The 72,089-nt window shown below is 36.4% G+C and overlaps 1 protein-coding gene across 1 annotated transcript; it reads left to right on the top strand.

Moving 5' to 3' along the window:
• The first annotated feature begins 15,484 nt into the window (after window positions 1-15,484).
• LOC148654804 (monocarboxylate transporter 2) lies at window positions 15,485-63,778 on the top strand. Its single transcript, XM_088644770.1, has 5 exons — window positions 15,485-15,783; window positions 39,626-39,868; window positions 55,435-55,578; window positions 57,754-58,575; window positions 59,234-63,778. The coding sequence occupies exons 2-5, from the start codon at window positions 39,652-39,654 to the stop codon at window positions 59,503-59,505; spliced, it is 1,455 nt and encodes a 484-aa protein (XP_088500896.1). The 5' UTR covers window positions 15,485-15,783; window positions 39,626-39,651; the 3' UTR covers window positions 59,506-63,778.
• Window positions 63,779-72,089: the final 8,311 nt, after the last annotated feature.

Raw genomic sequence — 72,089 nt, 5'->3', positions numbered from 1 at the left:
AGGAAAAATATGGGAAAAGCTGAGTTTGTCAGAGGGAGTTTGAGGTGAAGAAGCCTGTAAAGACTTGGCAAAAGCACAAGGATGTAGCTGCCACCCTGGTGCGCGGCTGGCACCAGTGGTGGCAGATACATGAGAAAAAAAAAAGAGAAATTGGGATGTCATTACGTAAAAGTGTGTTTACGGAAAAAAAAACCCGAAATAAATGAAAGGAAAAATACTTTTACTCGCTACGAAAGAGTATGAACAAAAGTGAAAGAGTATGAACAAAAGTGAAAAGAGGCAGTGCAGGAAAATCAGAAACTAAAGGAAGAATTAGTTCCTGGTCGCACTGCACTAGTTAATGTGTTAAAACCGTCAACTAAATTATATCCTGCTCTCCCATAGGGGAACAGACAGGCAGGAAATGAAAATAATTGTGATCAATTCCCACAGTGACCATATGGAGACGGGTGGTCTGAGTGGGAGGACAGTACGAGTGTGATAGAGACGGAACAGGGACACCCCGCTTAAAGGGGGCCGGTGGCGCTGTGGGTTAGGTTCCTGACTCCCAAGTCACACGGTCTGTGATTGAATCCCACTGGAACCATGACTTTTTTTTTAACAAACATTTCTTTGAAAAAATGAAACGTTTCCCTTGGTCAGAGATTAAATAAAACCTCACTCGCACCAAACAAATTTATATTTCTAAATATCACAACATGATCGAATTTAAGTCATTTTAATAACAATGAATAGTCACCTATGTGTTACAATATAAACATTTATATTGATTTAAATCGTAAACGCGTGTTTAAATATGTGTTTTTTGATTCACAATCAGACAAATGCAACATAAATTGATATCGTTGTCTTCTAAGTATCTTAATAAACTTTCAGCATAACTTTCTCCCAATTTAGATTTATTTTTCTTGGAATCCTGGGATCAAACGTGGAAAGATTAGATTGTAATTGTTTTTATTTTTTAAATACATTTTATAAAAGTGTAATTTATGCTAAAACGTTTATTTATTTTAGTTAAAATTTTATATATCACCTTTAAAAGTGGAATCTCAAAGCAAAGTAAATACCCAACACTGATTGTACCCATCTGTCATGCTAATAAAGCACCTTGAATTGAATTGAATTGAGGGAGAGAGGGGGAAGGGCGAGCGAGAGAGCCAGGACAGACAGGCAAATAAGATACACTCCACAGACATTCACAACAGCGACATATCATAAAACGTTTCCACATATTGTTAAATTATTACTTGGTTTTCAAAGTGCAATGAAATACAATATTGTTGTTGTTGCTGTTATTGTTTTTATCCTGTAAAGCGTTTTGAGAAGCCACCTTTAAAGGCGATATATAAAAGCGCTGATTCTTATGGAATGTGTTCCGCCAGGGATTCAATTTTTTTTTTTTAATCGCGTATCTAAGGAAATCTCAGTATAACTTTGTTCATGCACAAACAGTGGCATGTTACATTATTAATTTGGATGTCTGTCTCTTGCCAGAAAGCTCTAAATTGCATTTTGAGTGCGGTTTTTGACTTTTTCTAAATTGCAACCCATAAATAAACTGCGACACTTATCATTCAACCAGAGCTCAAAATATCACAAGGACCCACAAGAGCACAGCAAAGACTGTATTAAAAGAATCGTGTATCTAAAGAAATTAATATATTCGTGTACTGCGACAGGGCTGTGTAGGGCTGTTTCACCTCTCTCTTCATGTGACTCTATTCAAAAGCCATTTAGCACAGAGGGGATGAGAAGAGTGACAAACAAGTATACTTTAGATCTTTTTTTCTGAACCGGGGAAAATCTGATCATGTTTCTCTATAACAATAATAAAAGACATTATTTTACATATCACCTTTAAAAGTGGCATCTCAAAGCAATAAAGAAGATGGAAAAACAGTTAAAAGGGACCAAAGTAAATACCAGACAAACACAAACACGTTTTTAATAAAATGCTTTTATTCATTCAGCAGAGAGTGAGAGGGACATCCAGCAGAGAGAGACACACACACCGGTTTCCATTGACAAAAGTAATTGTTTTTTTACATTCCTCTTGTCTAACAGGAATGTTTTGTTTGTGGACAGACTGTTAGACTAGAGGAAAAGAGCGCCTCCTTCTACGAAGCATTTTGTTGATCCGATCACGAATTCTTTTCCAGTCGCACGAAGTAAGGGTTGAGAATCTCCGATTCACCATGCTACTAATGGTTTCCCGGAGATTCCAAGGCAAGAAACTTTTGCCTCTTGACCCATCGAAATTTACAGACGTGGTCCACCCCAGTAAATTTCAAAAGTCACAAGATTTAGAAACACGAGGGGGGCATAGCGGTCGGCTCTTGCTTTCCCGTCTATGCCGATGCACTGCAAGTACAACCCCCCCTCCATCTCTAGAGTGATGGGTAACAGTTGGATATCTGGGAGAATTATTCGTCCCACTGGCGTCTGTGAATTCCGCCCTGTAAACGGTGCTTCCTGGGGGGAGATAGACGGCGGGGACAGCATCAACCAATTCCTACGCGGTGGTGAGCGGAGAGGCCGGGATGGAGTGTCCTGAGGCGGTGTGTGCTCTGCGGGGGGCAGAGCTTCCGCCAGGCATTGCAACCTGCGCGGTGGGGAGAGGCACTTATCGGGCGACAGCTGCTCAACTGTTTGACTGCTGGAACATACTGTCTCCTTCCTCTGCATTTTCAGGAGTGTCTCTAGCCTCCCAATCCTCCCCAGTACTGCGTCGTACTGCTCCCGCTGCCGAAAAGTCTCCACACAGGTGGTGCTTCTACAGGTTGGCACCCCGGCCAGTGGCCGAGAGCAGAGACCCACGGCCTGTGGCAAAATAACATAATTCATGTAAGAAATAAAGTCACACAGTAGTATTCATCATTCGAGGAACTGACGTCAAAATAAACTTTTCTTTTTTTCCATCTTACCGCTTTCTTTTTTACTGTCCTGGTGGTAGATTTCGAAGATCGTTTCGCCCGTGCGGTGTTTTCTTGAAGAACAGGCTATGAAGAAATAATTATAATTGAATTTAAAATTCAAAACGGCAATAATACCTTGTAATATGCGGTGTAATCGCGTATTTCAGATGAAGTCTGCTGTATTTGCTTACCCTTCGCTCTTTGGAAGCTGGGGCGGCAGAAGCACCCCGTCTCTTCCCGTAAAAGGTCTTGGTCTCCATACTGTACTGTGGTCACTGTAGTGCAGGTTCGCAGTTTTTTTGTGATGGGAGCTCACCCAATCCCTTGGTGTATTTAGGCTATATTCACATGTACGGCTAGAGTGTGTTCATTGTCTTCCAATGAAAGGCGGGTGCCTTTTGCCGAAGTCGGAAGACATTAGAGGCTTGCCACACCCGGACTGTTAAACCAACGCATTAGCACGTCAAAGCCCATTGAGGAGCCGGGCGCAATAATTGTTTTGTCCCTTGATTTACTGATCTGCATTAATTATGGAAATCGAGTTCCTGCTCTTTGCAGACGACCTGGTCCTGCTGTCGCCCACAGAACAGAGGCTGCGCCAGAACCTGGCACTGCTGGAGCAGCACTGTCAGACCTGGGCACTGTCAATCTGGACAAGACCAGAGTTATGGTTTTCCAGAAAAAAAGCCAGACCTCAGGGAAACAGGTACAAATTCACACTTAACAACACATCAAGTATCTGAGCAGGGACGAATTAGGCCAGTACCCACTATTGTTAAACTTACAGAAAATAATATTAAAGTATTGAAGTATTGGCTTTAGTATTAGCCATACAGAACATTAAAGTGCCCCTTTTCCATTGAGCGGGTGCCTGAGCCGCTGTGTCCTATCTTCTGACAGTCTCCGTTGTGAATGTCTGTAGAGTGTATCTTATTTTTAGCACTATATTTTTGTATTATATTCCCTATTAATCAAACTCTAAGAGTATGTATCGGCTTGTCCCCTCCTCCCGCCCCTCTCTGTGTACAGAAGAGCCTCCTGTCCAGCCAGCACATGTCCACAGACATTCACAACAGCGACATATCATAAAACGTTTGCACATATAGTTAAATTATTAGTTGTTTTTCAGGAAGTTAAAAAAAACACTTGAATTACTTATCCAGTCTCTCGAAATAAAGTTATTTTTCAAGCAATGCAACAAACGTCGGGCAATGTGTTTTTTTTTAATCCAACATTGACAGCCACATCTTAAATCTTGTCAGTCAGCTCATTTTTCTCTATTTGAATTGTGGCGATTCAAACAACCCGGGATAACAAGTGGTCTCAATGTCACCGAGCTCACAGAGCTTCAACAACAGATGACAATTCCCTTAGTCCTTCCTTAGTCTTCCTGAAATTGTCGGATCATGAGTGAATAAAAGCATCTTATTAAAAACACGTTTGCGTTTGTTCGGGAGCTATATTATGTATTTTTCATATGTAAGATATAATGATGTGTTCACGCTTACACATCGCACGACTTTAAAAGCTAGAAAAACAGGTTTCGATTCACATTAGCTGGCGAGCCTTGTTTTGTCAAAGGACAGCACAAAAAAACAGACAATACACAGGGAGGGGGAGGGCGAGCGAGAGAGAGAGTTTTTTACCCTCTGTCAAAAAACCCAAATAACCCGGGGCAGAGACTCTGGGGGGATCATTGTGTGGTACAGAGTGGAGCTCAGTCAATTCTTATGGAATGTGTTTTCTTTCTTCTTTTTTTCAGCATGGAATAAACCTGTTACTTGATTCATATGGATGCCCGGTTCCGCTGGGGATTCAAAAAATGTTTTATATTTTTTTTAATCGGGTATCTAAGGGAATAGCAGTATAACCCTGTTCATGCACAAACAGTGGCATGTTACATTATTAATTTGGGTTTCTCCTCTTGCTAGAAAGCTCTAAATTGCATTTTGAGCGCGGTTTTTGACTTTTTTTAAATTGCAACCCATAAATAAGGCTGATTGCAAAAATGCACTTGGAATCTGTCCAAGCCCTACTCTGTCAGGCATTTTCTTTTCCTGTAACGGACACAAAAACTCCCTTGCTTTTAACAGAGCGTTTCATAATTTCCAACACTGAAAATGATTTAAACTGCGACACTTATCATCTAACCAGAGCTCAAAATATCACAAGGATCCCCAAGAGCACAGCAAAGACTGTATTAAAAGTATACTAGTAACAGACTAGTATACTTTAGATCTTTTTTTCTGAACCGGGGAAAATCTGATCATGTTTCTCTATAACAATAATAAAAAACATTATTTTACATATCACCTTTATGTGATATCACCTTAAGGACAGCACATACAAGGGTTAATTGCACAATGAACCGCGCCAAGAAATTTAAAATAGTCTTCTTTAGGTGTCAGGGTAGGAGTGGATCGCAGCAGGCATAATCAGCAAACCAGGAAAACAAAGAACAGGACAGGTGAGACGTGTATCCAGAAAGCGAGTGATCAGAAAAAGGAAATGCTGTTACGCCCAGGTTTTCGACGCAATTGTTTTAACTTGCTAATGCATCAGACACATTTCCTGGCGTATTGTGTTTTAAATAAAATAGGAGTGTCTTTCCCTGGTATTAGCTCATCGGTATGGTGTAAGTTTTATCTGTACCATACCATACAGTATATAGGTACAGAATTCAAGCTGCACCACTGTATCGCTTTGGTAAGGAGACGGACAATGGCCAAAATCACGAAGACTCTCTCACACCAAATAATGAAGAAACGGGAAGTCAACACGGGACATTGTACAGCATTTGGCTTCGATGGACATCTTCGTTTCTGAAAGCACAGTGAGACGACAATATAAAGGGGAGAGGAGGAAAAGAGAATCTAAACCGAGGACGATTCAAAGGTAAATAAATTTCTAAAAATACCTTTCTTGCAGGTTAATACAACTACGCACATTATTTTTAAAACTAACCGTTGATCTCTTTTTTTTTCAAGTCCTATTGTGCGAGCTATCGACAAACTGACTGATGAAAATGATGAGCTACCGGCGATGCAAGTCCAAAGACGGCTATGGGCTGACCTCGCTGCGACCGTTAGCCCGACATCGATAAGAAGAGTACGCAGGAGGCTTGGATGGAGATACAGAAAAACCAACACATGCCCCATGATAAGGCTAAAAAACAAAGAGGAAAGACTCAAACAAGCGCTCCAATGGATTGAACAGGGGGAGGCATTTCAGGATGTACTTTTCACAGACGAAACAACAGTGGCTCTGGAACATTTTTCAACAATGGCATTTTGCAAAAAGGGGAGATATGTGGACAAGCCAAAGCCCAAACATCCACTGAAGGTTCACGTCTGGGGGGGTATATCTAGAAGTGGCCTGGGACCACTTCTTATTTTCGAAGGAATTATGGACCGTGAATTCTTCGAGGAAGTCGTGGTCACACAGCATGCCGCCCCATATATCAGGGAGCAGTTTGGATCAAGGCACCGTCTCTTTCAAGACAACGATCCGAAACACACAGCAGCAAGGGCGAGGCTTGTAGCAGATGGAGTGAACTGCGTGAAAACTCCAGCCGAATCCCCAGATCTAAATCCGATAGAGATGGTTTGGCATTCGTTGAAAGACTACGTTCGGAAAACTGCTAAGCCCATCACAAAGCAGGAACTGATCGATGTGATCTATAAATTCTGGGAGGAAGAACTGACCGAACAAAATTGTAACAATTTTATTAACAGGCTGTTTCGTGTTCTTCCTAGGATTGTTGACCGGGGCGGGGGACATTTGGGAATGTGAGTCTGAGAAAGACAGTCTCACGTTTGTGGACAGTCTGTCCACAAACAAAACATTCGTGTAAGACAAGAGGAATGTAAAAAAAAAATTACTTTTTGTCAATGAAAACCTGTGTGTGTTTCTCTCTCTCTCTGCTGAATGAATAAAAGCATTTTATTAAAAACGCGTTTGCGTTTGTCTGGTATTTACTTTGGTCCCTTTTACCTGTTTTTCCATCTACTGTATTGCTTTGAGATGCCACTTTTAAAGGTGATATGTAAAATAAAGTTTTTTTATTATTGTTATAGAGAAACATGATCAGATTTTCCCTGGTTCAGAAAAAAAGATCTAAAGTGCTACACCTAACTTTCTTAATTCGATGTATTTAAAGCAGTGAACTACTGTAGGTGTTACATAACATTCAGAAATACAATTGAGAATAGTTTTGTGGTGTTTGTATAGATGAAACGTTCCTAAAACATATAACGTAACAAAATTAAAGACGATTAAAATCTGTAATCTTTCCACTTGTACTGTATGTCATCGGAAAATACAAGAAGTTTCTGCTTTGTGTAAGGATGGTATCAAAAAGTAATCTAAGTGGTGAGAAAGCTGTGCTCAATGTATTTAAGGGACTTAAAAGTAAAAGGAGATGCTTCATATTGCTTGACTAATTTTAAAAACTAAGTTATAAATGCAGACGCTCCCTCGGTGCCGCGCTGGGTGTAAATATCTAAATATACATTCGTCCCGGGCAGAGGCCGAAGAGCGCCCGGCTGGGGTGCGCGGGGAAGAGCAGGACAGGAGTGAAAGTGGTCAGGGCGGGGTTTAGGAAGGCGTACAGTCTGGGCAGGTATAGATTACACTTTTCTAAAACGTATTTGAAAAATAAAAATGATTACAATCTAATCCTTCCACGTTTGATCCCAAAATCCCAAGAAAAATAAATCTAAACGGGGAGAAAGCTATGCTGAAAGTTTATTAAGATACTTAGAAGACAAAGATACTGTATCAATTTATGTTGCATTTGTCTGATTATGATTAAAAAAACACATATAATTAAACACGCGTTTGCAATTTAAATCAATATAAATGTTTATATTGTAACGCATACTGTCCAGTCTCCATTTCTCTATAAAAATTTACTCTATTACAAATTTACAAATTGTTGATAATAGAAATGTTAGGTTCTCTAAAGCTTTGTGATAGTTGACCCACCCAGGCAGCAAAAGATCAGCTGCACTGGTAAGATGCGACACCGAAGATATGATTAATAACCTTTTAAATCTGAAGGGAGATCTGAAGGGATCCCCCCCCCCCCACACACACACACACACACACAATAGAAGCAGGGACCGTTGTCAGAAGGGAAGAAGGTGACTATTCATTGTTATCAAAAATGGCTTAGATTCGATCATGTTGTGATATTTTGAAATATAAAAGTCAATTGATTGTCCATAATATTGCTATTCTATTTTTTCGAAGAAATGTTTGTTAAAAGAAAAGTCACAGCGCCAGCTGGACTTGAACACACAACCCATGAGTTGGTAATCAGGCACATAGACCATTGGGCTACAAGGGAAGTCGCATGAAGAGAGAGGCGAAACAGCCCTACACAGCCCTGTCGCAGTACACGAATATAATCATATCGTTATTAATTTCTTTAGATACGTGATTCCATATTATATTAGCAGAAAAGCTTAAAACTACCACTTTTTCACACGCTATTTCACATGTTAGTTAAATACTTCGATGCTTAAAATGTTTAGGGAGAAATGGAATACTGGTGTGTACTTTTTCTTTAAAGTACCGATTCCTGGAATCTGACTGGCTGACACCCTTCTGAAGTGGTTCCATAATATCTGGTATACGGAAAGGAAGCGTTGATAAAAAAGCCTGGATTCTCATGTATCTAATACAAGTATCTTTTAATACAGTCTTTGCTGTGCTCTTGAGGATCCTTGTGATATTTTGAGCTCTTGTTGAATGATAAGTGTCGCATTTTAAATAATTTTCGTAGTTAGAAATTATGAAACGCCTTGGTAAAAGCAAGGGAGTTTTTATGTCCGTTGAAGTAAAAGAAAATGCCTGACAAAGTAGGGCTTGGACAGATTCCAAGTGCTTGTACAAATGTGCTAAAGAAATTATACTTTGAGTATACAGCTTGTCCAAAGTCATTCATTATTAATACTATTAGTAATATCTTCGGTAAAGGCTTTGATGCATAAATATTTCTGATAAAGGTAGGTTGTGTACTTTTGTCCAACTAAACAATCTTGCTTTCATAAAATATACCAACATTTTAATGACTGATGATTAACATGCTGTAATACACAGTTCAAATTTAAAAGCTCAAATGCTGTACATGAGAGGTTAAGCTTTATTGGCTCCCCCTGGCAGTTTTACAAGGTGATGCCGGATACTTTCCGGCATGACGTCAAATGACACGATTAACCCCGTGATACTGCGTGATACCGCGAACGCCCACCGGGGTATACCACGAAATACCCCACCCATTTTGAATGGCTGCATCTGTATAAGTACAGTACAGGTGGGCTTAAAAGGAGTTAGCTAAACAGTTTTTGTATTTATATACAATTAGTTGTAATAGTGGAAACAAAAGTTGGATTAATTTGAATGTCTTGAACCCAGAAATGCTGAAATGCTGTAGGTTTAGAATCATGACTGGGGATAACACCACTGTGAGATTTGCAGAACTGAATAATCTCCAACGACAGGTTAAGACTGTCTAATATTAAGCAGTTATGATAAGGCCCTTTTGTGTCTAGCATTGTGTAATTTTAACAGGGCCTGGGTGCAATGTTTTTAAGGGGTGAGCACAACTCTTAACAGATCTGCTTAAGGGGGGAGCAGTCCAAGGACAAGATTGCCTTGGGTCCAGCAGCAAAAGCCGCCTGTAATAATTTGAAACAAGCTCTATTACAGGTGCTGAGACTGGGGTTTCCTCAGATGGATCAACCATTCCTTTGTATGTAAGTGTGGAAAATGGGTTCTGGGCAGCTGTGCTAATGCAGGAGCATGGAGGTAGGCACTAATATACCATTAGATGCCGTAGCCAAAAGCTGGGGGGCCGTGAAAATTTAAGAAAATGTAATACTGTTTACTGATGGGTCCTCTCTGATGCATGAGGGAGAACGGAGAACAGGCTGAGCTTTTACAACAGAATTCGAGGTGCAAACGACCGGAAAATGCCCCTCCACTGCCTCAGCGCAGCAAGCCAGTTTAGAGCCCTGATGGAAAATTGTAAAAAGAAAGATGTTAAAGGGTTACTATATATGTATATAATGTATGTATTTGTTGCATGTAGGCCACAATTCTGGATGGCTATGGAGAAATAGGATTCTCTCACAACGGCAGGGACTCCAGTTAAGAGTACTGGGCTTGTCTCTGAACTGATTTTGTAGTTTTGCAGCTGCCGACTGAAGTAGCTGAAGTAAGGTGTAAATAACACAATAAATAAAGAATTCCGGTAACTCAAGGTAACAACTGAGCAGATGCAGATGCCAGGCGAGCGGCACTGGGAGAGCAGGAGTCGGAGACCTCTGTGAAACCTCTATTGGGGAAAAGGGAGAATTCAGGTTGAGATGTGGGTAGAACAAATGTGAAAAGAATGTGGGGTTGTATGATGATGGGATGTTGGGCCGTGAGCACACCAGATGCCCTGCATGCCCTAACAGCCTAATGTCATTTTGTAGCCAAAAATTCACAGTGGCAGATACCCAGATGTATGGCAAAGATGATCCCGTGGTGCAGACTGCCCTGCCCCTTGGATACTGATCTAGGAGCATACTACACTGGGAAGGTGTGACAGGCTGTAATCGCCTCACTAGGGGTGAGGTGGAAGTTACATTGCCCCCATCACCTACAATCTGAAAGACCAACTAAGGAAATATCAACCGAAGGAACACCGTGGGTAGATGCTCTACCTGCGGTCCTGTGCAGTTTGTGGGCTGGAGCAAACGGAACTGTGAGACTGAGCCCATTTGAGATCATCACGGGCAGAAAAAGAAACTCCCAGGAGGCCAAGTTTGGCTAACGGACTGTTGAATTTCCAAACTCTCTATTACAATATTGTAGGTTTGTTAACTGAACAGGTGCTGGACGCTTGGGGACCTCCAGTAGAGGGGAGACACGACCGGATACCTGGCGAGTGGTTGTAGGTGAAGAAGAGATACCCTGCCAGACGTTGCAATCCTGCTGGGAGGGACCATATCAAGTGCCACTAACTACTGACTGTGCCATCTGAGTGACAGGATGAGATCGCTGGATCCACGCATCGCACTTTCACTGAGCCACGGCACCAGAGACTGAGTGAACAGAAAGAAGAATGTTGTTACCATTTCTGTGTCTGATGCTTCCTAAGGTGGGCCAACAGTGTGCTTGTTAGGCCTGAGGAGCATTGCTGGGGATATGATATCAATACATTCTGGGTGTTGGCATATCTATCAGCCAAAAAATGATAATCAGAGTTGGGTCAATATTGCTATTCCAAGATCCTGACGATAGATCTCCACATGGCTGAGGTCTGCGTTTGGGTCCTGGGGTAGGACTTTATTTATTTGTAGGATAAAGATTGTTTTATGTGTATAAATGTAACTATAACTTGTACGAAAACATCAATCACATCTTGTTGTAACCGTGGAATGCACAATGTCATGGCAATGCATGCCTGTTCACCTAGAAAGGAAAAATCTGCCCTGACATTGTATGTGTAAAAATTAGGCAGTACTGACGTATGCCATATTTAATAAGGGGAGAATGAAGTAAGATGTGAAGATAGGGTTAATTTTAAGTCCATTCTGCATGAAGAGTAGACTTCTAAGGCTGGAGTTTATGGCAGTTAGGGGGTTAACTGATAAGGATTCCAGATGCGAGCTAGGAGAGCTAGGGAACCCCCTGGGGACTAATCCCTGACCATTTGGCCAAAAAGCTGTAAACTGGTCAAACACGTGACCTCCCCCCTTTACCATAATAATGAATGACGAATCAGAGCAGCAAGGAAGGACTATATAAACCTAAAGTTTGTACCGGCACTTTGAACAATACTTCGGTTTTGTTGTTTCTTGCGGGAAACAAGACTTCAGCTTTATTGTTCCTTGCATGCAATAAACTCATCTTTTTAACTTCATCTCGGGATCCAGAACCTTATTCTTTCTGTTACAACATTATCGCTGTTAAAAGTATTGTCTACAATAGGGTCTTGAGATTTATAAGAGTTTGGAGCAAAGAAACGTTGCAAATATCCAAATTCACTTTTATAACAAAGTCCACCGCTATACAGTTGCATGATGTACAACCATATACTGTATAATATGTATGGTTAAATGACATAAGTAACCCTTCCTTATATGATAATTAAAGTAGTAATGCATTGGATTTAAATTAAAATTGTTTAACTAAACCATCAGTAATCACAAATTTATAGTAATTATAATTACTGTATGTTGGCGATTACTGTAATTACTATATAAAGAAATAGTAAAAATTCTCTATGATTAGCATGCCCAACTGCAACAAAAAGGGTAATAAAACTGTCAGAGAGCCTGTAAAGTCCTCTCAAGCCTATCATTCGCCCCGCTGCTGACAGAACTGGGAGGGTTCTCTCACTAGCTAGTCTGTGATTTGTCTCACGATCTTAGTCTGTTACACTGCTGATTTGAAAATAGCTTTAATAACCTTTGGCAGGGTTTCATCCCGCTCTGCTCTTTTTCCATGCAAGATCCAGTCAGCCAGATCAAGTGGTGAATAAATGAATTTGATGTTGAACACACAGATGTTGAGACCCTCTTGTTTTAAATGTTAAAGGACCAATTTAATGTTACTGTATGTTCTTTATTTTGACAACTTTCCAAAACAGTTTATTTCTGGGATCTTTATGCTGTGATTAAGGTTTTCTTATAGTGACATTAGGATAGTCCTTTGGCTGTACTTTAGAGTATTCCAAGAAAAGAAACTCAAAACTGAAGGCATGGGTATTTACTGTCAGCTGTGAATGAGTTGGATTCTATGTTTGGAGTCATTAGTCTGCAGTGAAAACATGCTGAGCAAGGTTCATCTTGTTTAGCAAATATTGAGGCATGAGTTGTTGCAGAAGAGTTCAATAGGTTCTCAATTTGGTTGACTGGTAAGCAGTTTAGCCCCACACACTAAATTAAAAGGCTTGCAATTAACAGATCTGAAATAATCTGAACAAGAACAATAGTTAAAGACACCAATGCTACAAGATAAAAGGACTTATTTGTGTACAGGAGAGAGTTGTAAAAGAAAAAGAGTGAAAACAGTATGTTCTTCCAGTGTGTCTGATAAACCCAATTTTTATTCTGTATTCCTGCTCATGTAGGAAAGTGTATCACTTTGTGATTGCTACAGTATGTGCTATTTTTCTGTGTTTCAAGATAACCATACAATGAAAAGTGGCAGTCTTGGTGGGGGCTAAAAATGAGTACTGAGAGTTTTAGGAAGAGTGAAATATATTATCTTTTATCTAATGTTATTGATGTTAATATAATATTAATAATCGTATTATCTTCAATGATTGAATGTCATATAAAATAAGTTTAACAAACAAAAAATAGTGCATATATAATGTCTTCAGGATGAATATGATTAATTCAAATTCAGCTTACATTGACAAAGTCTCATAAGCTGCTCACCTATATTGCAAAGAATAATTTAAATCTTGTCATATATTGGCATCATGCAGAAAGTGAACAGGTTCAAGCTGCATATACGGTGCCAGTGTCACCATGCATTATCTGCAAGCTGTACTGTACAGTATATGAAGTATACCAAGTTAAAATCTGGAACCTAGTCTGAATCTCAGTCAGTAGTATCGAAGATGTGTAACAAAAATAATACAATGCCCATTTTTCTTGGCAGATTGGTGCAAACTCTCTCACATTGCTTGGGGATCACTTATTGTCAGGTTTTCATGTATGTACAGATTCTCAATAGGACTCAAGTCAGGACATTGTCTGGGCCACTCAAGGACAGTCACTTTTTAATTCTTAAGCCACTTCAGTGTAGATTTTGCCTTGTGCTTTGGATCACTGTCCTGCTGAACTTTTACCCCTGTTGTAGCAGAACAGGCAGTTTTCCTCTACGCTTTTCCTGTCCTTTGCTTTTTCCATCAGTACTTGACAACATTTTGAGTCCCTTCTGATAAGAGTCAGAACTATAGCATAATGCAGCCAGAGGCAGGTGCTGTATATACTGTAACATAATTAAACCAGCAGCTAAGCAGTTGTGAGCCTGGTCAATACCTGAAATGGAGACCTCTTGGGAAAAACTAAGGTTGTTGCAGGAAGTGGTGTCACTGGGCCCAGTAGGTGGCACTCACCCTGAGATCTGTTTAAACTGTTTCTGGGCACATGATATACCTTCTACTTCTAAATGATAGACTTCAATATGTTCAAAGGGATATTCAATGTGTTTGAATTTTTATATACTATTATTTTGATTGTGTTTTGCTGCAGTTGTTTTGAAATAACTGAATCAATGCTTGAAATTCACCACCTGAGGGGCCTTACAGACATAGGGGTATTTCTGAATTTGCAAAATGGACTCTTCTTGTTTGTAACCTTTTATGTTCTTATGCATATCTTTGACTTGTGCCACAATATTCTTCATTTCTTCTTTAATTCCCATTGTGACTAAAACAAGGGACACTAAACACATTCCACTGAAACTATTTGCTTGATTACAACAGTATTATTTTCAATGTGTAATTAGTATTTGAGTAACTGTATGCTGGGGTTGTTTTGTAAAAAAAAGTATACTAGCAAAACATATATTTAATGAACTATAACTAATTATATCATACAACTTTTATCAAGTTTTTATTTGCCCATTTAAGGATCATATCACAGAATACTACTCTATTGTTTCAACAGACATACCTGTAGAAGTCTATTTTATACTCCTTAAGTCAACTACAGTATGTACCGTATTATTGTTCACTGAAATTGTCCATTAATTTCACAAGGCGCAATATTTCCTAATATTTTGGCCAGGAAATGTGACTTGGAGTATGTGATCCCATGTTTTTACAATTCGTGATTATTTAAAAAATAAATATAATACTCTAAGTATTATATTTGTTTTAATATAAGCATGTTTTCTTAACAGCACATATTTATTTTACATGGCTTAAGCTAAAATTTGAATAGATGTTTGATACATCTCTTCACAGTATGAAAAGGTTAGTGGTGGCCAACTTAATCTTTTTTTATGTTCAAATAAATTAAAATGAAAAAAACGGCAAAGTAACCAATTTATTTCAATTATGTAACACTAATGTAAAGATATCAAGAAAAATTTTTTTCTAGCATTAGAATTTATTACAAATGGACAGTGAGTAAACTTTCTGTCTTTACTTCATATACAGTACAACACTATCGGAGCACAAACGTTTTAATGATCAAAGTCAATTATTTCTCATTTCTTCTTACTAAGCAATGAAGTTATACATTTTTGATAAATTGATTTTTAACAGAAAGCATCTTTAAAAAAATCGTCTTTGAGATTTAAGAAAATCCCTCTTCATAAAGCAGATGACCTACTTCGACTCCGTTCTTCCTGCTTGTAACAGTGACATCAATTTGCTAAAGCACTCATGGCTGCTTTTGTATAGTACAAGATACAGCCTACTGTATATTTTAGGCAACCATGTACAGTAAGTCATTATGAAAAAAGGAGGCAGCGAAACAAAAAGCGGATACAGCAATGATGACGTTACAACCTCGAACAGTTTTTTTTGCACTATTGGTTCCTATGCATAAGGTCTGGGCGCGCGTGAGACTGCAAAAACTTGAGTCTAGCCAAGAAGTAGAACACAGTATACTGTACCAATGCTGTCATCGCTACGCAATAGTATAATGCAAGCTGTCTTGCTCGCAGCTCTTTGTCTCCTTGTTGTTTGTGATCCAACAACCACCACGCTACTGCCTCCTATATCACAAGGCTACGTCAGATCCTTCGTAAACTTTATACAAATTTAATACGGGCTCTTCTCTCAACACACACGCAAGGTCAGCGGCCAAGGACCACGATAGGGAAGGCAGGTCTTACATTCATAAAGGTAATTTGCCATTTATTTTCCTCCGTTACATGCTTATGCTTATAACTGATGTGTGCGATTTAAGTAAATGCCAGTACTCTGCAGCGTTGTTGTCACTGTTTAAGCCTGCCCATTGGCATGTTACAAACTGCATTGTGTGGCCACGTAAAGTCTAAATTAAAAAGCTGTGACCTTGCAATATTTGAAATCGTACTTTCCTCGTATTGTAATCTGAATGTGATCATGCATCTGAAAATCCTGGCAGTTTTAAAAAGCAGTCCAGTTTCTGGGTAATGTACATATGTCCTAAATGTTCTGTTTTATAATGAGATGTTTAAAAAATTGATCATTAAGAGCTGTCTGTAGTAGATTTATAGAATTAATTAGTCACACACTGACTGGTTGCATCCGGATTGTACCACCAATCATTTTTGAAACAAGAACATTATTCTGCACTCCTGGGGAACGCTGCTCAAACAGCAGATTGTTATGCTTGTGCTGTACTCTAATTGCACTTCGCGAATCGAAAGGCGTTGTTACCTATTGTATTTCTCCCCTCATTACTTGTAGTACTGAGAGAGAAAATAAACCACAGCAGAGGTAATGAATGAAGGGGAAGACTGTTCTTTGCATTGTACTCCATAATTATCGGATGATTCTCTGTGAGGCTGCTTGGCAGGGGGCAAAGGATGTTCCATTCCAGGACAGCTGGTTGGTTTTAAATATACAGTTCAAGCTGTGCCCTTTATAATGTACTTTTGTTAAATTCAAATAAAATTAAATACCCCATTATAAATCTAGGAAATATATATATTCTTATCCATTAGGAGTAAGGACATCAGTGTGTTATTTTCTAAGCATGCCCTTCAGCAGGCCTCCTTCTATACACGATGTGGCCTACGTTAAAGACAATCTTCTCACTATCATGTACTAACACACAAGTTAATTAAGAATTAAAGTGTTTTTTTTTTGCACTGACATGTGCGTTATCGTAAAAACTGGACACTAATACCTATTGTTGTAAACAATTATTGCTGTTTATAAATAAAAATTGAAGGTATTTTAAAAGATTTAAAGATGACATTAATAAAGAGGACATTTGTTATATAATTGCATATTAAATACAGTTATGATAGTTTTAAAAGTTGCAGACAGTATTAAATAAGTGTAACACTACACTCAAGGACAAATTTGACCATTTATTGTATACAAATATAACTGTATAATATACTGTATCTGGATTAGAACAGAAAGCAGTACCAATGAGATTTCCTGTCATCACAGAATCATACTGGTAATAATACACTAATGCATCATTATGTGTCTTCTTCTCTTTGCTGTGCATAGGCAGTGTAATTCTTGTCTCATTAGCTCTATTCTACCACATGTGAGATATTATGAATTTAGTATTTCTGATTAACCACACCAGTACCAACTGCTGTTTAACACTTACTTATTTGTGTCGATCATTGTCATTTTAAATGCTATTAAGATTTAATTTTCTTTATTCTAACGTCTTTTGGCCTTTCTGATGAAAATTGCTGAATGTAGAAAGCAGCCTGTTCCCAGTTCTCTTTGCAATTGCACAGATCTTTTTGAGCAAAAGAAGATATTCACTACTGGGTATGTTTTAAAGCTATCTACAGTATGTCTTCCACTGAGTGCTTGATGTTTCTTGTCGTTTTATTGTTGTTCAAGATTCCTCCACCATGCTTGGCATTTGAGATTTTTCAGGCAGTATGAAAAACTCGCATAAGATTTAAAATGAGTCTCTTTCTGCAAATACTGTACGTTTTATCTTGCTATTCACACATATAGGCCATCTTTCTGTTGTCCTAATAATCAATTAGTAGGACAATAATGTTGTTGATGTACAGTTCTGTATGTACAGAAACTCCCATTTCAGAATTTTTCAGATCTTTCAAAGTCACTGTTGTATCTCCTCTAACCAGTGTCCAGCTTGCCAGTTCAGTTTAGAAGGACTCCTTGATCTGTGTAGTGTATGAATGGTATGATGCACATACAGTTCACTTTACTCAAAGGTCTTCATGGATGATTTGTTGCATCACTATATGTGAGTTGTACATTAAATTATCCATCTAAAGGAACTTATGGTGACAGTTGAATTGATCCTGGTTATGTTAAACCACTTAAATGAAAAAAGTCAGAACCCATTTCACAATTCCCGTGATATTTCTAACTATTCTTTTGCACTGAACTGAACTGTGTTGTTAGTTAGTGTTAGTGTCATTGCAAAGGGGTTGAATACTTATTCAATTACACATCTTCCAGTTATTCTTAAAAAATTCCAATTATTCTGCACAACTGCAGGTCTTGACACAACAACAACGTTTTTTTTGCTTGAGTATAAAGAACCTGCTTGTAATGACTGTTTTTACCATCTTGCCTAAAACAAATCTTAGCAGCAGAACCTTGATTCTATTGCAATTAGCCTTTATCTCAGGTGGCAGAGAAACCAGTGGCTTTAGATTGCCAGAACACTCCCACTTAATGCCCATAGAATACCCAGTGTATTGGCCCATTGAATTCAAGCGCAAAGATGTATGATTCAGTTGTACATTGGTTTAAAATTTATAGTTAGAATAAGGCAAAGAGACTTCTAATATGTAGATGGTTGTTGTAATAGATAGAAGTATAAATAGAGTTTCACGTGAATAAATTACTATAATTATAACTTAATTTCTTTATTTTCTTCGTAAATAAAAGTTTGCTGTCCATGGTCCTGAATTTTCCTTATTTTAATTTGGAAGAACTTTCACATTTCGTAACACGTTCCGACCTCATGGTTCCTATCTCCTCATACAAATGCAGATCATTGTGAAAACTTTTCACATGCATCAATCTCACCATATGTGTGTGCCAGATATTCTTACGATACCGCATACGTAAAGGAATTTCATTTTTTTTTGTTATGCACTTCTAATTTAAGTGTCCAGTAAGTGCATGTTGTCAGACTTTTCCACTTAAGTGAACCTACAATTGTGGGTTACATTTTTTCTGTGTACTTCCTTCAGTCAGCAGGAGGCTTGCTGCCAAGCAAAACAAGTTAAACAGCTATTGTATTGGAAACTTAAAGGGCTGGGCATGAATAACAACATTATAATGGGAGGTTTTCAGTTGTTATGAGAAAGAAAACAAACTATAACTATAAAATATGCTTTAGATGTAAGAATTTGAATGCTATTTTTACACTTTTCTATTTTATTCTATTTTCTATTGTTATAACCAATTAAGGGAAAGTTGTTATTTGCAGGGAAAGAAGTAAGACATTCTGACTTTGCCTTTTAGTATTATAAAAATTGGAATGGGATAGCAATCACAATCAGAATTCTTTGTATTTTCTACAAGTACTTTGCTCAATATGCACACTGTGTAACATTAAAACTATTGTTTATTTTTTGTCTTCCCAAAATAAACTATAAGCATAAAATATCAGAACTTCCAACTGAGAGTTAAAACTAAGCAATAAAATAATGTTGAACGAATTAAGTAGCAGACTTGTGCCTAATGTTTTAGCATCTATCCCCTGGGGTGATATATATGTGGAGTGGTACATTCTTCCTTTGTTCAAAACAAGGCAGGATATACCCTCAATGGGACACCGTTTCAACACAGGGTACACACAGAAACAAACAGAGATGCACACACTCACATCATGTCCAGTTTTTGCAGGAGTCAGTTAACTTGCCAGTATGTCTTTGTACCGTGGGAGGAAACTGGAGCTCCTGGGGAAAACCCATTTGAACACAGGTACAATGTACAGTATCACTTCATACCACCTCAGGTCCATAATTGAATCCAGGGTCCCAGCAGTGTGAGGAAGCAATGGTAACCACTGCACCATCATGCCGCCCAGTGTTTTATCATGTACAGTACAGATGCAGCCATTCAAAATGGGTGAGGTATTTCGCGGCATACCCCGGTGGGCGTGTCACAGTATCACGCAGTATCACGCGGTATCACGTGTGTCACGTGTGTCACGTGACTAACTATCCGGCGTCGCCTTGTAAAACCGCCAGGGGGAGCTTAACCTCTCATGTACAGCATTTGAGCCTTTAATTTTGAACTGTGTATTACAGCATGTTAATCATCAGTCATTAAAATGTTGGTATATATTATGAAAGCAAGATTGCTCAGTTGGACAGAAGTACACAACCTACCTTTATCAGAAATATTTATGCATCAAAGCCTTTACTGAAGATATTACTAATAGTATTAATAATGGATGACTTTGGACAAGCTGTATACTCAAAGTATAATTTCTTTAGCACATTTGTACAAGCACTTGGAATCTGTCCAAGCCATACTTTGTCAGGCATTTTGTTTTACTTCAACGGGGCATAAAAACTTCCTTGCTTTTAACAGGGCGTTTCATAATTTCTAGCTACGAAAATGATTTAAAATGCGACACCTATCATTCAACTAGAGCTTAAAATATCACAAGGAAAAATACACACCGGTATTCCATTTCTCCCTAAACATTGTAAGCTTCGAAGTCTTTAACTAACGTGAAACCGGAGTCAACAAGCATACTTTTAGAATTTGATTAAAAGGGAATATAATATGGAATCGCGTATCTCAATAATTTAATAACGGTATGATTATATCCGTGTACTGCGGCAGAGCTATGTAGGGCTGTTTCGCCTGCCTGATCATGCGAGCTCTCTTGTAGCCTACTGGTCTAGGTGCGTGACTACCAACTGACAGGTTGGGTGTTCGAATCCAGCTGGTGCTGTACTTTTCATTTTTATTTATTTATTTTTTAATCGCGTAACATAAACATATTACCGTATGCAAACTGTACTGTATACAGTATGTATATGTATATTTAATGTCTTAACTGTGCCCGTTTAATTGAATTTAAAAAAAATATTTAACACGAACATTAAGCTGCTTACATCTTCCGCCTGAGAACAGTCACCCGTTGCTACCCAACGCAGAATGGTGATTGGCTGACACCATCTGACACCCCTCTGATTGGAGAAAAAAGACATGCTGGTGTGCTATACCAGGAAGAGGATTTATTTCTATTCAAAACGTGTATTTTAAAAGTTTAAGAAGTAAAAACCTTACAGCGTACACAGATTTCTAAACTGATCAGGATCGTTATCTTTGTCTTATGCATAATAATGTTCACCGCTCTGTCCAGCAAATTAATAATAAACTTTATTTTATATAGCGTTTTAAACGAATAAGTAATTAGATTGCTCATAAACCTAATCACTTGCTTTTTCTTTTTATTTAGGCTCAGATTTCAACTATAGATCGTATTATTAATAACCATAATAACAACCAACCAACAAAAACAACCATATAAACATAATGGTGGTGCTGGACCTTCCAGTTTTATTTATTTATTTTTTAATCGCGTAACATAAACATATTACCGTATGCAAACTGTACTGTATACAATATGTATATGTATATTTAATGTCTTAACTGTGCCCGTTTAAGTATTGAATATTCATATCTAATTTTACCACTGAAGGGAAATCTTAACATAAACATACAGTATATGGCTGGTCTCGGTACTTTAAAGAAAAAAATACGCACCAGTATTCCATTTCTCCCTAAACATTGTAAGCTTCGAATGAAACCACTAAATAAAGACATAAATATAGAAATCTTAAGATTTGTTTTATTTAATGTTGGTAGCAGGATGAACTGTCAGAGTGTATATTTTGTCGCAAAGTTGCTACAAGATGTTAACAGTGAAAAAGGTATTTAGAAATGAGTTATTTCAAGATGAAAAAGAAAACATACACGAAACATGGTTTCATTACGACCAGAATCGGTCTTGAGATATTTTTAACTTGATTTACAGTATTTGAGAGGTATGTCTTAACACCGATACTACAGTGCTTAAGTACTGCTCACGTATATGTTTCTAGGTTTATATTATGCATTTCATACGGTCAAATTACTTTTGAGCAACTAATAAGAAGCGCTAAACGGTATGCGTTTTAGTTTCGTTTTGTGCTGGAACCCGTGGATTGATTAGAGATATCAAGTACATACAAGTCATTTTTTAAATGTTGTAGTTCGTCTTGAAAAAATGTTACGAGTACATCATCTATCAACAATTACACAGGTTCTGTTTCCATATTGCAGATTTTGGTTAGGTACAGTATAATCAAATCCAGTGGCGCTGTGTGTTACTTTACTGAGTCCCAATCTGTGATTGAAACCTGTAAAACCGGTTTAATTCGTCACAGCCAGCACTCTTCAGGTGTGAGGGTCTTCTGCTCAGAATGAAACGCTAAAATGTTTGTGTATATTCTAATGGTAGTGGGGGCAGGGTGTGTGGGAACAGGTTTGTTCTACACACCTGAAACATTTTCTCTGAAAGGATTTTCTTCGAAGTTTAACCGATCTTGTTACAGCATGTTACAGTTTACTATTATTAACCATATTTATTTTAAGTGCTTAATGTAAAATCTTGTAAAAATATATTTTCATTGTTCAAATATACATTAATATACATTACGTCTGACTATCATATAATAAGTTAAATACAAAACTAAAGAAAAAATAGGGTTAAATATAATTCAAAATATTTTGCTAACAATGTTAACTGTTTATGAATAATAAAATGTATTAACTAAGGAGTAGGATGGCACAGTTGTTAGTATGTTTTTTGTTTTGTTTCTTTTTCATAAATACAACAGTAGTACCTGATGTCTCAGTGGCTTTCAAAATTAAATTATGCATGCAAACCTGTGAACTAGAAAGATAACTAAGATTTTAATACTAATTAAATGACCGCGGGCACTTCCCACCCCCCCTACATTCTCAGAGTAGAACAGACTAACCTTCTAATGAAAGACGGTCCACCCCCCACGGACAGGAAAAGTGCCCACAGGCACTTAAACTTAATATGGTCAGTAACGGTAAACAGTAACATGGTAAGAAGGAGCACGTACAAACGTTTTCGAAATAACCACATGTAAGACTCTGATCCTAAAAATGTTTAGGGAGAAAGTGGAATACTGGTGTGCTTCCAGAAGAATCAGTATGGCTCAGAGATCAAATAAAACTTCACAGACATTAACGAAGAGCATAACGCGTGTACTGTATACACTGCAAGTACAACCCAACTCTCTGCAGGGGTGCTGGCTGTGACGAATTGAACCGGTTTCACGGGTATTTTCAAAGTAGGAGGCGAGATTTCCAGCGAAAGACACCCCCCCCCCCTCAAAAACCCAGTAAATACAGTACTTACTAGTTAAAGGCTAGGCTCTCGACTACGGCGAAAGGAACCCTTCTTTCATTAGAAGACAATGAACATATTTTAGCCCTGAATGAATTAATAGCAAACATGGTTTACATAAAAGACATTTTTCCAAGAAAGTTTAGCCTTTGTCACTAATGAAACCACTAAATAAAGACATAAATAGAAAAATCTTAAGATTTTTAAAATACATGACTTTGCTAAAATTTATTTGAAAATAAAAACAATTACAACCGCCAGGGGAGAGAGAGAACAGGGGAGGGATGTTGGTTTTGCATAAGGGGCGGGACTATGGAAAGTAGGTATGTTTGGGAATGTGTAGTTACATGTTCTGGCTGTTTGTGAATTATCGTTGTTGAGTATGGAGTGTTGAGGTATTGATTTTGTGTAATGCTTTATGTTGAAAATTGAGGTGGATTTTGTTTATGATAAACAGGATAAACTGGGATGGGAGGAAGGTTTGGTTTTGCATAAGGGGCGGGATTATGATAATTGGAGGACTTTGCGAGTGTAAAATGGTTTGATTATTTGATTTTGTATTGTGGTTGTTATCTATGTTTTTGGTTGGTATTATGTTTATATGGTTGTTTTTGTTGGTTGGTTGTTATTATGGTTATTAATAATACGATCTATAGTTGAAATCTGAGCCTAAATAAAAAGAAAAAGCAAGTGATTAGGTTTATGAGCAATCTAATTACTTATTCGTTTAAAACGCTATATAAAATAAAGTTTATTATTAATTTGCTGGACAGAGCGGTGAACATTATTATGCATAAGACAAAGATAACGATCCTGATCAGTTTAGAAATCTGTGTACGCTGTAAGGTTTTTACTTCTTAAACTTTTAAAATACACGTTTTGAATAGAAAGAAATCCTCTTCCTGGTATAGCACACCAGCACGTCTTTTTTCTCCAATCAGAGGGGTGTCAGATGGTGTCAGCCAATCACCATTCTGCGTTGGGTAGCTACGGGTGACTGTTCTCAGGCGGAAGATGTAAGCAGCTTAATGTTCGTGTTAAATATTTTTTTTAAATTCAATTAAACGGGCACAGTTAAGACATTAAATATACATATACATACTGTATACAGTACAGTTTGCATACGGTAATATGTTTATGTTACGCGATTAAAAAATAAATAAATAAAAATGAAAAGTACAGCACCAGCTGGATTCGAACACCCAACCTGTCAGTTGGTAGTCACGCACCTAGACCAGTAGGCTACAAGAGAGCTCGCATGATCAGGCAGGCGAAACAGCCCTACATAGCTCTGCCGCAGTACACGGATATAATCATACCGTTATTAAATTATTGAGATACGCGATTCCATATTATATTCCCTTTTAATCAAATTCTAAAAGTATGCTTGTTGACTCCGGTATCACGTTAGTTAAAGACTTCGAAGCTTACAATGTTTAGGGAGAAATGGAATACTGGTGCGTATTTTTTTCTTTAAAGTACCAAGACCAGCCATATACTGTATGTTTACGTTCCAAAATTAATATCGTTTATGGCCTTCACACGCGTTACAGTATGCTCCTATTCTTTTTATGCTCAGCTACTAAGATTTCCCTTCAGTGGTAAAATTCAATATCTACAACGGGCACAGTAAAGACGTTTACAGTACAGTAAGTCTTTCTACGACAGACCAACGGACCACGAGTGCCCCTGTCGGTCAACCAATCACGCACCGCGGTATCGCGTGTCATCTTACCTGCGGTATCTGTACTGCGGTGTCTGTACCGCGCACTTTGAATGGCTGCATCTGTACGTGGAAATACAGAAATATGCTCAACACCCAGGCCACAGATGAAAATCAATCTGAGAATGAAATGTATTTCAAAGCTTGTTTTTTTAGTTGAAAGAACAATATTTTGTCTCTAAAACACAAAACAGAAAAACAGACATTTCATTTACAGATGAATAGCTGTAAAATAGACTTTAGGTCATCTGTGTCATGTTTTCAAGTGTTATTGTTAATGCAGAATTCATATATAAGCAGAAAAACTTCCAAATCTTTTGGGGCTACTGTCATGAAAGCATTCTTTCCAGACCCTGTGCAGACGACACAGTCCGGGGTAGAGTGAGGAAAACACGGGGGAAAAAGCATGCGGGAGTTGGGAATGAAAACGGGGCGTGTCAATGGTGCGCAGGTGTTCTGGGGGATGAGTCCGGGGAAAACAATCCAAATCAGAGTCCAATGGGAAATCCAAGAGGAAGGCAAAAGGTCCAAAACCGGGCGGTCCATCCAGGACGAGGACAAACAGGATTAAAAACCGGAGCGGGATCCGGTGGAGGGTCGGGAGGAAAAAGGAGGAATGGGACCAGACGCTCAGATCCCGGACTCGCTTGGTACGGGAACCAATGCAGAGCCCGGAATAGAGTGCGTGTCTGGCTCTTATAGGGAGGCAGGAACCGGGGGCAGGTGCATGAAATCAATTCAAAAGCAAAAGAGCCGGAGCGCCCTTAAGGGGGAGGGACTACAATCGTGACAGCTACATTATTTAGAAATTTTTTGTACACTTCTTGTAAAATATAGCAACATTATTTGTAAATATGAAAAGTATTCAGATGCTATGAACTGGTACACATTATAGTTTTTTAGACAATTTGGTTATAGGCACTAGTATATTTCACATACAGTAGAGACAATGTTTTTCCATGTTAGTGTGCAAATTATTACATAAGTGTACATGTAGATTTTTCAAATGCATGTCAGTTTTTTTAGCATTGTGGTTTTATCAATTTGGAAGACACACACAGGATGCCTATGGATACCAGACAAATGCGACATACTGTATCAATAAAAATAGTGCATTCCTAACTGAGGGCTTATTATGACATACCTATGTAATCTGCAATCTTTTATTTAAGATTTATTTATTTGCCCTTCCTATAATCACTTCTATATTGCACAAGGAGAATGAGGACTCACATACCAGAGTCAGTCATGTGTTGACAAATCTGACCGGAGAATTAGCCCATATTGGAGAACAAATTGATATTCTGTTGAGGTCACTGCAAGCCTACAGCTGCCAAGCAGTTTTCAGGAGTTTTACAATCCTAGGAGTTTGGGAGTTTGATTGAAGCAAAAAGGTCCCTGTCTAGATAACCTCCGTCACCCCAGAATTGCTTTCCCAGGTTTGCAGTGCGGCCTGGGGAATCCCTGTCAGAGTCGGTGACCTAGGCTTAAACCAGAAACGCTTGGATAGTATGGCTCAGGAGGTGTTCAGGAGTTCTGGGAAGATGTTTTTAAAATGCCATCGAGATCTGAATGCCTTGATACCTGAAAGTGAATGCAGTACCTGCAGCTGCCCCAATTACTCCATTATTTGTCATCCAGTATGGTACTGATGAAACATTTATGCCCTAACCTTGGATGTTTAGAGCAACATTGCCATAGAATTTTCAGCAAGTGTGGGTTTTGTTCATCCACAATAGAAACAGGATTCAGACTCTTAAGTTGAGGAGGCAAGGGTCTGTCTTACAGTTGGCATCTCAGGAGGTCAGAATTTTCTGTACTGTTGTGTACAGTATATAAAAAAGTGACATTTCATTGCAAAGGTTATTCTCAGGCTTTTGCAGTCATTCCTAATATTTCTGTTTCAACTCATAAGTAAAACATAGTACACATCACTTTTAATAACCATTTTTGTAATTTATTCAAAAGTGATCATTAACTAACTGCAATGACAATTTATTTGCAGTGAATACCCTTTGTAAAACTCATTGGACTATGAAGGAGGCTCCGTAGCCGAAATGTCTTCTTTCCTTCTCTTTTCAGCATATAATAAACCTTTACTTGTCTCATTGTTCTATATTTCTTTAGTTTTATGTTATTTGGTGAAGAGAAATATGTCCCTATTAGTGCAGATCTTATCAACTACTATTAGTTGATAATAGTATACCGTGTGGTATGGCAACACCTCTTCGCGAGAAAGAAAGGCACTGCAGAGAATGGTCAATATGGCCCAGAAGATCATCAGCTGCGGTCTCACCAAGATTAAACAGCTCTATGAGGACCGCTGCCGTGGTAGAATACTGGCCATCACAGAGGACAGTCACCACCCCGGGCCTCAGGCAAGAGATATAAGAGCATACAGACACTTACCACTAGATTCTTCAATAGCTTCTATCCACAAGCAGTGAGACTGGCGAACACATTTAGCCATCCCCCTCGGACCACACCTACACCATCACCATCTACCTCTTTATGATTTCTTATCTATTGCACATCTCCAGTCATTGTTTTCACGTCTGTATTGTTGACATTCAAACTGTCTACATGTTTACTTGCACATTGTTTATTGTTTGTTTGTATATTGTCTTGATGCACTGTTTGCACTTTGTTTTGTTTTTTACAGTTGTTTTACAATCGAGAGACTTTCTGTAAGTAAGAATTCTATTGTACCAGTACTGGTTACATATGGCAATAAAGTTCAAGTTCAAGTTCAAGAATTATAAAGATAAAGGAAACTGGTTTCAGAAATCACTTTCTTAGTACATAACATTCTCCCTTCAATAACAAAATAAACAAAAGCACACTTTTACTTTTTAGAAAGTATAAAACTTTTATTAAACTTTATTGTTTTATTTAAACTGTGAAAAAATAATGTGATCTTCTCAGTAATACAAAATTAATCAAATTAATGTTTAAAGTATTCACATACTGTAGCTATTCTGAAATTTCATTTTGTTATGTTTGAAAAACAATGTATTTAATTTCTGACTAGAATCTACCATTATCATTTACCTTGTAGCAGAGTGTTAGCTTTTATCCATGACCTATATTAAATTAAAGTTATAAAAGTCTACCTAATAATGTTTATGGTAGCATGATATCAATACGCCCTGCTTAATATTCATCTTAGTACCATTTGGTCTTTCATAAGTATGATTTCTAAATTTGAACTAGGGCCCCCTTTTTGACTAATGCCTGTTTTCCATTTTCCCTATGTTTCTTCTTAAAGAAACCTGTTTTCAGATGTTCGCTACCTTCAGTTGTAAAATTTGCATTTTGATCAAATCTTGTTTTGCATTTAAAAAGTATGGTCAATGAAATGCAACTAACTGAAGAACAGACCAGAGGTGACCTTGTTTGCCTGAAGCAGGTAGGTATGCAAACTAAGCCGTGGATAAGAGGAGTGACCTTGAAAACATGCTGGTGCTCCATTATTTTCAGAAAATAGCATACAGTTGCATACAGTCTAACATTTACTTAATTTTTGTGAGAATAAATTAATAAAGGTGATAGAAAGCTAGGGACATTTAAGTACACCTGGTTTTGCAAATTGTATGATTGCCATTCTGTTACACATCAGTTTTACGTTTTTACATGTCATACCTCTCTTTCAGTGATAGTAATGGAGGGGAAGTTTAGGTGGGTAGCTGTGTCAGCATGCGTAGGCTGCAAAGGAACAAGTAATAGGTTTTATTCCATGCTGATGAGAGAAGGAAGAAAACACAGCGTTTCGGCTTTTAGTTCTTCTTCAGGTATGAAGGGGAGGGAGAAAGTGCTGAAATATGAAACAAAGTTTATTTCTTGTTGTTTGTGGTGCTGTAGATGATGTAGGTGATGTTATATTTTTCAATATTTGCACTTCTGACTTTAATCAGTCATGTTTTAAGTAGGTAGCTGTGTCAGCAGGCTGCAAAGGAACAAGTAAAGGTTTATTCCATGCTGAAAAGAGGAGAAAAGAAACAACCTTTCGGCTGTGGAGCCTTCTTCAGGTGTCATGTATTTGTAATGTTTCAGCTGCCCTATGATGAGAATTTGTCACCAATCATTATCTGGTACTGTTTTCATTACAAAGCTCAGAGAAAAGGAAGTCTTGAGTGGTTGATTAGCAAAATAATTGAAAGGCATCTTAAAAGGAACCACAGGTTCTTTTTTTTTTTGGAAAATGGCACCTCAGTGTCTACCTTTCTTAAGAAAACTTTTAAGGTTGATAATTTTTTGTGGATAATTTATCAGTCCTTTATTGAATCTGCTGTGATTTGCTGGTTTAGCAATCTAAATCTGAGGAATAAGAACAAACCGGGGGGCATTATCAAACTATGACAGAAAGTCATCGGTGCCGATTTTCGACTCTACCCTGAGTCTACAAGTTACAAGTCTGGTGTAAAACATATTCCATCCTAGACCCTTCACACCCTTTGTTTAATGAATTAAACTACTCCCCTTGGAATGCAGATACAGATTTCCAGTTTAAAAAGATTCAGGTTTTCATTTATACCTATGGCCATAAGCTTGATCAATAATTAATTCTCTAGCTCATGTTTTTGAGTATTATGTGTGTGTTTTACTTTGTATTGTCTGCTGTTGTAAGACAAATTGTCACGTGATAATAAAGACACTATCTCTTATGTATTTGGTTCCACTCATAAACTGAGTCAAGTAAAAAAATAGTTTGCTTAATGAGTAGGAAGGTAACTTGTTTTCTGGAATTTTACTCACTGAATGTTTAGAGCTACTTAAAAAAACTGAATTATTCTACAGGAGTCTTGAGGGGGTGGAGAAAGACTAATGCAGGGGTTTTTGTACAAGGTTAAATTCTGATAAAGACTCCAAAATTCATATGAAGAATGCAGGTTTCTTAACTTCTGATATTATATGAGTTAAGGATTCATGAGCAGACTTTATACAGAACTCAGAAAACTGCAGATTATATGAAGAGGAAGCAGTGAGCACCTCCTTAAGTCTGATGTGCTGCTTTTCTGTAACATCTTTTTTGCATTAAGAAATGCCTGCTCTTTTTCTTGTCGTTGCTCTACGCTACTTCAGTGAAAGAGGCATTTGTACTGTTTGATTAAAGGAGAGTTATTCAACAGGATGCATTACATCTATTTGAATAGCCTTAACAATAGGGAAAGGCAGTTACATATACTGCCTCGTGATTGGCTCAGAGAAGCACACACCTCCTGCAAAACCAATGACTTGTGCTTTTCATGTGATCTAGCACAGTCTTTTTTAAAACAGGTTCCATTCCAGTCACTGTGTCAGCTTCTTGGATTAAAGCAACCCATGTATTATTTTCATCACAGAAGCAAGTGCCAGATCATGTGCTTTGAATCAAATACTAGCAGCAGCTTTGGAAGCTTTCATAGAACCTACAGTACATACTGTATATATGTAAGAGGATAAAATGGTGACTGTGTGTTAGAAAGAAAATTTGAGCAAATAAGTTAATTTTAATACATTGTACATTAAGCTTATACATTACATAGTTAATGCATGCACACTGATGTGTCTTTTCATTTTACAGAATACCAGTGAATACGTTATTCTAAATTTATGTTTTCCAGTTTTAATAAACATGATAATTGATCCCAATAGTGATATATTGTGTCATTACTTATGTAGCCTGCATAATTATGAGGTCACTAGAACAAATTAAAATGCAACTAAGAATGGATATAACATAAAAAATACACATATTTTGAAAGTTCCTGTCTTACTAGCCATCACAGAGGCAAACAGTCTCATATCACACAAGCTTAGTAGTCTATCTCAGCTGTCTGCTCATTTATAATCATCTTCCAAAGTGTATTTGTGCATAGGTACAGAACTCCAGTCTTAGCTACCATGTCTGGAGGTTTTCATTATTCCCAAGCTGTTAAATCCTAATCCAATTATAGGCTTAACTGAACCAATTTACATTTCGTCACTTCTGTAGGTGCTGGGGAAATGGGGAAATCTTTAATGCAGATTTGAAATCAGCAGTATGAAGCAAGTTTGAACATTCAGTTGTTAAAATTTTTAGAGGCATTCTATTTTAGTTGTTTTCCTTCTTCTTTTTGGTTATAAATCTATCACCTTTGCTGCTGTATAGATGGATAAATGATAACCTACACTCAATGATACAAAATACTTTTTTTAGAGGTTCTGAACCAGCGTAATCTTCTGTATAATATTGTAATCATAATTGCTCTTCTGTAAAGAGCAGTTATAGTTAAAATATTGTTTACCTCCCTAATTTGATTCATGGAAAATTGCTTACTCTCTCTTCCTTTTGTCGTTCCTGTTTACAGGAACCCACAGCTGACAAACTCCTGCTTGTCCAGTATTTTTTTATGGTACTAGTTCTCCAAGCTCTTCAATCTTCTGGATATGAAAGGATATATACACTACATTACCTAACAAAGCGTGTTTGATTATTCTGTGTCTCTTCATTTTACCTATTTTGAGCCATAGAAAATTTTGGAAGTCATTGATTTGCTGGCTTTTTGGGGGCTTTATTAAGAAGTAATTTCCATGTCTGAATTGAATGGCATTTAACATTTGTAGTCACAGTGTGTTTCGTTAGAGTTTAATAACAAAATGCAACATTTTCTCAAACGTAGTGGTTCTTATGTATTCTAGAATCCATTTTCTGGTACATTATTTACATACAGTATATATTATATTGTAGTTTTTTAAATGGTTACTTGTAATCTGATTTAAATTGTTGGGGCCCATATTTAAAGGAAAGACATTGTTGACATTTTTCATTAGCTGATCTAAATGAAAGTATGCTGTGCATACCCTGTAATCAGATTATATTAAGTAATAACATTAGGATTCCTTTACACAACATAGGAATTTAATTAAAAGGCTTTAGTATGAGTAGCCTTTAACAGTGTGATTCCATAGTAAGGTGTGAGTTTCAATCTTTTGAGATTATTTTAAGCAAAAGTAATACAACATTCTTGAAGGTAATCTACAAATTAAATTAAGCCAAAAGCAATTTTTGACAAGCATGGGATTAAATGAATCTAGAACTACAACTTTGATTTAAATAAACACATTATTTAATTATTCTAGGGATTAACTAATTATTCACTTAAATAACTAAATATTGTTTGTTGATTAGAACTTGTTGCATTTTGAAGATACAGTATGTTGTATTTGTATTTTTAATATCACTGTATGACTTATTAAGATAATTAGGGAATGAAAAAGGCTATGGAAACATGGAATATGAATGAGTAGTTGCAGCAGTGTAATATTATATGATGAAAGATTAACTACAGACTAAAGGTGATGATTTCTTGATGTAATCAACAGCTGACTACCGCTACTGCATTTTCAAAGAACATTTTTCATGATGAATTATCTAATACTACTGTGCATCTTTATGTATTGGGGTTTTCTTTGAAAATTTATGAAATATACTTTTTTTTCTCTGTAATTGTGGAGATTTGCTATGTTAGTTGATATTTCCATGAATTAGAAAGGCCCCAACGCTGTCTATGTAGACTATGAAACAGTTTATAGCTCAGACATTTATACATGTTAAAAACTCTTCAACAATGTATTCCACTACATTTTGTATCATTACATAATTTGCATTTATGTATGGCTACAACATTGTGTAGATGTACAGAACATCAATGACATTTGTTTAAAGATTTCTGAAACTGATTAGCAAATTATGTTAAACAATATTTTTCCAGATACAACATACATGAAATGTATTAGGAATGGTTTAATGCAATAATTGTTTAAATGGCAGCATTTGTTATGATCAAGGTGAAATATTCTTTCACTTTCAACTTAGTATGCTGCAGCTAGTATTTGTTTGAAAGTAGAAGAGGTTTGGCATAGTCACATCAAATAGTTTCCTTTAGCCTAGGCCTGGCTAGGTTGTATAGTGTCTGATGACATGATCATGCTACATGGATTGACAGCATTGCTTAAATACCTTCCATTAAACCCTGCATACGCAGGATAAATATAAACATGTCCATTTTGATTCAGTGTATTTAATGTTTTTTTCCTTTTTTATTCATGTTTTAAAATAATGTCGCACAGCTTGGTCTAAGATTTGCAATAATATTTTCAGTTATTTTTAGGTTTCTTGAATGCACAGTGACTACTGTTCTTGAAGCTGTTTTTTTTTAAACAAAACTATTCTTTCCATTGTCCAGAGAAAAGCTCTCCCTGCCTTTGAAGCTGATGTGGGTGATATCATCACGAGTAGTGACAATTACAGATTATACCAAATAGGAGGGTTAGCAAACACTTTTTGTGCTGCAAAGGAAATCCAAAAAAATTATGGACATGGAAGCACCTGGCAAATGACATTTAATGTAAACAAGTGTACAGTATTTATTCTGTTTATAGGTTTATTCCATACTGAAAAAAAAGAAGAAAGGAAACACACTGTTTCGGCCAAGGAGCCTTCTTCAGGCTTCTTTCTTCTTTTTTTCAGCATGGAATAAACCTATTAGTTGTTCCTTTGCAGCCTACGCATGCTGACGCAGCTCCCTACTTGAACTACTACAGTATTTATATGCAAATAATCAAGCATAAACTATCAATTTAAAATGGGAAGCACTAAGCTAGAAAAAGCTATTTCCAAAAAAGACTTTTGCTTATGTTAGTGGTCTCAAACTCAGTTCCTTGAGGGCCCTGTGTCTTCTGGGTTTCATTGAGTCAAAATAGTAGTCAATTAAACAGCTAACCTAATTATTTTCTAAATTAGACATATATGATTTTTGACACAGACACAGTTGATTACATAAGACACAATATGGACCAGGGTAATACTGAGTTTGAGTTTACAGCTTGTCCAAGGTCATTCATTATTAATACCATTAGTAATATCTTCAGTAAAGACTTTGATGCATAAAATATTTCTGCATACATGCCCACCGCGTTGTACCGCAGCGTACCCCGCTCGTTTTGAATGGCTGCATCTGTATATAATTAATTAAACTAACTGAGAATGTAGTTGGAACAAAAAATGAAAGACACTAGGGCCTTCGGGAATTGAGTTTTGTAACGGGAGCCGGTCCAGACTCCCGTGAAGTGCGTAGTTTAAGACCTTATGCAGACCCTATATAATCCGGAAGAGACTGGAGAAGAGCTACAGGGAGAACACGGTGAGGAAAGGACTGGATGACGAACAGGGGGCGGTGCCAACAGTGATCCAGGTGCATGGGGGGAGCACAGGCGAACAAGTCCAAACGAGGGAAGTCTAAACGGGAAACTAGGGCGCCGTCCAGGGTCCAAGTGCCGGGAAATCCATCCAAGACAAACAATTAAAACTAGGAACGGTATCAGGGACAGGAACAGGACCAAGGAAATTAAAAACAGAGTGACGAGGACAGACACTCCGAGCTGGTCAGGAAGACACTGGTCAGGAAGCCGTTCGGAAGCCTGTGCCCTCAAGCCTTGGAAGTGGGGCGACTTTGCGGGCCTCTGGGCGTCCGTCTTCCAATGCAGAGCCCTGAGCTTTGGGGGCATGGGGTTTAAATAATAAAGAGGAACAAGGGACAGGTGAAAGTATTAATGAAACAAATACAAAAGGGTCAGAGTGCCCCCTAGCGGATGATGATTGTGAAAAGTTTGACACTCCTGTTCTATTTTGACACATCATTTCCAAACTTTTTAGACAAAGTACCACCCTGATTGAACCAAAATACCACCTACTGTACACGTCATCTTCTCATAGGATCCACAGAAAATCTTTATGACCAACATAACCGCGCACACACACACTCACACATATAATAAAAATAGCACTGAGCACTTAAATATTCACTACCCACCAATAGCAACAGTGTCTTGCAAAAGTATTCAGGCTATTGCACAGTTTTCACATTTTCTTGCCTTAAAGCTTGCAATAATTAAACTTTGAATTAACAATTAATATTTTTTATATACACAACATACTCCACACATTCATAGCAAATAAAACAAAAAAAAGTATGTAAGTAATATGGAAGAAAAATGGAAAAGTTAAAACTCCATAAGTATTCAAACACTGTGTTTTAGGAAACCTAAATTAATTTAGGTGCACAAAATTGTATCCCGTGATTAGTTGAGTAGTCTCTGTCTGAGTGTAAGAATAATTATTCACATGATTTCAGAATAAATACATATCTTTAAAAAACTCTCATTTATGTCAGACTTTCAGGCAAAGATTCAAACAAAAGGATCTTTTGATATAACTCAGGAATAAAGTTGTGTACTCTAAAGGCACAGATCAAAAGAAGAGTACAAAACAATTTTAAAGACTTTTAATATTTATCCAAGCATTATGTGGATCACTAAGAAGTGGAAGCACCCAGACACTGCCTAGACCAGGTTGACCTCCAAATGGAACCTTCTGGCAAGGAGGAATTTGGTTAAGGATGTCATTGGGCAAAACGTAACTAAAAAGCACATGTCAAATCATACATCGGCTGGAAAGCTAGGGTGGAGTTATTGCAAACATGGATGGAGCAAATTACTAGCAAATCTTAGAGAAAATCTGTTTTAGATCCAAAACTAGGAAAAAAGTTCACCTTTCAGCAGGACAATGATCCAAAGCACAAGCCCAAAACTACACTGGCTTAAGTGTAAGAAAGTAAATGTTCTCGTGTGCCCTAGTCAAAGTCCTGTCTAGAATCCTATTGGGATTATGTGGCAAGTCTTAAAAACACACAGTACCTGCGAGGAGTAATAGGCACAAATTGTACCAAGCTAGTGTACAAAGCTGATAACCCAAAAAGACAAAGGTGCTTCCAGCAGGTATTGAGTATGTGGGTCTGAATACTTAAAAGATCAACATATTTTTTTTATTCTCTTTAGCTTTTGCTGACATCAAATTATCTTACCCTTTGAGGACTTAAATTTGGTCATAAAGTATTAAATGTTCAGTTATAAAAAAATTGCATGCATCATTTAGGAAGGGTCTGAAAACATCTTCCAGGCATTAAACTTGGAATGTTGTCTATTTGCAGAAAACCAAAAGAATATCCTCCTGCAAAGTATTAAAGTAGATAATGTAAAAGAGTACCGATCAGTTTGATGTTTGAGCAAAATATGCAGTGCTTATAAAAACCTTTTTGTCCTAATCCTAGTATTAAAACATATTTATGTATATATTATTGTCATATACACTGTATGTACAGATTCTACCCCACGACATCCAGGTGAAAAAAATATTCTAGTAATTCTTAGAAAAATAATTGAAAATAAATACTGAAATACTTCAGGTGTAACCCTTTGTTCTGAATCCCATACCAAGTTAATTGGCCTCCACCTTTGTTAAATTGTAGTGATTCACATGATTTCAGAATAAATTCAGCAGTTCCTGTTGGTTTCCTCTGCTATGTAGTGCATTTCAAAGCAAATACTCAACCAAGTATTTGAATACCAAGGAGCTTTAAAGAAAAAAACTGAGACAAAGATGTAGGAAGGCACAGATCAAAAAAACATTTCAAAGGCCTTAAATATTCCTTGGAGCGTGGTCAAGACCATTATTAAAAAGTGAATGTGCATAGAAACTGGCTGAGCAAGAAGAAGACTGATCAGAGAGTCCACCAAGAGGACAATGGCAGCTTTGACGGAGGGACAGGCTTTTATGGTCAAAGTGTACCGGTGACAGCCTAATCATTCCACAAATTTGGTCTATATTGCAGGGCAGCAAGAAGGAAATAATTGCTGAAAAAACAGCTAAAAGGCATTTAAGCAATTCATTAAATATGTGGCAAAAAGTTATTATTGGCATACTCCCTACATAGCACATCAACCAAAGAACGCCATCCCTAATGTGTTATGTGAATGTTTCTCATCAACAGGGACTAGGGCACTTATCAGGATAAAAGGTACAATGAATGGAGCAAAGTACAGGAAAGGTCTTGAGAAAAGCCTTTTCAGCATGACATCAACCTGAAGCACACAACCACTGCTACACTGAATTGTACAAAGAGTTAAAAAGTAAATGTCCTTGAGTATCTCATTCAGAACATAGACCTAAATCCAATAAAAACTTTGTGCCATGTCTTGAATGCACTTGACAGAATTTAAACAGTTTTGTAACAGTTGTAAAATAGAATGGTCAAATATTGCTAATTCACAGCTGTAATTGCTGCCAAAAGAGCTTCCAGCAAGTATTAACTCAGGGGAGTGAAGGCTTATCCCATTTTGTTGTATAACATTTATGTTGTTAATAAATATCTTTTGTCCCAGTGAAACATTTTTCACCATAAACGTCTGGTATATTGTGTGTAGGTAGAAGGAAAACATCCTCATTTAAATGCATGAAATTCTGAGGTACTAGAATCTTCTATAGGAGCTGTATAATTATTTGTAAAATAATTTATAATATAATTTAATGCTTATAAAGGAGTCAATATAACGTTAACCAAATGAAGCAACACCTAAGTATAATGCACATGAAAGATAATACAACCAAAATTACAAACATCAACTTCTTTCTTGCAAGCCTTATGGATTGTTAATGGATGCTTTATATCAAGTATATCAAGTGTGTGAGGGAATATGTGAATACTTGGTTACTTACATTTTTAATGCAAAATTATATTATGTTCACTGGACCAACCCATGAATGTCAAATGAAATACATGAGTCAGAAAATCAAACAGATGCAAGACAAAATTGACGACCTGGAAAACAGTGGACAGCACAATAATCTGAACATCCTAGGCCTACTGGAGAACTCGGAGGGCTCCACACCACTTGCCAAAATTTTTCAATCAAAGCTACTGAAATAAATGGACCTTCCTTCAGGTAAAGGTTTAGACATTGAACAAGCCCACAGATCAATCTGTCCTTCTCCAAGCCCCAGCAACCGGCCTAGAACTGTGTTGTTGCGATTTCTTCACTTTCCTGATAGAGAGGATGTCCTCCGGGCGCAACATCACTTGCAATGGTAGCTGGCTATTTTTCTACCAGGAACTCTTGGTCATGAGGAAATGATGGGAGTTTGACACGGTGAAGAAAACTCTTCTTGACCAGAATATATCCTGAGGATTTGCTTATCTGGCTGAACTACACTTTACTCATAATGGATAAAGTTACATTTATTCACGTACTGACTGTTACTCTCTCATGCCTCATGGAAGATTTGGTAACCACTTTGGATTTATATTGAAAATCATCTTTCTTAATTCAGATTTTTTTTTTCCTTCAAAGATTATTTAAGTACTGGAGGGCTGTGCAATTGTCTCCCTATATGCCATAAAACATCATTATATAATTCATTTTCTTTTGTATTAATGGATGATTATTGTATCTTATTTTGAATGATGGTTATGCTGTAAACTGACTACTTTTTGTTATTGTTACTGCTGTTCCGGTAAACATTTGAAAGCAGATTGTTCCAATAGGGCAAACTATAGACTTGATAATATCTTGATCTGCAATATACATTTCAAGGAGAGTCATGCTTTTGGGGGTTGACAGGACTCTAAGGCTATAAAAATGCTACGTAACTTTCAGGAAATACCAGAATGTTAAAGAATTATAAGAAAGCCCATGACCTTCTTCATATCACTGAGTAAACAGTTTTCTAAACCATGTCATTTTCTTTTTGCTCCCAGTATCTTTACTTAATATACAAAGTTACTTAAATTAATATACCTAAAGCTGTTTTTGCCTTTTATGCTCTAAGACACAGTTGAACAATAGCTGTGCCTCATAACGTAAGTACTTAACAATCTTCAATTAATTTTCCATTGCTCACTGAGGAAACTGGGTGGTTTTTCTGCTGTGCTATAAGGGAACACTAAAGATCTCTGCTTGCTTTCATTCCAGTTGAACTGTAACACTCCAGTGCTAACTGACTAGCAAGATCAAGTATGTTTCTTCATCTGCTTTGGTGTTTATTTAACTTGTTTCCTGGGTCAGTTCTGAATGTCAAAAAGCTTTACTTCAAGGATACTGGTTTTAAAAATGTTAGCTTACAGAACCTATCACAGCCTCTCCTCAAATTGCTTGCTACGTCTTCTGATTAAACAGCTCTTAATCAGTAATTAAGGGAAGTTCTGAAACTCAGAAGTTTCTGAGGGTGTGATAACTACACTTTTTCTAAAACAAATTTACAAACAAGATGAAAACAGAAAACTGAAATCAAATAGCCTGTATAAAATATTGTATTCTATAACTGTTATTATTAATTATTTGGTTGATGTTCTTATCCAAAGCAACTTACATTAGTACCCATTTATTCATCTGAATACATTCCTGCAGCAATCTTGGTGAAGTACTTCGCTCAAGAGTACAACAGGAGGATCTCACCTTGTATTTGAACCCAAAACATCGAGTTATGAGTTCAGAACTCAAACCACTCCTGGCAATACAGCTATACAAATGACTGATTTTAAGCATGTTTTCTACACTGGGCACTTAATATGGTATTTAGATTGCACGATACTTCACACTGAAGATAAACATTCTTAAAAACATTTTCAATTATAACTTATAAATTCAAGGTATTTCATGGTAGCCATTTATTTTTTAACTTCAGATCATACACTGGTTACTATAATTCACAGATGCTTTTCTTTCCATTAGCTCTAGCATGTCCTGGTTCAGGCTGCGTTTATTAGAATCTGTTTCCATTACTAAACACATCCTTGAGGTCAGAGGTACTTTTTTGCCAAGTACACGTGAGCTTCCTTTGCTTTAGGCAACAATTAAAAATCATTGTAGCAGCTAACATTATACTGCCACATGTTCTGGCTAGAAACACATTACAAGCCTTTTAGAGAATGATAAGAGTCCAAGCTGTGCAGGTTAAGCTCTAATACCTTAATAAATATCCACAATTTTTTGTAGAAATTACAGTTTTGCAACTAAGAGTTCACAAGAATCTGTTCTTGTTTTTGTTTTTTCAGTGAAAAGTGATTAAGAACAGCTTGAAATGCCACCACCAGCTGGAGGTCCACCAACTATAACTCCACCTGATGGGGATTGGGGTTGGGCTGTGGTATTTGGAGCCTTCATCTCCATTGGATTTTCCTATGCCTTTCCCAAAGCCATCACAGTCTTCTTCAAAGAGATCCAGACGATCTTCAGTACCTCCTACAGCCAGATAGCATGGATTTCATCTATCATGTTAGCTGTCATGTATGCAGGAGGTAAGACAAAATATAAGCTTTGCTTAAATGTCTTGCCATTCTTAAGATTGACATCTTAAGGCTATATTTTTTTTGTAGAACAGTACACCTGTGGTATTTTTTAGTCCATACATCTCTTGATGTTCTTGTTCTTGTGTGCTATGTTGACCAAACCATAACATTTTCCATTCATCTTATAAACATTGATACATTTTATTAGACTGTTAAATATTTAAAGTGTTGGTATAATTCTGTACTATTCAATAACTATATGGCATGTGCAAATAAAGTGTAGCCTTTTAAATTACTATTTTATGATTGAGACTCATTAAAGCAAGCAAAAATCTTAAACATATAAACTCTCAACCTATTTATAAAATACATGGAAATTAAGAGACTTTAGAAAAACTGGAGTGCTGCTAGTCATTTGTGAAAAACATGTTTATCTTAATGTCTTAATACTTGTTTTTAAAATGTATTTATGACCCTAAATAAAATTGACCATAGTGAACATACCATGGCATTCCCACATTTTTACCATAGTTTTGTCTTGGTTTCTTATAGTTTTAATGTTTTTTTTCTGTTTGTTACTACACTGCACCACAAGAAGACCAAACAGTATAACATTTTTCTTACAATAGTACATTATGGATTCCTTATGATTGAGGTTAGAAAACAGAGAGAATGTTAAAATCAAAGGAAATCACAACAAAAGTAAGCTATGACCAAAATATAAGTATGAAAAAAACTGATAATTTTGCCCTTGTAAAATACCATGTCGATTGTCAAGTACTGATATTAGTAAAGGGAAGAGTGAGAAAGCAAACAAGATCAAATCACTCAGCAGAATACAAGTAACTTACTTCTTTGTGTTGGAATCTTATTGTCACTTTTCCTGTTTGCAATTTTCTTTTAGTTTTTTAAGTCTTATAGTTCTCAATTGGGATTTTGTATGATATCTTTATTCCTTTCACACCAGGATTCATATACTGTACATCATAAAATGTTTTAATTTTATAAATGTATAGTACCCCAGTTAAACCTTTTAAAAGCCGGTTACAGATAACTTATCAGTCTTGTGTGTCTGCATCGGAAACATCTGAATCATTTGAAACATCTAAATGCTGAATCAGATGCTGAATTTTTAAATAAATGACAGGCAGACATTTAGATAAGAAGCCTTATATTTCCTTAGAAAACGTAGCACTAGAAGAACTGTTGCTATCAATGGAAATAGAAATAAGAGAATTAATAGAGTGCTGTACAAATTGTGGAATGCTTTTGACAAAAGTACTGTAAATATTAGGTCATAAAATGTTAAAAGGAAAACAAACTAACTTTTGCCTATCAGTTAACTAACTGATAGCTTTTAGTGTACTAGGAAGAAAGTAGTACACTAAAGTACTAAGGAAGGTAGGGAAAGCTCATTTCCTTTCTTCCATAGTTATTTAACAGTGACCTTATATACAGTATTTTATATCAGGCTATTTATCAGACCAGTTATGACTATCACCAGGGATAGTTTCAGTGCTCTGGAAAAGTATTCAGACCCTTTCTATGGTCTCCCATTTTGTGAACTTACAAAATGATGTCTACACTACTGTATATATATATATTAATTTTATAAAGTCCAAATGCTCAAACTGAAGACTTCTAAGGGTAAACTAAGTTACAGTAAATGTTACAAAAACTGAAGAGACAAAACTGAAATATGTTTATCGAATTTGTATTCTGGCACATTATTTCAATATTTGGTGAAAGCACCCTTGGCAGAATATACAGCTGCAAGTCATTTTGGGTAAGTCTCTACCATATTTGCACACTGCGCTATAAGCAGTACATGCCAGTTTTTTTTTTGGCAGTTCTGCTCAAGCTCTCTCTACTTCTTTGTGGATTGTTTGTGGACATCAGTTTTCAAGTCTTTCCACAGATAATAGTCCCACAGAAAAAACGTCAAGTTATGACGTTGACTGAGCCATTCAAGGACATTCACTTGCTTATTCTTAGGCTACTGTAATGTACAATAGCTTTGACCTTGTACTTTGAATTATTGTCCTATTGATATGCAGGTTTTTGCTCTGGTTTTAAGTGTGCTGTGGTCTGCGATGGGTTACACTTAGTCCATTTTTACTTCAGTCCCAATAAACTTCTGTCTTAACAAACTTTTACCTCTCCAGATGGAAAGTATTCTCTTGATGTAGCCACCATTTGACTGTAGGAATGGTGTAAGCCTAGAGATGTGCTATGTTGGGTCTGCCTAAAGTAAAGCTTGGCTTTTAGACTAAAAGTTTCCCATTTCATCTCATCTGACCTCAATATCTTGTGACACATTTTTGCAGGGTCACTTAGGTGCTTCATTGCAAACTTCATGTGGGATATTAGAAAGGTTTTCAAAGCCTGGCTGCTCAATTTGGGGGGGGGGGGGGGGGGGGATAGTCTAATCTAAACAGTGTCTGGTTGGCACAATACACCTTCCATTTCTTTATTATTGAGTAGACTGTGCTCACAGGCTGATACAGCATATTCAGAGATTTCAATATTTTCTATAAACAGTTTCTGTGCCTTTCAGTGACTTTATATCTTGCTTTGAAAGCTACTTAATCATTGTGGTTCATTCTTTGATTGAAATTCACTGTCTGACTAAGGAATCTCACAGAGACAGGTGTTGTTTTTCTATATTCATGAAAAACACTATTATTGCAGAGAGATAGATACAATTCTATTAATTGTGTAACTTGTTAAGATAATTTTGTGGTACTTAAATAAATTTATGTTTTCCACACCAAAGAATTTGAATGCTTATGCCACCATATCTTTTCTGTTTTTTTCCATATCAATAATATATTTGTTTCTCTTTTTATTTCTTGCTTTTAGTATGTGGAGTAGGTTGTGTACATAACAAATATTAGTTTCCACTTCAAAGTGTGATGACTGTACATTTTAAAGAAACAAACTCTGAAAACTGTCCAGGGATCTGAATGCTTTTGCAAGGCACTGTACTAGCAGAGTGGCCCAAGGTGAACTTGTTCATGTTATATATAGAGCAACAGCTGATAAGAACTTGCTGCCATTCAAAAGAACAGAGTGGAAATGTTTGCCAGATGCTCAGACATCCATCTCATATCTACATGTCCTGTGACTCTTTAACCCCAAAGAAACTTTCACCTGGTTAATTAGATACATTTCCACACTACAGGGGTATTTTTATAACACATTTTTTATATTTTAAACTTACTTTCTGTAAGCATCTGATGATAATATAAACTGATAGTAAATAAATATTGATAGCTTATATTGATGGACATTTTAAGAACTCAGTTCTGAAATTAAAATGTATGAGCATATATTACCTTAACATTTTGGCTTCTGACTGTTAATTCCCTATATATCTATTGTACACATTTTTTTCTCTCTTTGAACTCTGGCCTTGCTACAGCCCTCAAACAAGGCTCCCAAACCTGGGAGACTGTTGTCTGTTCTATTGATGTTGGAATAATTTCACTTGCTCTGTAAAATCATGTCTTAAAACTCACTTTCATACTCTAGTTGTTATTTTACTTGATTTGATTATACCTATTTTTTGTTGTTTGCTTTATTGTAAAACACATTGAGATGATGCATCATGAAAAGACACTTTATAAAATAAAGATCATAATTATTAAATTATTATTTTTCATATTTAGACTAACCTACCTAGCCTTGTACTGTAATTCAATCAAATGTGTTGGCTTCTTTTAGGAAAAATCTGGGAGCATTCATTAGGTCAATCAAGTTCAAGTTAAATACTTTATGGCAATAACAAATACTTGAATGGAACTTGGTTTGGTTTGCTCATACATTTCAAAGACATGCAATACATATATACGTAGAACTAATAATAAAGAGTATCCACCCAACACATCTACATATACCATCCTGCTCACACCAGTAATTAGATAAATAACACTGAGGTCAGATAAAATAACAATGAGCTGTGCAAAACTTTAAAATAAAAGCGTGGAGTTCATTCACCTTACAGGCTATGGGTAGGTATAGAATCTAGTAGTCCTTATCTTGATAGGCCTAAGCTGCTTACCAGAGTGGAGGAAAGTAAACAAAAGTTGACCTGGTGATGCTGGAGACGGTGGAGCCCAGGAACTTAAAATTCTTATTGACATTTATTTCCAAGTTGTTTAGGGTACACCATCCAACTAAATAAGCTGCTTAATTCCTGTATACTGACTCATTGTTATAATAATAATAATTGATTACACTTATATAGTGCTTTTCTGGACACTCTTTCCTGCTGTTCTTTATGTTGAAAAATCATCTTACGTCATGTTCTCGATTGTTAAAGTGTTGCTAGTGTGATCCCACTGGCTGTCTAGGTGCAGTCCACCGCATGCTGTTTTGTGCATCAAACCTGCAGTAGAATTCACTCAGTTTGTTTGGGAGAAAGGGAATGTCTCTTGGAGCAGTTCGTTTCACCTTGTAGTCAGTGATTAGTTGACTGACCTTGGCTGTCATTAGTAATTTGTTTATTTTCTAACTAATTGCCATATTCAGCTTTAACCTTTTTCACTGCATATAGGAATTCATATTTACCGGTTTTGAAGTTAGCATCATCACCTTTTTTGAAAGCCCTGTTTTTTTTTCCCACAGGGTTTTAATTATTGCACACAGTGACTGATTTCCAAAGAATGCACATGCTCTACAAAAGTGAATATATGATGTCACTGTATCATTGAGCCCACTAAGATCACAACAGGCCTCTTTAAACATGTTCCAGATACTAAATGGTATTTAGCAGATGTTGTGAAGGAATGTCAGATCCAACATCTTTTTGCATCTTGCCTTCTTAATTTCCCTTTGCAAATCTCTCCTGACACCCCATCTTAACCTTTACAGCAGGTCCCTAGCTCATTCCTCACAAAAGCTAGGGTGGGGTGTTCCCTTAACTAGACAAGTTATGCCTCACATCCTATATATCACATTTATTAGGATCTGACCAAACTAATGAACCACAAATTGGCTCCAAGGACTAAGTAAATTAGATTTTTTAAGTGTTTGTGGAACTATCAGTTGTCTTTAGACCTTTTAATGGGAAAATATGTTTATGTTTCCTTTCCAAAATTTACTATTGCTTGTCACTACCAACCTTTACATTAAACTGCATCAGACCATCAGCTCACACATACAGTACATGTTTGATTTTCATGACAGCATAATAAAAGCCCTAAGGCAATACTACATAATAATTTAAATATACACCTGACAACTAAATGAAATGCTATACCACACTAGACACAATTCACTTTATATTCCTTAACATTATGTGATAAAGTGTATGGTATAATTATTGCAATATTGCTTCAATTTAAGTATTAAGAAATATAATTGGTTTTAAAGAAAATAATTTCCCTCTGGCACATACATACAAAATTGTAAGTGCAACAGATAAAAATACTGAAAGTAAAATTTTAATTATGATCTTGTTATACAGGTATCGGAGCTATCCAGTGAGTTCAATGAGGGTCAACATTCTGTAAGCTGGTTGTTGTGCAATGAGTGTTAAATATAATCAAGCCCTGTACCACTTTTATTGTTTGGTCTCTATGAGTATGTTTAATTGTTTGTAGGTTTTCCTTAATAAGAAACTGGGCCAACATTCCTGTATCGTTATCTAACAGTGCATTAGTGTTTGTAAAAGAGAAAACATCACTTTACTTTTTACCTTGTGGGTAAAAGAATGGTAAATATACAATATCTCATTTTGGTTTATGGTGGTGGTGCTGAAGCATAGCTGTTTTATAGTGTTGAAGATATTTTTTGCCAGTCACATTAAAAAGCACTAACCTGGCTTTTGCTCAAGGTTGAATTCCTATATTTGTGCAAATTGTGATATATGGATTAAAAATACTGACATTTTTTAAAGTACTTTATAAAATATTGTTCATATCTGCCTTCAGCTCCAGCGACCTCTACATTTATTACTGTGTTGATTCATAGAGATCCAAAAAACTATAAATATAAGTGCTTGCTGGTAAAGAGTGCACAATGTTCCCCACTTGAACTTTAGTATATGTTTAAATTGCTGTATTGGCCATTGAATGTCTGAATGATGTTTTAACCTTCATCTCACAACATCCACAGTTTTTGGGATGTTTTTGCAGATGATACTTGTTTTGTTCAATTTGAGACTTGGTGAATAAATAGTAAAGCAATTGTTGTCTAATCAAATCAGACACACGAAATGTGTGGGCATACTGTATGAATGTGCTATGGAAATAAAATTCTGAATAATGACAAAGAAAAGTATTTTATAAACTAGGGGAGTTTTCTATTGAAAGTTAAAAATCACTTTTTGAAATTCTATTTCCAACTTTTTCTTGTCTTGCTTGATCTTCCACACCTTATGCAACTATTATTTATAGTAATTAATTTCACCCAGTCAATAAAAGTTCACACTGTGCTTTTTACTAAACTGGGTCTGTATGCTCTGTTTGTGGTTCTTAGTTAAGTAGTGACATTTTAGAAGTGTCATTCTGAAGTTATTGCTAAACGTTCATTTTAGCCACATTTACTGTATGTTTTTTTCAAAATTTTGTTTTCAGAACATGATGATTGCTTATTTATGTTATAATAATCATCAAATTCTGACTTTCCTGACAATTGTCAATAATTAGCAATGGATACATTCCATACAACCCTTTGATTACCCAAATATTTCTGTCAAAGTATGAAAACAAATTACTTGTCATGTATTTATTTTATGTACAGTATGTTAAGTGATATTTTAGACTATACTGAACACAAAAAGAAATCATTACCTTTACACATGTAGAAAATGTAAAAAAATGAGTATTCAAGCCTTTAGACATCATTAATCACTTATAATTGACCATAATACAGTAGTGTTACTGTTGCATAGGCGCTAAATCCTTTCACTAATGTGAGGGTGGATTGAGAATAGGTGATGAGGTGATTTGAAATGAACCAATATGACCTGCCAACAGAATATAAAATATTTGTTTCATTTGTTGGAGGCTGGAATACGAAACCTCAGTGGGATTCACTAGTATTACAGTCCTCTTTAGTAGTAAAACTCTGATGGATGTCTGTGACTGTGGTACAAATTTGCAGTATGCTATGTGGTGTAAGTGTGTTGGCATTAGCAGAAGTGTCTAGTCACTCCAAATCTCCGCTCATAGTGATTGCTGGCAAGATGGCTGCTAGGGCGCTATATTGAACAAGTCCTGGGATCTCACTTACTCCCCTTTCTGTGGACTCATCCTGATGTGAAAACGTTACAGCAGAATAATAGAGAGTAGTACTGTACATCTTCATACTGCTGTAGTGAAAGCAAAGCCTTTCTTACAAAGTGAGAATATGACAGTTATGCTGTGAATGCCCTTTGTTCTAGACGTGAGACCCATTGAATATTTATGGTATGAGCTAGTTTGACATGTGGAAAAATGTCTAGGGCACAGACAATAGTAAAAACACACATGCTTATTTTGGCTGTATGAGTGAATATGGATTTAATCCCACAAGAATATATCTACAGCCTGGTACAAATCATGTGTCACTAATCTTAAACTTGTATCGCTTCCAATGGTGGTGACACATGCTACAGGCCTTAATTTTAGACTCTAATTCCCAATTGATAAATGTTGATAAATAGGGATGCACTGATATGGAATTTCTGGGCCAATAACGATAAACGATTATTAACAGCTTCTTGTGGCCGAGACAGATACCGATAACCGATACTTTTACTTTTTTTGCGTTTTAAAACAAGTTCACAATATAATCCACAGTTGATGTGTAATGAGGGTAAGAAAGCTAAAACTCTGTAAAGCTTAGCATACTCATCCGACTAACGTCAGAAGTCAATATGTCGGTTATGAAGCTAATGTCTCTGACGTTAGCTTTGATCAGGTGGAGTATGTGTGTGGCGAAAACATCATACAGAGCCGGCAAGGCAACATGAGAAACGTAGCGGCGGCTGGGGAGAGTATAACGGGGTTCCAAATGCTCAGTTAGTTGAAAGAAAGTTAGTTTGTCATCAAGTTCCATAAACTCCATGATTTTCTCTGTAATTGCTTTAGCCTATTACAGAGATCTACAATCTACAATCTACAAAATCTACAATTTTCAAATGCCTGTTGGATAGGCATCGCTGCACTTGCTACTGTTTTTGTTTTCTAGCTAATGCTAGCTGCCTCATATTCTTAAAATAAATCATTGGAATGACGTTTTCAAATGACTAATTAGATTAGTGGTACTGAAACTCTTTACTTTGTTTCCTCCTCGCTGTACATTTGTTGCAAATTGCAATTCTGTTGTCCTCTGCTGAAATGGTGAAAAAGTTCCACACCACCGACATTTTCACTCTGCGGCAACTGTACTGTACCCAGTCTAGTGCGTCAGTACGTGCACATAAAAAAAACTAGTTGCGCAAACAAAAATACGGCGCTGCATTATCGGTTGTAATAATCAACTGTAATTCCATTATCGGAACGATAATTTTAATGCCATTTTCCTACTTATCGGAGAATAATATGTCGGCCTCTGATACATCGCGCACTCCTACTGATGAATAATACACATTGAAAACAAAATATTTTATATATTTTAAAAGAGCATTCCAGTTAGCTTTTGATTATTTGATTATTATTAGAAATGATAAACTTTGATTTGATAACTTGTGACAACTTTCTTTTGAAAAGTTATCAAAATTATATATACTGTATATAAGTAAATAACATAAACAATGTTATAATTAAATTTTAATTTGGATGTGCCTACTTTTACTTGCAGCTCTTGATTTCTTTTGGTTGAAAATTGACAGTTGTAGGAATCATGACTAGTAAAGTATTCTCTACATTACTAATCTTTAAAGGAAACTAATGTTCTTTCCATTAAAGGAAAAAAAATGCAATGCTATTTTTTTATTTTGTGATTAGAAAGGAATGACATTGATGAGTGCATTTCTTTCAATCAACAATGAAAGTAAAATGTACACAGTAATGAGTAAAACCTCCAATTTGCAACATAAAACTAACTAAATTTCCAGGTATGCATTTCTGCAATTCAGCAAGAGGCAACCAAACTTCCGGTGAGGTGAAGCGTGCCTGTTACATTGTAAAGAAGAACACCTGTGAATAGATCTCTTTCAATCCGATAGAAATATTGCTGTTGATGTCAAGACTGTTTTGTTGTCAAACTCAACCTGTTAACTCAGCATGCAGATCACATCACGTTGGAATATTTCTGCAATTAAATGCTCATACATCGCATTACACTAGTCATTACAGTGACTAGTGAGCAGGAAGGTCCGCTTCACGTCGCAATTCGTGCAAACTCTCGCTCTTGCTGTGGTTATACCAGGAGTTTGTGATAACATGATGACTATAATGTACATTACTTTCACAAAGTTCACAGTTTTGTGCTTAATTCGGAATTTGAAAAATTTTGAAATACCTTTAATTAATTTATTTTGTTACAGGGATTTAATAACCAGTCTGAGAAATTGTGACTGCAATTCCACTTTAAATTAGGAGTAATCAATTTTGTCTTCTGGTCTTTTCTGTTCTGTATTCACAACATGTATGGTCACTTGCTTTGTTAAGCACCTTGGGGCAACCTTGTTGTGAAAGGCGCTGTATAAAAATAAATTGAATTGAATTACTGAGGGAGAAAAATCAAAGCAGGATCAAACAAGCTTAACTATGTGTACAGGCTGTTGCATTTCTGCTATGAGCAAATAGTTAATGTAGATTGTACCATTAAATTCTGAAGTAACCTTGTCTGGAATGAAATTCTCTGTACTATACCTGACTAATCAAAATTGATTTGGCAACAGGTAAGCATGTTGGATGGTGTTCTCTCATTTGTCACAAGATGTTATTCTCCATAAGGGCACATCATGTGTTGAATGCCAACGACCTAATTTGCACTGCCCTTAAAATGACCTGTATAACTGGAAACTTTATTCCAAGGAAAGCAAAATAAAAAAGTACTTCTTAATTTAGGCTAACTGTAAAGTCTAGAGCTACTTGGACAATAAATATTAATTGAATAACATGATTTTTCAAAAATCATTAAATATTCAAAAAATAGTCTGAATGATAGTCTGAAATTAAATGCTAAAAAATGGATAGCAGAAAGAAGAGGGGTAAAACATAAGCAGAACATTATTTTGTTTCATTCTATATTTAATTATATGGTTAATTAATCCACTAGAAATACAATATGATGTATTTTGTGCAACCCAGTACAAGTAGAGTAGTAGAGCATCGTCACTGCAAAGAAGTTAAACGTTAGCAGGTCTACAGAGGGATTTAATGAGCTGTAGAAAACAGGATTCTGTATTAGTATTGATAAATGTTAATTAATAAGTACAATTGTTATTTACGAGAATAAAACTCCAATAGTTTTCTTTGAAGTCATGCAACTCAATTTGATATCTTGTCTATATACAGTACTTTCTCACTGCTAAGTACTTATTGCCAAGTTTTAAAAATAAAACTTTTTGTTTTCACATACTGTAAATATAATGAGTTTCAAATATTGCGAATATAAACACATTAGTGTGTTATGAAAATATATTTGTATTACAAATTGGCATTAGTTTTCAATATATGTAACTGCTAAAATTAAAAGGTTAATTCAGGTTTCAATGAATCAATTCTATGTTTATGTCAATGGAAAAAGTCAGGTATTACATCTGATTTGAAGAGTTTATTTTGTACTTTTATTAAGCAACTATAACAAAGGAGAATTCTGTATAATGATAGCAGTTATGTCTGTATTGTGATGTTGCACATAAATACAGTTTCTTAAATCACACGCCCTTTGAATGTCTCAGATAGGCTTTAATTACCTTAATGCCTCAAGGATACTGCGGCATATGCAAACTGTATGCCACTATCTTTGTGTTCAAATGCTCCTTGAAGCATATAAAATAGTAAACTACTCTCTGATCACTGCTTTAGGGATGTGGAAAGCAGAAATACAAGGTACCGTATGAGAAAGACTGGCATAGTTTAGCTTTTCACCTAATATTTTCACCATGCAAGTACATTCATTTTAATTTATTTTTTTATTAATGGATATCATTACAATTAACACTGGAATACAGGATTAATAAACATGGACAGATTTTAGATGAAAAAGTGTTATGCATCTGAATATGTTACAGTATGTCATTACATTCTAAGCAATCCTAAGAAGGACTATTAAATATAAAAAAGTCATGCTGGTTTGCTTATTCAATTCAAAAACGAAATACTTGAATCATAATTTCTAATCAGTCAAGACTAACTCAACAACAATGAAAAACACTTTGCCCTGTTATTATGAGTATTTTACTTTTCAAATCAATAGGACAGGTTTTTAAACCAAAAATTAAGATGCAGACAAAATCTTTGTCTGAATAATCAAGCTTGCAAGATGTTTTTTGGTTTCCAGTTAAAGGCTATAATTTCTTATGTAGCATTTTTTACTTTAGTAGTTCATGTGGGTAGCTGCACCAGCATGCGTAGGCTGCAAAGGAACAAGTAATAGGTTTATTCCATGCTGAAAAAAAGAAGAAAGAAAACACATTTTGGCCATGGAGCCTTCCTCAGGTGTGAGAAAGACAAGGCAGTAAGCAAAGGTAATGTAGCGGGAGAAGACAGGCTGGGAGAGAGGAGGAGCGAGAGGTGGGAGCAGGGGACAGAAAGAGAGGCCAATCAAGAGGTGTGAAGTCAGAATAGGTGTAGAGAGGTGTGAAATGAAACCTGCAATTAATGGAGCAAATTTAGAAGAAAAGTGGTCTGTCGTTAAGAGAAGGGGGAAGGTGTGATACTAGCTGCAGGATAATTTTTGTTTCTGTAGTCTTTGTAGTCAATTCTGTAGTAAATTTTTTACTTTATATTGTTTAAGGCAGTGGTTCTCAAACTTTTTGGACCAAGTACCGCCCCTGATCAAACCAAAGCATCCAAGTACCACCTACAAGTCATCTTCTCATAGGAACCCCAGAAAATCTCAATGACCAACATGAGCGCGTGTACGCACACACACTCACATACACATATAATAAATATTATAATAATAAACTTTATTTGATATAGCACCTTTAAAGGTGGCTTCTTAAAGCGCTTTACAGAAAAAAACAGGAACAACAACAATTTAAAATAAACAATAAAAAAGCACCATTTCAGTGAGAGGGGTTAGCCTGTTTAGTCGAGCAAAGCAGATGTGAATTCAATTTTTTTAACCTTGATACAATTCACAACAGAGTCTAACAGATTTTAAATCGTCAGGCATTTTCTTGGCGGCAAAGGTCTCACGGTGGATGTTGCAATGCGTCCAATCATTTCTGGAGCAACCTCTCTAATTCGTGCAACTGCCACTGTGTCGGCTTGTCATTGCTCTAGCACCGTCTGTACAAACTCTGATGGATTTTATCCAGTCGATGCCATTCTCTTTGATAAATTCATTCAGTAGCTGAAAAATGTGCTCTCCTGTAGTTCCTGTTGGTAGCGTCTTACAGAACAGAAAGTCCTCATGGGATGTACCCTCAAGCTCGTATCTAATGTAATTGAGCAAATTGGTCAAATCGACTCATCTAATTGCAGTGAAAAGCATCTGCTCATCTTAACGCACTTATCAGCATACTTTTGATATCATCGGCCATATAAATAATTCTATGAGTGACTGTGTCTTTCAGAGGGGACAGCAGGTTGAGCTGTTAAGCAGCTTTTTCTCCAAACATAATACGTGTCAGCTCTTTTGCCAACGGTAAATAAGGTTCTTCAAAAATAGTGTGGGGCTTACCTGCTTTAGCAATCCGCTAGCTTGCATTTTTCCCCGTTTCTGTTTCAGGAGTCCGTCTCAGAAGTTAAAATACATTTTTATTTCATGCGCATGGGAGCGAAACACAGAGATGCTCTGTGTATTTGGGTTAGGGTTAGGTTTATTAAATATTTTTCTGTTATCTATCACGCTTTCCTGTGCTCACAAGATTGCCAGCGTTCGTAGCACACATTCCTATGCATTCCTGTGCTTACAACATTGGCATTGTTCCAAAGTCACGCACATTCTCCTACCTCCCTATTTGCTGGAGATAACTTTTTTTAAATACAATTGGTCACTTAAGTTTGTAGCATGCATTTCTATGCTTTCCTGTGCTTACAAGATTGGCAGCATTCCAAAATCACGCACATTCTCCTACCTCCCTATTTGCTGGAGATACCTTTTTTTAAATACAATTGATCACCTGCATTTGTAGCACGCATTTCTATACAATGGTATAGAATTACATAGTAGCTCTTGTGTCCACTCAAGTATTAGCGCGCGCTGTATGGTAGTACGTAGGCTGCGTATTCGACACATTAAAATAGAGAATATGAAAACCCGTCCCGATTTTTCAGTGCACACAACAAAGTTCCAGGGTCATATGGCGTACCAGCTGGTGGCGCTCCGCGTACCACAAGTTTGAGAACCACTGGTTTAAGGAGTAGTGTGCTGATTATAAGCTTAGGCTACATTATATTGAATATTTAAAATGCCTTGATGCCTTGACAATGTTGGTGAATGTGTTCAAATTAATATGTTGACAGTCTTCTGATCAAAATCGTTAGAAGCAGAATGGTAAAGAATGCATCTATTTCTGAATCTAGACTTTAAGCTAGTAGTTCAATATGTACAGGGTAGATATCAATGAATAAACTGGGCATGAAGTTAAAAGGAGTCCTGTATAGACTAGAATTAGCACAGGAGTAAGTAAAATAGCACAAGCAATGTATTGAGGGTTAGCACAAGAGCACAGATCAGAAAAGAGTCAAGCAGACAGTGCTCATGAAGAATGTAAGAAAGCAGGCAAATAGTTTGATGGTTCTCAGGGGAACAGAGGTCAAGTGAAGTCTTCTTGAGAACAGAGATAATGTGGATATTCTTGAATTCATCAGGAAAACAATGAGAAATCAAAGAAGTCTTGAAGGAAGATGAAATGAAAAGAAGTAGACTAAGAGCATTAGTCCAGAAAAGATGACAGAGAGGTATTCCAAGGTAGGGGTATTAGTTGTGGGATCCATGTGCAAAGAACAGAGAGTCAGACAGGGGTGAAGGAATGCAGCGATGTAGTCGGGAGGAGAGGGGACAGAAAGAGTATTGTGTATGGGAAGGAAAGAAAGTAAAGTTTTATAGAAGCTCAGAGAATAAGCCTAAGTGGGGGAAGTGTTCTATCATGAACATAGGAGAAACTTAGGACCTATTCTGAATAAGGTGTCCTCAATAAAGAATTGAGTATGTTAAATATTGATCTGACATATTTATAGTATTAGTGTATCACTACAAAACCATTTTTCTTTCTTTTGTTTCTTTCCAGGTGGGTAGGGGAAAGGAAAAATGTGTATAATGCTTCTCTTTAGAAGAACACTTATATTTCTTATGTATATATATTTCTCTGTGTGGCAATCATGTTCTATGTTTTCTGCTATGTTAGTTTGAACTTCATTGCAAAGTTATCACTGGTAATGAAAAATGTTTTCTGTAGACTTATATAGTTACATAAATGTTTGGTTAATTAAAAAATCTACATAACATTTTATTGACTACAGTAAAAGAACTCTAAATCACAATACTCGCCAGAAAAGTTTTTAAAAATCAAAATTTAAATCAAACACAATACACCCAAGGGCAGCAGGGAAATCCCTACTGGCTTTATTGTAGTAGCACTTATAGTTTTTTCTTATCAAATTAGTAGTGTGCCTGCATAGTGTCTCCATACAAAAAGTTGCAAATGAGCTTTATATTTTTTAGCTTTTTTGTCTATGCATTTTTCCGTTTGGTATAGTCAGAAATTAAAATGCTAGCAGGGAATGGTTTTCATGAAAATACTGAGCAATTGAGCAGAAATCCTCACAAAGGAAGTGCTGGTGGCTTTTAAACTGTGTTAATTAGCCCAGCTCATGTTTGAGACTTTCTTAATTTGACATATCGCTAGACTGCAGTGGAGGGATTTTGTGTATGTAAATGAGATTCCTTTATCAATTCAAGGTCAAAACAGAATAATACTGAACCTATTTAAACAAATAATGCTATTTACCTAACATGTTTAGCATAGCAATCCCAATTAGTGTAGTCAGGTTTTAGTGTTTTGATGTCAGTAAAAAATATATACTGTATATATTTCTGTAATGCATACCGTTTTCTGTGTGCAGTTTGTTTCTTTTGACATGTTTTCATTCCGATTCTGCAGCTTTCTGTAAAATTCTTGATTGTGTTTGTGTGCAGATGGCAAGATTGCATTGCAGATTATTCTGTGTGAGGTGTCTCTTATAGGGTATCAAAGTTCCTGAAAATAGACTGCTAATGCAAAATTCTCCAAAATTAGACTGCACTGAGTAAAAAGAAATTAAGCTACAACTTGTGTGATATGTATTGTTAAATTCTAGGTATATACTGTACAAGCAGCTAGAATTGAACATGAATACATTTATAACTTATAAATAATTAATTAACATTTAGGAATTAAATATTGAGCCAAAAGATTGATCTGATTCTTCTGAAAATTTGTTAAGGATCACTTTCTTAATCATTAATCCTTTTGTTTACAGGTCCTATTAGCAGTATCTTGGTAAACACATATGGCTGTCGACCAGTGATGATCATGGGTGGTTTCCTGTGTTCAATTGGAATGATATCGGCATCTTTCTGTAACAATGTGTTGCAACTTTACCTTTGTATTGGAGTTATTGGAGGTAAGAAAATTTGAGTGGAGCTACATTTAAACTGATTTGAGCACAGAAGAGTAAAGTTAGCCTTCAATTACCTGCTAAAAGTAATTTAATGAAATCTGAAAAAAAGTGTGCTGTACTTTTCTATATAATCTGGAATATACAGACAGTTCCCCCCAACTGTCTTGGTACTGTGAATTCTAAACTGGGATCGTCTTTGTGAACTAATAATAATTATTTCTCATAAACCCCATAAAGCTAATCAGGTGTGAGCCAGTATCTGGATGGGAGACCTCCTGAAAAAGCTAAGGTTGCTGATGGAGAAGGTGTTAGTGGAAACAGAGGGGCACTCACCCCGTGGTTTGTGTGGGGTGTAATGGCACAGTATACAGTAGTAACACTATACTATAAAAAAAGGTTCCGTCCTTTGAATGAGACATAAAATCGCAGCCCTGGCTCTCGGTAGTCATTAAATATCCCATGGTGTTTCCTGAAAAGATAAGGAGTGTTACTCCAATGTCCAGGCCAAATTTCCCACTTGCCCTTACCAGTCCTAATAATAATGGACCCTAATAATCCCCATCTATAAACTGGCATCATCACTTTGTCTCTGATAGCTCATGTGTGGTGAGTGTACTGTTGCACTTTGGTTGGAGTGTTCAGAAAAGTGCTATTAAAGTGTAAGGAATTATATTCACTCATGCTTTGCTTTTCTTGCTTTGTTTCAGTAGTTGGAGTTTGTTTGGCAATCATCCAAATATAAAAAGCTCTGTTGATCTCTTTTATGGGATTTATTATAATTTTTTGATTAGTTATAATAATTATAACATAGTAACTTATAACTTATTCTACTATTTAAAAAAATATTAAGAAATTCAAATTTGAACATGAATACAAGTTGATCTTCCAAATTTCACAGAAGAGTAAAATTGTTCCAAATTTTCTTGAAGCAAAACAACAACAGGTGCAAATCTAGCAACAAAAAAATGAATAGGGGAAATGCAATTATGCATGCGCTATTGTAACTACTTACTTTGGAAGTGATAGTATGTGATGAACCTTATCAAAGGTTTAATCTGTTCTTATAGATCAGTGGTACCCACTCTCGGTCCAGATGACCAACACACCTACTGGTTTTCTTTCCATCCTACCATAATTAGATAATTGAAGACTTAATTGATCTAAGAAGTTGCTTCATTGGAAATTCTGCATTTTGTTTCTAGTCACATACTGTACTTGGGATTTTATTTCACTTATAAAATACAACTTGTTAAATTGGGAGTTGGGTTTTCCAGAGAATCTGAAAATTAGCTTGTCAGACGTTGCAGCTTTTGAAAAACATTTAAAGGTAGTCATTAAAATTTTGTACCACGATCAGAACAAGTGGAAATATTTTACAACGGGGCCCACGCCACCAGAATCTAAAATACTTTTTGTTCTACTGCATGAAGATCATTTCTACAGGGTTTTAAATATTAAAGCTTCTGTGCTACATACAGCCTTTGGACAACCCCAAAATTTCAAACAGCTACATTTTTTTTTCGACTTTGAATGCATGCCAGAAACAGGGACACATTCCAAATTACATTCACGTCCTTCATATTAACAATAAATGAAGCTGGGAATTTTATGGTGAAACTTGTTTAAAGGATTTTGTGCGTAAATGTGTTGACGGCTGTTTCAGAAGCTATACTTTCATATCGCACAATGGCAAGGGTTATGATCTGGGAAGAAAAATTTCAGATTAATCTTATTCTTAAATCAATGAAGGGTTTGATTGTGTAACTAAGGGCTCAGCTGGAACAAAACTCAACAGGTGTTTGGGTCACAGGACCAGAATTGGGAACCACTATCTTAGATGAATGGTGATAGTTGCTTTACAAAGGTAAGGTTCAATTTAATGACATACTGTACATTGCATGGAGAAATATATACTGTACTGTCCTAGAAATTAATTATAAAAAGCTAAAAATAATAATAGTATTAATGCTTATAATTACAACACTTTCCTTGATGGGTACTATGTAGAGTCAGTTTTGACTGCTATTAAGTGGTATCTTGTTTTCTGTGGGAATTATAGAATTATAGATTTAAGAGAAGTTAAACACCAAGCTGTGATAATGATGGTACTTTGAGTTTCAAAATGTGTTAATGTTATTCACACTCATGCATTGTTTTGTATTTCCTTTCCTTCCTTAGGTTTTGGTTTGGCCTTTAATTTGCAGCCTGCTTTAACAATGATTGGCAAATACTTTTTTAAGAAAAGACCAATAGCCAATGGCCTAGCTATGGCTGGAAGCCCAGTATTTCTGAGCACACTTGCCCCGCTCAACCAGTTTTTGTTCAATTCATTTGGCTGGAGAGGAAGCTTCCTTATCTTGGGTGGCATCCTTTTGAACTGCTGTGTAGCTGGTTCCCTGATGAGACCCTTAGGACCAAAACCTGCACCTCCAATAAAAAAAGACATTGAATCTGAAACAACTGATCCACTCCTGCATACCAGGAAACATACTGAGAAGTTATCGGTATGGCAAACAATAAACAAGTATTTAGATCTCTCCCTTTTCAAACACAGAGGGTTTCTTATTTATTTATCAGGGAATGTCATCATGTTTGTGGGTTTCTTTGCCCCTATTGTGTTTTTGGCTGCATATGCCAAAGATATTGGTGTTGATGAATATTCGGCAGCCTTTTTATTGTCCATTTTAGCCTTTGTGGACATGTTTGCAAGACCATCAATGGGACTTCTGGCAAATTCTAAATGGATCAGACCAAAAATTCAGTATTTTTTTAGCTTTGCTGTGTTATACAATGGAGTTTGCCATATTCTTTGCCCACTGGCAAAAGGCTACACAGGGCTTGTAATATATTCAATATTCTTTGGATTTGCTTTTGGGATGGTCAGCTCAGTCCTCTTTGAAACTTTAATGGACCTTGTTGGTGCTCAGCGGTTTTCCAGTGCTGTGGGGCTGGTTACGATCGTAGAGTGCTGCCCAGTTCTTATTGGACCACCTTTGGGAGGTAATAAAGAGTTTTGATTTTCTTTTGTAATGCAGGCATATGTTACAGTATTTGCTTATTCTTAAACAGGAGAGAACATATTTTTAAATCTTTAAATATAGTATATGTCAGACAGGTAGAAAGACTTATGAAAACTATATAAATGTCAGCTCCTATATACTTTTAACCTTCGTTATCTAAGTGGTGTATTTCTTTCACCTCCTTTCACAGTTAAAACAATGTGCAAAATGCACTCCACCAAGTGACTGAAAACCTCATGTTTTTATCCAGGCAATTATAATAATTGTTCTCAATTTTAGACAACTGCCCATATAAAAATTCATTATTTAAATCACATCTCAGAAATATGCTCCAGTGGATAACAGTTTTAGAATTATGAATTAGATGCTGAATATGGCGTTATAGTATTCAGACTGCCCATGTATCACATTTCTGTGTCCGCCATCTAGTGGTCAAACTTTAAGATGCTAGCTAACCTGGCATTGAGCTTTAATTTTACACAAAACAAAACATTATTAGTAGCCACCATTATGATTATAAGATTTAAACAAATATTCAATTTTTAAACCCAAATATGTTTAAAACCATTGCAAAAACTACACACTTTGTAGTTGTAGAACAGTTACAATCTGTAACTTTATTTTATCTATCTTTGTAGGTTGGTTGGTGGATGTGACTGGGAACTACGCATACATGTATGTTTCCTGTGGAGTCATTGTGATAATTGCAAGTATCTGGCTGTTTGTTGGGAACGCCATCAACTACAGACTGCTCGACAAAGAACGCAAACGGCAAACAGACCTGAAAAAGGATGAAATTAAATATGACCAGAAAGAGGCTGAAGAAGACTCCAAGATGACACCTGAAGATGTGCTTGTCTGTCCTCAGAAATCACAGGATGATGAAATGCAGAGAGAAACTAATATTTAGATGAGTGAGATGTGCAATATTGTATACAAAATCAAATATCTGGCATTAATTTCTTCAGGTTTGAGCAGTTTTGGAGCATTCTGCACTGGCTGCTCTGGATTATCAAGCACCGCTGCCAATGTAACAGCTGTGTCTGGTATACATTTAGTGTTAATTAAGGGAGTGGTGTTACTGCAGTAAAACACACACAAAACTATAAAACACTGCATGTATAAGCCATACAAGAATCGTCTAAGACTTGAAATAAAAAGGAGTAAGGTCAGGGTCAAATTTTAATATATATGTGTAATAGCTTCTGTTATGACCAAATAAGTGGAAGAAATGGGCTTGCGCTACTGGGAAGAACCAAATGCAGCATCCATCAGCAATATTTTATCTGTCTGCTGTCTGGTTTACGCATATGAACCTGGAGTTTAGCTGTTGCATACTGTATTAATTTTTCACTAATGATATATTGCCTTAAATTTTAAAATGCAACAGGGAACAGTAAAAAAAAACAGCAAGTATTTATATTTTCTGCATTGATTTACAGTAAAGGAAATAAAACAATTTCATTCGGTATTAAGAATGAATTAATTTAAGGGTTTAAGCTGCTGTCAGCTCAGAATTTTTCCATTCTTTTTTAAGCAATTTAAACAATTGTATCTTTACAAGTAAACTCCATTTAATGTAGTATGTTACAACGTATGTTAGTATGGTTAGAACACAAGAAAATATAATGTGTTCTAACCATATTATCTGTATTGTTTGATTAAAGTACAATATTTTAATTCCTAATTAACAATTAAAGGAGTTCTCAGATTACCTGAATCAAAGAGCTTTAGAATCCCCAGCTCCTTATATTAAACAGTGCTTTTTGACATTAACCACCCAACTTAATATCAATAGCAAAAATATTTATTTTAAAAAAGCACATTTCTTATATACATGAATAAAATAAAAAATACATTAGCAATTTTGGTTTCTATTAAAAGATGTATGCACTTTTATTATAGCTCAGTGTTTCCAAACATGTGAATAATACTGTATACAATATATCCAGTATTATACAAATATATGTTTGTGTTTGTATGTACAGTATATAATGGTGTGGTTTCTCAGTAGCCTTCACTTAGTAGAGAGGAGTCCTACAATAAAGAAGATCACTTTCAAACAAGGCTTTGAAAGTCTCTTCTTATGGGTGGGAGAGCCCAACAACAGCCAAATTAGAAAAAGTAATTCCAGGATTAAGTTTTTCATAGGTACTGTACACTGGAGATTCTGCTTTACAATTAATTGGAAGGGAAATATAGTATTTATTTGAGTAAATCAATTACATTTGTCTTTCTGTTAGCTGATGAGCTTCTTTGAAGATGCATTTTATAACTGTTGTTTTAAATTGGAACCACTATTTCTAGTATGTAATGGAACAGTTAATGCTATAGGATAGGTAAAATGAAGTGAGAAACAAAGTATTAGATAATTCTATTTCTAATGTTTATTTTGTAATCTGTTTCTAAAACTATAAATAAAACAAAACTGGATTTTATGAGCGTGATTCATGCAAAAAATTAATATGGTTCCAAAAATTATAATAAAATAAATTAAAATAAAATCTTACATTAAGTTAAACAATTAAGTAAAGTACTAGGGATTGTCTCTTCCATCAATGATGTCTTCTTCTGTCATTTTACTTTAATTTAAAAAATCAATGATACAAAAAATATAAGACTTTCCATTTAGTGCTACGAGAATAATATTAAAATAATTTGAAAATATTTCACTAGAAATATTTTCTGGACTAAGAAAGCAGTATTAGCAGTGTGTATAAGAAGACAGCAAAATGATGATAGAGGAAAGCAATTAAGTGTGGTAGATCTGGCAACTAAATACATACTCATGCTTCCTTTGTTGGCTATAGTTGGATACATTCTTGTGTGTTCCTCATGTGGACTGTGGTTTGCAGATTTTAAATTTCCATAGTAATGCGTAGAGGATGTCATTAACAGTTGGTCAAAAATGATTGGCATGAAAATTGTGTAAACGGGGCAAAAAACACTATATAAATTACAGTATGTTGCTCTTTCAATAGTGTTGTTACTTCAAAAAGGAAGCTGTAATCTCTTGAATTACAGCAAGATGCATTATTTAGTGAGTGACAGTTCTATATTCTTCAAAATAAAATTGACAACAATCTTTGTTTTATATTTTAATAGTAGTATTATTCACTCTCAATTGAAATAATTATACAGTACCATTCAGTAAAATCATAAGAGATCTAAACCTTTTCAGGACAACTCTAACATGACTAAATTATTATAAAAAAAACAATTTGTTTTGTTATATTTGCTGGTCCAAAATAACACAATACAAAATGAGCTGTCAGAAGCCAGAAGAACCTCGGAAGTGTTTTGAAAACGAGGTATTCAGTCCTGCGGAAAGAGTCCTGTATAAAAACATTAGAATATTTTTTTTCTAATACTTTTGTCAGTATTCACTGCTCTACAATTACAAATAACACACTCAAACGAAACAAAATGACCCTTCAGCTTGAAAAACATATAGTAATGTAAAACAATGTTGTTCTAGGTCAAGAACTGAATTTCAGTTAAGAAAATTCCTGCTTAAGTAACTTTGTTTAGGACACTTTCCATTTGCATTTGCAGTTTCCTTCCAAAAGAAACAAGCATCCTGCATTTCAGTTAGTTTTTCCATTATGCCTCTGGTCAGTATTCCTGTAATTATTTAGTATTGTTTTGACAAAACATTTGAGGTAACAACAATTTGTTTTTCTAATACAAATCTGCAAAAAGACCATTTTGGTACTTGTTCATCCTCAAACATCCTCAAAAGATTGTGAGGCACGCATTCACCTTCCCTTTCGGCTTGAGGCTTCTGCTCTTATAGAAGTAAGACTTTTGCTGCAAGCTTTTGTACAGTATAAAGCTTATAGTAGCACTTGTGTCTTTATTATTGTTTGTGTGGTTGTCATCATGTACTGTATATCTGATATTACAGTATGTATTCACTGTCATAGATAATCCTGAAAGTGTATAGGTAGCTAGCGAGTCTTAACAGCGACAGTTTCATCGCAAGTTATGAAAACCCAAGATAATTTCAACTCACCCAACCACAATGGCTCTTTTTTAGTTACTGTATGCATCCCCTGGACAGTTCTGGTTGAATGTTGCTAATAACATAATCCAGAGTTCTATAAGTGACTTGTGGACCACAGTGCCCACCCTTTGCTCCAGACAGTTACATTTGGTGGTTGAACTACTGGGTAGTGCTAAAAGTAGTGAATTTTTTATAAATATAAAAAACAGTTTACCATACAAGCGTGCCAGTTCAACAGATAAAGGGTAGCAGAACAAATGTGAAGAAACATTCCTTTTCTCAGTTTCTGTAAAACATGTGGGTCCTATATTCAAAATACTAAATACTGTACATTTGTGAATGCCCATTGCTTCCTATGGACATTTAAGAGCTTTAGTGTTCTGAATATAGGGCCCTGTATTCTAAACAGATACTGTATGAGAATGTAATTTAAAGTAGAAGTGTTTTATTGCAAAAATGCTCTAAAGTAAAATGTTTTATTGAAAAAGTGATCAGCTAAATCATTAGTTACATAATAAAAATTATGTAGTTTTGTTATGAATTTATGTTTCTAATGTTTTAATGAGTTTAAAGCATTTTTTTATTTTTGCGAAAAACACACAGGTATCTCTAATTTCCTTTTGTTAACGTGTATAAAAATGATTATACATTATTACATAAATTTAAAATTGAAATAACTATAATGAATGTGCCACTGTATTTTCTTAATTTCCTACTGTATATTTATCCAAGGAATTATTTAGTGTAAAGAATCAGAAAAAATAGTTTAAATTTATATTTATGTTAAGTACCATATTTATTCATGCTTTTAATATCTACCTTTTAATTGTTAAAACACATCTGACGCAAAACAAATTTGTTGAAGCCTTCTCTTTATTGTTGTTCAAATTTAGGGATTACATTTAGTTAATATTAATGAAAGGCTATCATTTAGAATGCATATCTTTTAGCAAATGAGGGTAATTTGAGATTATACTGTAATTCTAACCAAGCAGCCTTACTATTATTTGGTTTCTTCCTAAAAAATTTTAATTAAAGTTTTTTATATGGATAAATGATCAATTTTAAATGTAAATATGTTATCACAATTAGCACTTGTGGTGAAATGTCATGAAAAACGAGATATAAGGCTTTTTGAATGTTGTGGTTCACTAATAAATTAAATTGTGAAATGTTATGTGCACCTTCAGATGTAAGTTCTCATGATAAATTAATTTAATTTTCATTCTTTGGTATTTCCACAATTGCTTATTGTTTCACTTTTTGGTAGCGTCCCATTTCTGAACAGTTTTTTGACTCAAAGATTTGTTTTTCAAGAAGAAGTAAAAAAATCCTTTAAGGAGGATGACTTTGATTAGAATTTTCAGCAAATGTTACAAAGGGGCACTATTATTGTTGCAATTGGTCAGTGCAGCATATGCACTGTTTATCACCAGTGGGGGCACTTACTATCATTCATTATGAAGTAGCACAGAATGCTGGGCCATGCTTTACTAGACCTGTTATTTAGCAATTCTATAGATAAAGTTGTTTTCTAGTTTATATTTGCCATACTTAACATACACCAGACTTCAAGGAATTACACAATTGTGATAACATTTTTAGGTTTCTAGCTAGTTTTAAGGATCTAAAACATACTAAACTTTAACACATAAACTTACAGTAATACCTCTGCAAAACCTTTCTTTATAATATAATAAATGAACGGTGAAAGCCATTCATTGATATTTTCATTATGATTAAAATAATTTCATCATTTTTATCGTACTGAACATACATGATGATACAGATGAGTACAACTGATGATATTTTCCTTAATCACAGGTGAGATACAGATGAATCAAAAGCATGAATAAAAACTGTATGTCAAAAAAAGAACAGAATAATACAGTATTATAATATGATAAGGTATACTATGTATAATTCCATTAAAATATAAAATTTAAAAACAGATTTGCATTTGTAAATGACTCTTAAGTATGACATTTAATTGCTGGGGACATTATTACTTATTAATTGGCTAGTAAAACCATATTTTATTTCCTTTATATTAATTACAACTAAAACTTATCAGTGCACAGCACCAATGCTTCAATAGTTCAGGCAAGCCTGACAAACATACAATATGCTTTGTAGAAGGAGACAAAGTTTCAGCCTCATGACAGAATTATGGGCTGTACTGTATATCTGTGAAGGGAGTTGTTTACCAGAAATGATAAAACAGATAGTTCCTGTCCTGAAAGCTGATTGGCTGACACGCGTTTGAAGCCGTGCAATAAACTCTGATATACACACGCCCCAGAAGTACTTTTTACTGTGTGATAGAGAAATATCAATGCGCTGACTGATAAATAACGGTCAATCAAATCAATCATATACAGTAGGCTTTTAAAGACTACTTCTTAGCATAGATAAGAAAGGCCACTTAGCTACTTCATAGCACAATGGTACAAAACAGATCAAACGCTCTGTTAGAACCCCCAAATAGTCTATTATATTTTTGAAGGTACACAAAGGAACCAATGGGTGTCAATTATCTTGCAACAATGTTGCTAAGAATATATAGAGCAGCTGGAATAAAAATGTATACTAGCCACTGCCTTCGTAGCACAATGGCGCAGAAATGATCAATCGCTCGATTAGAAGCAAGGGAGATTAATTCTGTTAGTGGACATAAAAACTAGAGTTCACTAAGGAGTTACTGTACAGTACTGGAAACCCAATTTTAATGACAGACAGCGCTGGAGTGATATCCTGGCAGGCACTGAGACAAGCAGCAGTCGTAGCTCTCCCCCAGCGAAAAAGAAAATGCCTGACAAACTAGGGATTGTACAGGTTTTCAATGCTTGTACGATTAATGGAAATGTTCAAATGAACAACCACAAGGAATAAACAAAAACAAGTAATTTATTCCTTTATCATATTGGCTAGCTAATGTCTAAATACATTTTTTAATTAAAATTAATTTTATACAGCATTTGCATATTTGGCAACCGTTTCATTAAAGCAATAAGGCACTCGAGGCCTGTGCTATATCGTGAATATAGTCACAGTTAAAAGGGTTGAGGCAAAGCATCTGGCCTAACAACACCTTTTAAGTATAACTACATTTACAATATAGCATGGCCTCTCGTGCCTTATTGCTTTAATAAAATGGTTGCCAAATATGTCTCTCTCATGCCTTATTTCTTGAACAACACACCCATATCAAAGCTGCTGCAAGGAAAAAAAAAACATATGGAGAGAAGAGCCCTTATCCAAGAGAAAGCTGAACGGGATGAGATGGGTAAGTGAGGATTCTATCTAGTCAGTAGGCAGTTTCCGAAATAACTACAGATCCCTACTGTGCAGGTGTGTTGCAACCTCTGTTTGTGTCTTTGAATCTTATTTTTTCATTTAAAATAAGATAATTCCTATACACTGAATTCTTAGCTTCTATTCACATTAAGATGTTTACTGCTTGAACTAACTAAGAAATAGAGACATACCAAAGTAATTCTTAAAGAGGATAGTAGTTCAGGTGGGTAGCTGCGTCAGCATGTGTAGGCTGCAAAGGAACAAGTAATAGGTTTATTCCATGCTGAAAAAAAGAAGAAAGAACCCAACGTTTGGCCGTGGAGCCTTCTTCAGGTGTGAGAGAGACAGGGCAGTAGGCAAAGGTAAAGTAGCGGGAGAACAAAGGTTGGGAGGGAGGAGGAGTGAGAGGCGGGAGCAGGGGACAGAAAGAGAGGCCAATCAAGAGGTGTGAAGTCAGAATGGGTGCAGAGAGGTGTGAAATGAAACTTCCAATGAATGGAGAAAATTTAAAAGAACAGTAGTCTGTCGTTAAGAGAAGGGTGAATGTGTGATCCTAGCTACAGAATAATTTTGGTTTCGGTGGTCTTTCTGATGTATGAGTTCGGAAAACCGTCTTTGAGAACACAGATGGAGAGATTAGAGTGGTCGTGGCCGTCAGAGGTGAAATGAGAAACAATGGGCTTGGAGAGATCTTTAATCTTCACAGCCCTGATGTGTTCTCTGAAGCAGTCTCCGAGTCTCCTTCCTGTTTCTCCAATGTAGATGGCTGGGCATTTACTGCAAGAGATACAGTAAATAAGGTTCCTGGAGGTACAAGATGCTGTCTGGGTGATCCGGAATTGTCCTGCGGGGCCTTGAATGAGTGTGGTGGTGGATGTGTACTTGCAGGTGATACAGCGAGCTCTGTTGCAAGGGAAAGTGCCTGGTGTGGATGGTTGTTGAATATCCTCTTAAAGAGGATATGTGTTTTTATAGGCCTAAGATGTACAGTATGAATCAAGATACACAAGCATGAAAAAAATGATAAAAGATGTCATAGCCTGTGGTGACCTGCTTTCAGTGACACAGTCATATGGATTGCTTTTTCCCCACATAGGAATTCAAATAAATAAATCCTCCAAATTTGGGACAAGTGAGTAGCTTGTAAGTAGTATACAGTATGGGAAATAAATGTATACTGTATCTTCCACAAAGATGTTTTTTTTCTTTACTTGAAAGTTGGGCATACAGGGGCACACAACATTTGTCACACCACAGTAGGCTTAGAAAAAAACGAGCATTTTCCAACAGTTGTCTGTTGTCTAAAGAATCTTTTTACTGGAATTAGAAGAGACTTATAAAACAAAAGAAAGAGGTTTCTGAAGCCTGTTTTCAAATCTTATCTAAGTATCCATAAGGTGAAAATGTAAATTCAGCCAAGAGAACTCTTATACACTACATGAAACCTTTCCATATGAAGCTTTTTTCTGAGAGTTTACCAGAAGAGTTTACCTATTGTTATAAGATGTTACTGTATGTGTTTTTAGAAAACAAAGTCAACCTATTTCACTACTGAGATTGTTTCTGCATTAGCAAAAAATGTGTTATTAGACATAAGTTCAGGTGGAGGTCAAATTCTAATGTCACACTTTTGTACCTTTTAAGAAAATGTAAAGAAAATTTGTATCAGACTCAGGGCAGGACTGGGTTAGATGGTTGCCATGAACTCCTGTATGGGAGCAGATGCCAGGTCCACTAGATATCTTGAAGCAGAGCTGGGAGGAGAAGAAAACAACCACTATAGGTATAGTATCCTATGTATATATTTCAGGCACTGAAAGAACAAGCCAGGGAGAATTCGGAAATGGCACAGAAGATCCAAAAAATATGGTATGAACACTGTGCAAGGAGTTGAGAGTTGAAACTAGGCCAAAAAGTATTATTGCCGTTGCCCACTACTACAAGCAAACTCTTAGCTAAATGGCAGAGGCCATATGAAGTAATGAGGCAAATGGGACCAGTCACCTACGAAATACTGCAACCTGACCGGAAGAAACCATATCATCCTACTTAAGGAGTGGAAGGAACAAGAGGGTCCTAAGCAGTCATTAATGGTGGTACAGGTAGATGAGAAGCAAGAGAGATGGGGCTGCAGGTGCTAAATGTCTGATGCCAGAGGCGTCCCACCTTGATGAAAGGCAGCAGCAAGACCTGCGATCCCTTCTAAGTTTACTCCCAAGCCTAAACCAAGGTAGGTCAGGACGAACTATGCTAGTAGAGCACACCATACGGCTGAAGGATGATACTCAAATGATCGTCAAAGACCCTATCAAGTACCAGAAAGGATAATGGAAGGCCTGAATACAGAGATCAAAATGATGCTGGACCTAGGGGTAATAGAGCCCCCTGACAGTGATTGGTCAAGCCCAGTTGTGATGGTGCCAAAGAAGGCTGGCAGCTAACGATTCTGCATTGATTTCCGGAAGGTAAAGGTAAATGCAGGTCTCACATTTTGATGCAAATGCGATGCCCAATTTATGAGCTCCTGGAACACTTTCATCACCTCCCTGGACCTCTGTAAATTATATCGTCAAGTGCCCTTGTCAGTCGACTCAAAGGCTTATACAGCTTTTAGAACACCTTTTGGTCTTTACCAATGTACGGTCATGCCATTTGGACTTCATGGAGCCCTGACCACTTTCCAACAATTAGAGGACAAGGTACCTGAAGGATATGAGAAGATGGCAGCAGCATACAGTATCTAGATGATGTTGTTATCTTCAGTAACACCTGGAAGACATAAAAAGAGTGCTAAGCAATATTGTGGCATCAGGGCTTACTCTTAATATGGAGAAATGTACCTGGGCAAAAAGTGAAACTTATTAATCTGGGGTATGAACTAGGCAAAGGACAGATATGACCGCAAGTAGACAAGGTGAAGGCCATCTGACATAGACCCAACCACAAACAAAACGCCAGGTACGCGCATTCCTTGGCTTGATCGGATGGTACCAGCATTTTATTTCCCAGTTTAACACAATTGCTTCTCCCCTTACAACAAAAGCAGGTCAGAACCCAGTAAAATGGAGTAGGGAATGTGACAGGTCATTCAGGGCTCTGAAAAACTGGTTGACTTCTGAACCAGTGCTTAAAAGTCCAGACTTCAACCAGCCATTTCTCGTGCAAATGGATACCTCAGCTTGGAGCTGTCCTTGCCCAGAGTGAAGGCTAAAAGCAGCCCATCCTGTACTTGAGTTGTAAGCTCCTTCCCCGAGAAAACCAGATATTCCACCACTGAGAAAGAGGCACTGGCCATTAAACTGGCCCTAGACAATTTAAAGTATTACTTACTAAGGAGGGAGTTTATCCTAGATACTGATCATCGGGCTCTCAGCTGGATCAACAACATGAAGGACAAGAATGCTTGGATTACTAGATGGTATCTGGCCCCGCAACCCTACAGGTTTGGAGTCCGGCACAAAGCAGGGAGTAGGAACCTGGTGGTTGTTTATCTTTCACGATTGCCCAACATGGTCAATCTTGGAGAAGGGGTGGATAATGTAACAGAGCAGTCCATCACCATGACAAATAAAACATACTAAGACAAAGACGGCAATACTTAAGGGAGCTTGTTTTTGAAAACACCAGATCATGTCAGTTCTCACTCGATTTATCCTGTTTGTTTCCCAGCCTGCGGGTGCACACGCAGGTTGTGGAAAAGAAGGGGAAAAGATAGAGAACACAATTCTTATTTTAAAAATAGAAACTGTACTAAAGAAAAAAGGCATAGTGTAGAATACCACCAGCTTACCTCTTAACAGTACTGTGTAGATGGAGAAGCTTATGCCTCTTTGTTTGGAAGGGTCCTGAGAAGGGTCAAAAGGTTGTAAACAGATAGGAAATTGATTATATGCCTGAAAGCCTAGTAGGCGAATCAACCCACTGCTAAAATGCTGAAGGGGTGGGGGGGATATCAAAGCCTAATATTTCTACTAGAAAGAGCAACCAGGTTTAGAAATTCTAATTATTGTCTTTTCCGTGTATTTGTAAGGGTTACATGTATTTGTGTGTCCAAGTAGTCCGACTACCATGCTATGTGTTGTTTTGTCATTTGATTTGTATGTTTACACCTATTCATAATGGTACAACCCAAAACCCTATTTAAAGGGTTTGGAGAATCTGGAGTTTTAGCAAGAGCTTACGATATTAATCAAGGTTTTATTTTGTTTTTTTATATACATGGTGGAGAAACCCAGTGAGTGTTTGTGTGGCCAGCTGCATGCAAAACGTAAAGAAAACTGCCCCTTTTGTTTCCTTGAAGTGCTGACCTCCCATTGAGTATTTTTTCTTCTCTGTGAACAACACGTCCCCCGGCCAACATAACCCACACAGGTGTCGTGTGACCACATGCACAGAGGTTTGGGTGGAGCTAAAATTCTAATGCCGCATTTCTGTTTCCCCACTCATAACTTCTCACTGGCTGAACACCACACTGCTCTTGAGCTCCCCTCCCTCTGCCCCAAATAACACCATTGCAGCAATTCTCCCTGGCTCATAACTCCTAAGTCGGGGGAGGGGGTGTGGCAGCAATGAATCTTGCCCAGCATCATCAACTCAGTCAGGTGAGTTAAGTCAAATACTAATAATGCTATCTCTTTATTCATTACCTAATTTTGTCATTATTGGATTTTGACTAGACAGGCGCATGGGAATTAAGCTTAGAAATAAATGACCATATTTTGTCCCTCTGCCTTTCTGTCAGGTAATTTTGATAATTGTTCTCCCACTCCAGTTTCTAGAAAAGCTTTCACATGATGTCTAAAAAGCAAAATAGACAACAATGTAGAAAACCAGTTAATAAGATTTCTTCTAACAATACCAGACATTGTCATCAGTCACAATAAAGTAAGGTTTGTGTTTTTTGTAAACAGCCAATTGTAATATACTTTAATGTTTCCTAAAATAACTTTTTTTCTACCTGTACTCTTCATCACTGACCTCATTAATACTGTGAATATTGGTATTGGACATTTCAAAATCATGAATGTTATTAATGATTTACATTAAAAACTAACTCAAAATTATTCACAATTCATATACTGTTGTTAATCTAAATTAATTTAAGTGGATAGCTGCGTCAGCATGCGTAGACTGCAAAAGGACAAATAATAGGTTTATTCCATGTTGAAAAGAGAAGAAAGTAAACAACGTTTCATCTGTGGAGCCTTCTTCAGGTGTGAGAAAGACAGGGCAGTAAGCAAAGGTAATGTAGCAGGAGAACAAAAGCTGGGAGAGAGGAGAAACGAGAGGCGGGAGCAGGGGACAGACAATCTGGCCAATCAGGTGGTGTGAAGTCTGGATAGGCGAAGAGAGGTGTGAAATGAAATCTACAATGAATAGAGAGAATTTAGAAGAAACGTAGTCTGTCGTTGAGAGAAGGGGGAAGGTGTGATCCTAGCTGCAGGATAATTTTAGTTTCTGTAATCTTTCTGGTGTATGAGTTAGGAAAACCATCTTTGAGAGCACAGACGGAGAGATTAGTTTGGTCATGGCCGTCAGAGGTGAAATGAGAAACAATGGGCTTGGAGAAATCTTTAATCTTCACAGTCCTAACATGTTCTCTGAAGCAGTCTCCGAGTCTCCTTCCTGTTTCACACCTGAAGAAGGCTCCACAACCGAAACATTGTGTTTTCTTTCTTCTCTTTTCAGCATGGAATAAACCTATTACTTGTTCCTTAAATTAATTTAATGTGCACAAAATTATCTGAGTCATACAATTAGTTAAAGAGCTCTGTACAATATGTACAATATTTTTTTCATTTTTTTAATTAAAAAGAACACTGTTTCTAGGAGATTCCATGGACAGCAGTAAATTTCAAGAAAATACTCAACTATGAAGAATAAGGATCTTTCAAAGCAAAGTTTGAAAAGCACAGATCAAGAAAGGTGTACAAACATGTTTAAGTCACTGAATATATCCCTGTAGGCATGGTGTACTCCATTATGAAGAAATAAAAGGTGCATTATACCACTCAGACACTGTCTAGATTAGACCACAATGAGTAAGGGGTTAACATAATGCTGCCACTGCCATGTTTGACAGCTAGCATGGTATTGACTGGGTGATGTACTGTACTGAGTTTGCACCAGACCAATCAATTTTGTGTAGTCTAACCACAAAACAGTTTACCACAGTATCACTTACCTGCTTT

The sequence above is a fragment of the Lepisosteus platostomus genome, chromosome 9 (genome assembly GCF_059453375.1).
Source record: "Lepisosteus platostomus isolate fLepPlt1 chromosome 9, fLepPlt1.hap1, whole genome shotgun sequence".
In the NCBI taxonomy this organism is placed as follows: Eukaryota; Metazoa; Chordata; class Actinopteri; order Semionotiformes; family Lepisosteidae; genus Lepisosteus; species Lepisosteus platostomus.
Note: the sequence above shows the minus strand (reverse complement) of the source record. Positions and strands in the feature narration are given on the sequence as shown.

What these genes read in the sequence shown, in the direction of transcription:
- LOC148654804 (XM_088644770.1), top strand. Translation starts at nt 39,652, where the DNA reads ATGCCACCACCAGCTGGAGGTCCACCAACTATAACTCCACCTGATGGG. An exon ending in AGCTGTCATGTATGCAGGAG is followed by an intron (nt 39,869 to 55,434) that starts GTAAGACAAAAT and finishes TTTTGTTTACAG; the next exon opens with GTCCTATTAGCAGTATCTTG. An exon ending in TTGTATTGGAGTTATTGGAG is followed by an intron (nt 55,579 to 57,753) that starts GTAAGAAAATTT and finishes TTCCTTCCTTAG; the next exon opens with GTTTTGGTTTGGCCTTTAAT.